Source organism: Eulemur rufifrons, chromosome 8, assembly GCF_041146395.1.
Source record: "Eulemur rufifrons isolate Redbay chromosome 8, OSU_ERuf_1, whole genome shotgun sequence".
NCBI classification, from domain to species: Eukaryota; Metazoa; Chordata; class Mammalia; order Primates; family Lemuridae; genus Eulemur; species Eulemur rufifrons.
Window position 1 is genome coordinate 119,080,317 of NC_090990.1, and position 72,089 is coordinate 119,152,405.

The following is a 72,089-nucleotide window of genomic DNA, read 5'->3' on the forward strand; positions in this document are numbered from 1 at the left end:
CACGTGATAAAAGGGCCCAACAAGCTCTTATGGGAACTAATCACTTTCCAACAGGATCCTTCTCCTAATACTATCCCATTAGGTTTAAACATATGGATTTGGGGGAAAGGACACAAACGTTCAGACCATAGCAGATAACAGCATATACGTACTAATATTATTGTAATCCCATTTTATAGGAAATAATTAGTTTAAAGAGGTCATTACCTTGCCCAAGACTGTACAGCTAGAAAGCTGAAGTGTAGCTTTGGCCCAGGTGGTTTTATTTCAGATTGCACATTTGTAACCAATATAATAAATGACACCTCCACTTTCATTGCACCCATCCGTATGCACTGTAAGAAAGAGATTCATAAGTGAAAGCCCCCTGAGTTTCTAACAAACATCCCAAGTTGACTCTTGGAATATGTGTCTCTAGCATACCTTCTGGGAGAAAATTCTTTGATTTCTAGATAACTAGAAATTAATATTGTGACATAAATAGCTCTATAGTGGGCATTTCTCTGTCAAGAAATTGATAATTTCCATAATTTTAAGGAACTTTTCTTACAAAGATGTTATTCTGCTTTTCTCTTTTCAAATCCATTGCCACCAATATTATTCTTTTTTTTTTTTTCTTGATTCAAAATTTAATTCCCTAAGTGAATTCTAAGTCATAGTTCTCATGGGTGTAAAATAATGAAGTTGACAATGACTATGGTAGTGCTGGAAAAGGCAATAAAAATCATTTATTGAACAATTAGAATTTTCCAGCCCTGAGGTAAAATCTTAGTGCATTTTTTTCTATTTTATCTTCATGACACAACTCTAATAGTTAAGTGATTTGCTCAAGACAGTATGACTAAGAAGTAATGGAGTTAGATTTGAACCTCAGTTTCTTTGATGCTAGGGCTGGTGCTACTAGATTGTGACATCTTTCCAACAGCTTCTACTGTAACCCCAGGCCACAAACAGTCTTTCTTGATTTGCTTAGTGAGTGCTGCTTCTCTCCACCTAGTCATCTTCCCATGAATTTTTAGAATTCTTGTAAAGTCGAAAGCCAAATGCCAGAATTCTGCGAAATGTATCTACGAATTGACTTTCTAGGTGTTCTGCACAACCCGCCCGCCAGGGAGCCGTCAGTCTCAACTAGTAGACATTTCTCAGCTTTAGTCAGTTCTGCCTAACGAGTAGATCTGGTGGTGGCATGGTGTCTGTTGTTCTCTTTGCCAGGAGTGCCATGTTTACGAAGCTGTGCTTCTCAACAGACAGACGTTGTCTTTCCTGCTTCCTGCTCTGTGGCTCTCTGGAACTCGCATTGTTCCTGCTATGACTAGGTCTAGCCACTTGAGAGATTCAAAATCTTTCCAACAGATTCACTTTTTAAGTTCGTTCGAGTTGCTTTCTGTGTCTTGTAATCAATGCTCTTAAGCTGATAGACTGTGCTTGTCCTCAACAGCAACTTTACTGTTACGAAAATGTGTGTCTCACTGTAAGGGCCTGATTTACAGTGTCATAAAGAGGATAAACACAATCTGTAACAGATATCTTGCAGGCTTCTGGCTAGGTGCCCAAGCTCAAAAAGCAGGCTTGATGAAACAGAAGAGAGGAAAGATAAAGGCTCTAGATTGCTTGCTGAATGCTTATTTATTTACCTATTGGGAAGAGTTCATGGTGAGAGTGATAAGATATAATTTTTACAGACATTAGAGCGATCTATGGGGATTACATACATCCTGCCCCACGGGGCTTAAGGATGCTTTATCACTTTGGCTAAATGAGAAATATTGGCAATTATTCTAGAGTAGACTGTTGCCGAGAATAGACACTCTAACAATTAGGCTATTAAATTCAATACATATGGGTTTGTTTTTCATTAGTCTTTATACATATCTACATTGCTAGATAGTATCAGAATTAATTGCTAATTTGTAATTATCTAAGACTATTTAAGAGAAAATCTGATCAAAGTGCATTTAAAAATAAACTCACCATTTCTGTCTCTCAAGTCTCCTAGATTGTTAGATCTTTGAAAACAAAGCAGTCATCTCATTCACCACTGCAATTCAGCTGTGATACTTAGTAGGCATCCAACAATATGCTACTGAATGGATTCTGGACAAGCTTGAATCATAGGGTCTTGTTTAATCTATCACTACAATATATTTTATTTGGCTCCTAAATATATCTCAAATCCATGCCCTGTTCCAGTCTTAACAAAATCACATTCATCTTAAATGAACTTCTACAGTACTTTAAAAATGTATCTACCTACAACCATGTTTGCTTTCTTGCAGCCTATTATAATTATTACAGCCATAATAATAATTTAAAAATATAAGTGTAATTATGATACCTACTTAATTAAAAGACTTCGATACTTTATCATTTTTCTAAAATAAAGAAGTTTGTTGCATGGCTAATAAAGCCATGCATCTGACTGACTGTCCTCTTGAAGCCTCACCTCATTCCACTTCTGACATTGCTCTACAAAGCAGTCCCACCTGCCTTATGAGGGATCTTGGTGTGCTCCTTTCTGCTCTGCCCCTTTACACATGCTGTTCTGCACCTTTCGTGCTCTTTAGAAATCAAACTCCTTTTCTTCTTCCAGATTTCAGTGCAAACATCATTTCCTCTTAATTATCTGTGTATGTATAAAATTATGACATCTGTTTAATGTTTTCGTCACAATACTTCTTACAACTGGGAAGGATATAATAATGTGTGTTATTATTTGTTGATTTGTTTTTTACTAGAATTTAGATGCACTAAGGTCAGTGATCATGTTCATTTTTGCTCATCATTGTATATCTAGATTCTGGTGTAGTACTTTGTATATAAAAATGACAGTTGACTGAAAAAAACATTGAATGAAAACCACCCACATGTTTCAACTGAATTAAGCATTCCAAATAGACATCTTGAAAGGTAAAGTTGCCTGCTTATATGAACAAAGAATGAAACAGCATCAGATTTCTGACTCCACTCTTCTCCAATGCCTGGCTCCAGGGTATACATTTTATAAACAATTTTTTTCTTTATTTAGGACAAATTATGTCTTAAAGTATTAATAGATGCACTGCTAATAACTCCTTAATGAGAACAAAAACTTACCTAGTCTTGCATCTTTTTCTCCCCATAAATACCAGAGGAGTAGTAATGAGTTTTAGGAATTATTCCAGACAGTACAAATTTAGTATCAATTAAATGAGCCTAGGTATGTGATTAGGGTCCAACATTTTATAGTACTCTTTTCAAGATTCTTTAAAATCGAATAAAAAGAGCAATGAATATTGGATTCAGTCATGAAAATAAGTCAAATTCAAATGGGCAATATTGCAATTGTATGGTGGATTATACAAAAACGTACGTGATAAAAATGAATTCCACTCAAACATGTTTGGGAGGAAAATTATATTTAACAAACATCTATATGTTAGGGAATAGAATGAAAAAGTAGCATAAATATTTAATGTATTGTCCTTGACAGTCTTTTCACTTTTGTCTGCAACATTTGTCTGTAGCTAAGTTTGGAAAGGGGAAGATGTTCTACAATATATCTGGTTCGTACTCTTCTAAAGATCAAAGTCAAGAAAGACAAAGCTAAGCAATCATTTCAGAATAAAGGAGCCTAAAGAGGCATAACAACTCAATGTGTGATTTTAGATTAGATCCTGGACCAAAGAAAAAACTGGAAACGATATTACTGAGCAGTTGATAAAATGTGGAAATGGAGTATGAATCAGAATACAGTATTAGATTAATGGTAAATTTCCTGATTTTAATCAACACAGTGGGTCAGGCAAGAAAATACCCTTTTTAAGTAGTAATATCCTTTTTAAGAAAATATCCTTTTTAAGAGTAAAGGATATGATATCTCCAAATTTTAATATCTATCTTTATCATAAAAAGATAAAGATAGAAGAGGGCAGAAGAGAAGATGGGAGGGGAAGAAGACAGAGGAGAAGAGAGAAGAAGGAGAAAGAAGGTGGCAAAACATAAACAGTTGGTGAATCTGGGTAAATGACATGATTGTATAATTCTTGCAAACTTGCTATAAATTTAAAATTATATATAATCAACAAGCTGCAAAACTGCACAGCAGAGATGCATGTGATAATGAAAGCTCTCAATAAGTAAGTTTTTCATGCACCTTGTATTTATTTTCTGTTCTTTTCATTAAAAAGAAATCTAAATCACTGAATTATACTTCTTATTCATCAAGTTTGTCCACTAATCCCAAAGCACTATTAAATATTAACCTACAAATTTAAGACCACAATTACTTCTGCTTCTGCTTTTTGTGTTTGAGCATTTAAGACATTGTTGTATTAATACACAATAACTATATTTAATTGCATAATATAAGATATTCCTATTAAAATAGGATTTCTAGATGATCAATAAGTAGCCAGTATTTTGTTATACTATACAAATATATAATTATTTAAAATTTATTTTTTAATTATAAATAAAATCATTTAATTTTGTTGTGAGTAGTTTCCAAAACATAAAAAAGAATATTAGGCAATTATTTTTTTTCCTAACTTCAAGACTTGATAGGCAATTTCCCATAGACTACTGATGTAATTCAATCAAACTTCATAGTCTATAATAGGTTTATTAACATATATAAGCACAAACAAAACATAAAAATTTTTGACCCTAATAAATAAACACAAAATGTTGATATTAAGTAAGTCATTACTTATTCTTAACTACTGGTCTCAAAGTAATAATTCTTATGATTTGGGGGAATATGTCTTCATGAAGAATTTATGAATGTATATGATACATTTTGTCTATGATTTGGCTATGTCTGTTCATTCCATTTTTTTCTGCTTTGCTCTTCATAATGTATTTGAGACTTGAGGTGGTTTTGAAATATATGTTCTGGAATATTTCAACCCTACCACTGGGGTCTACCTTCTTCTATTGCTCTTTGTGTCAAGCATAATGTTCTGCTGTTCCTCTGCCCCAAGGTTATTTCATCCAAAGTTATCTTTCAACTTTTCTTTCTTGGAGTAGCATGAATTTTAATGCTTGAAATATTTCTTAGGAAGACTGTAAATTACTGATACATCTCTCATATACTCATATATTGTGTATTTTAAATAAAATTTAATTATTCTTTTAACCTTGAACTTTAGTGCCTTCTCTTTCCAAGGCAGTTGACAGAATGAGTCATAGTAATATTATTTAGGACAAAACATTTTATAAAATGAGTGACAATTACTATCCTTATAAATATTATTTCGCAAGCTAGAAAATAGACTATATGAGGTACAACAAATATATCCAGGTAAAGTAAATATACATATCATATTTTAAATATGATTCAACTCATATTTTAAATAATAATTTTCTTATAATATTTTTTCTATAAATATTTGAGGCTAAACATATGTAAGTATAAATGATTTGACCATAAGTGAGCATAGTAGATACTAAAGTGTCAGTCTTATTACAAATACATGAAATAAATTAGTGCATATACATATTCATGCATTTTCATATATATGTATTCTGTAGATATATATCAAAACACAAATCAAGAGGCAATTGATTATATAATATTTTAGAGATGAACAAGAAATTTGTGACATATTTCTACTAACTAAAACTCTTATAAAACTAAGTTGAAATTGCAAAGGTAATTAGATTGAAATTATTATGCCTTTTGTAAAACACTCTCCTTAAACCAATTTTTAAGAGGAAGCTGTTTTTCTGAGCATTCCTTCCCTTAGAAATGGGACTTCTATTGAAATAGTGCTTAATGTAAAAAAATTTACTTTGGGTAGTTTGATTGGTCATTATTGGGTAGCTCTTACTCATTATTAGATGTCCACTAACACAATATTCTTTGACCACTTAGCCTGAAGAATTGTGGCCCACCTATGGGACAGATTTTTGTCAGAGCCTGTCAATCTCATGTGCAGTTGTAGGGATCTCACCAGTAATATGTTTGGTTTTCTGAGGTCAATCACTATCAACTAGACTAGAGAAATGACCCCGAGGTAGATTTAGGCATACTGCAATTCACTTCTGATTATAAATTAGGAAGCATAGAAGTCCACTTGTGTCCACACTCAAAGTTGATACATTAATCTAGAACACTAGACCATGATATGAATGCACATGAAGAGCAACATGAAAAATGTAACATGTAAAACTGATTCCTAAAAGATTTATCAGATAGATTCCTTTAGCAGAAATCTGAACCCCTAAGTAAGGTAAATTAGAGTGGACTCTAGCAGAAATTAGATTGGAGTCGTAAAAGTATATTATATATTGGTACAAATACAAGAAAATGTAGAGTTATACATAAGAGAGATAACCAATGAATTTTTTTCCTTTCAATTCACAGGCTACTTCTTTTTCTACTGTGTAATATAGGCCCTTATAAGTTTTTCTCTGCATGACTTTCAACATGTCAAACTTAGTGAAATACAAGAAAAGCAGATTTTGTTCTTTAAGAATCAGGTAGTTGATTAGTAAAAAAGTTAAAAGTTACAGGAAATAAAACAAGTAATATTATTTTTGAAGGCAATTTTTTTCCTACACATAAAAAACTAATTGCTACAGAACTTATTCTACTCAGAAAACAGGAAAAAATATATGGAGCCACTCGTTAGTCATTGCAAAATAAACATTTTAAGATTGAGAAATCTCAGAAAGTGAGTCCTAGAGAGAATCCTAGAATCCTCAGATTTCTTCCTGTAGAGAATTCCCAAACCATATTTGAAGAAGGAAAAACACAAAAGTGCCAAATGGTCTTTCTATGTTAAAGAGATTTCAGGGATACCAATGCAGAAATTTGGGGACAGTATAACAGAGAGAAAGAAATGCCACAGAGAAAGAGCTATAGAATTCTGCAAAGGAGTGCTTTGGAGTCTTTGTCTGAACACCAGTATGAGGACGAATAGCATAAAATTCCATAAGACCAGGCATAGAAGAGTTACTAGGGAAATAACTATTTTTATTGACCCGTTATAAACTGCAAATTTTTTGGAGTTCACACAGGACTGGGGATCATTTGAGTGCCCGTGAGCCAGAGTGAAGAGAGCTCATTGAATACACAGGGTATTAAGTTCTTTCTTCAAAGGCTTATGACTTTTTAGTTGTGCTAAATAAGCACTAGAGTCAAGGCTACTTTAAACCCACCCTAATAAAGCTTAAGACAGAAAATGATCAGTATTCTTCAAGTGATTGCTTGATGAATAAAGCTTAATACTTTATAAAGGAATAAAACAAAATCTAGCACTCAAAAATAGAAAATTCACAATGCCAAAGACCCAATAAAAAATACCAGTCATGAAAAGAGGTAAAAAAATGTGACCAATAATTAAGAGAAAGACAAATAGGTCAAAATAGACTCAGGAAAAAAAAAAAAAGATAATGAAATTAAAAGACAAGGGTATTAAAACAACAATTTATAAATATACTCAATATGCCCAGTATTCTAAAGAAAGTTGAATATAATGAGGAAATAAATGGAAGATATAAAAACATACCTAAGGGCATTACTAGAGATACAAATATTATCAGCAGTAAAATTTTTCTGCAAGCAAGCAACAGCAAAAGCAAATTGTATAGTATGGAAGAAAACATTAGTCAAACTAAAGACAAGGAAATAAAAACTGTGAAAATATAAAACAAAAAGAAAAAGAAAGTAAAAAAAAAAAAACTTCAGTGATTTCTATTCATTCTAACACATGTGTAATTGTAGTCTTAGGGGAAGGAGCAAAAATTTGAGAAAATAATAGGTGAAAATTTCCCAATTGTTATAAGGTCAAAAACCTATAAATACAATACTCTAAACAGGAAAAAGTTCAAATAAAGCCACAATAAGTCATGTAGTGGCCGGGCGCGGTGGCTCACGCCTGTAATCCTAGCACTCTGGGAGGCCGAGGCGGGTGGATCGCTCAAGGTCAAGAGTTCGAGACCAGCCTGAGCAAGAGCGAGACCCCATCTCTACTAAAAATAGAAAGAAATTATATGGATAACTAAAATATATATAGAAAAAATTAGCCGGGCATGGTGGCGCGTGCCTGTAGTCCCAGCTACTCGGGAGGCTGAGGCAGGAGGATCGCTCGAGCCCAGGAGTTTGAGGTTGCTGTGAGCTAGGCTGACGCCATGGCACTCACTCTAGCCCGGGCAACAAAGTGAGACTCTGTCTCAAAAAAAAAAAAAAAAAAAAAAAATAAGTCATGTAGTAAGTATGTTAAAGAAAGCAATAATAAAAGAAAAATATAGAATACAGATGGAGAAAAAGATATATTATCTGCAATGGAACAATGGTAAATATCTGCAGAATTCTTAATGTAAACCACTAATGCTAGAAGACAGAAATAGCATCCTTAAAACATTGGGGAGAAACCAACCTAAAATTCTATTTCACCAATTCTAAGTGAAAATATATTTCATTATGAAGAAAATGGCCTATTTTTCATACAAAAGCTGACAAAATCTGTTTCTTACAAATGTGCAATACAAAAAACTGGAGGAATGGCATTACCTTACTTCAAATTATATTACAGAGCTGTAGGAACCAAAGCAGCATGATATAGGCATAAAAACAGACATGTAGATCAATGGAAAAAAATAGAGAACTCAGAAATAAATCCACACATCTATAGTGAACTGATCTTTGACAAAGACACCAAGAACATACAGTGGAGAAAGGACAGTCTCTTCAATAAATGGTACTGGGAAAACTGGATATTCATATGTAGAAGAATGAAAGTAGACTCTTCTCTCTCACCATATACAAAAATCAAATCAAAATAGATTAAAGGCTAAAATCTAAGTCCTGAAATTATAAAATTATTAAAAGAAAACTTTGGGGAAACACTTTAGGACATTGGTATGGATGTAAACCTCTCGAGTAATAGTAATACACCCAAAGCATAGGAAACCAAAGCAAAATTGAACACATGGGATCACATTTGCTAAAAAGCCTCTGTACAGCAAGCAAAGGAAAAAATTAACAAAGGGAAGAGACAACCCACAGAATGGGAGAAAATATTTTCAAACTACCCATTTGACAAGGAATTAATAACCAAAATGTAAAGTGATGAAGGCTGTGTCCGAGCTCAGCTGCACCAACTTCACCACAACAAGACTGACCTGACTGCCACTATTTCTGAGTTCCCAGCCTGTCAACAGCACAGATCAATTTTTAGTCAAAACATGAATTTATTTTCTGGGAAGATCAGACATACATTTGATGGCAAGTTGATTACAAGGGACCCATTCCATCAAAAAGACATCCATGATTTGAGATTAAAATAGCCACACTTTATCTGAATATGGATTTGCTTTCCCTGCACCATCATCTATAGATACCAGCCGATGTCCTAAAACATATTCCATTTCATGAGAGACTCAAATCATGGAAAAGTAAATGCAACTTAGTGTTGACTTTCCCAGGATTCATTGGTTTGTCATGTACTTTATTTATCATAACTACGTAGCTAGCCTCTATGGTGGATTGGTGAGATGGCTTATTGAAGACTCATTTACATTACTAACTAGAAATTAATGTTCTGAGATTTGGAGTTGTTCTCACATTTCTTGAACCAGAGAACCAGAGTTATATAGGTGTTTCTTTTTTTCCATAGTTACAGTATACCTTAACAAACTCCTCCTTATTGCCATACCCAACAACCCATTTAAAGTTTTTTTTTTTTTTTTTTTTTCCGGTGGTCTTCCTGGGAGGGTTAGAAGATAAAGTTAAGAACTTCTCTGAGAAAGTAGATTAAATGATACATAAAGCAGAAAAAAAAGGAGCAAAAAATAAAACAATTAGAGGACCACTTCAGGAAGACTAACATTTGAATAGTGGAGAAAAATCAAAGCAAGGCAATAACCAAAGGAACATATTCTTCTTTCAAGATTTTTTTATAACTGAAGGATTAGAGTTTCCAATTTGAAAGGGCCTACTGAGTCATATCACAATTTATGAAAATAGATAAATAAATTTTCATAAAATTAAAAATTAAAATATGACTAGAGACAAAGATAAGTCGTTAATAAGTTCCAGAAAGTGGAAAAGATTAGTTTCTCATAAAAGATCGCTAAACAAAATGCCTTTGGAAATCTCAACAGTACCTTAAGGTATAAAATAATACAGATAATTTCTCTGTCTCTCTCTCTCTCTCTCTCTCACACACACACACACACACACACACACACATTTTGAATGTTCAGTTTGGTTCCATTATGAAATAGACTATTACCATAAAAATGAAAAGAGAGAAATCTCTCATATAATTAAGTCATATAGATGAACCAGAATAAGACAGAGAGATGGAGAGAGAGAGAGAAATTAGGTCTTAATAATATCATAACTATCTCAGTAACGTGCCTTGGTAATATCATTTGTACTTCTGAATCATTCAAAGTAAAATTCAAGACGTATTATTTTTTAAAATTTTAGTTATATGAGTCAATGAAACTGGTATTCTTTAAGCCATTTGGGTTTTCCTTAATTCAAAGCAAAATAGATCATTTTTAGGACAACTCAACCTGAGTTAATGTTATGATGCATCTCCTAAAATAATGAAATGTAAAATTAATTACTACAACATGAGGAATAATAATTCTACATCTGAGACACTACAGCCATGTTTAATCACAATATTGTAAGACGTAGGATGATGATGAGTTGTGTCTTTAGGATCTATCACATAAAATAATGGGTACAGTAAAAATAATGTAAATTTATGGCATATTTACTATATGTGAGACACCGAGATAAATATTTTTAATAAGCAACATCTTATTAAATTCTCAAACAAAACTATAAGATAGAAAATAAACATATTTTAATATTAATATAGAGAAATATTGAAAGAACTAGAAATCTATTTCTATAAAATGATTGCTATTATAAACTGTTAAAGTGTTTTGATGCATAAATGTATTTTGTATATCTGCAGAGTCCAGGTATAGGGCTAGACTGAAGTAGCAATTGGAAAGCAGACTTTAAGTCAATGTTATTAGGACAAATATAGCTGGTTAAAATTGAAATGACCTATTTTGTGAAGCAGTGAACTCGAAATGTAAGGTAGTATCTGAATTTCATTTTCAAAAATATTAAAGTATGTAAACCAGCAATTAATGCTACGTTGGGTGGGGCAATAGAATAAATAACCTTGAGGACAGCCTTCAAATGGACAAATTTATGTTAGTATTTCCTTTTAATGACTAGGCTATGGCACTTTTGATCCTATCAGTGGTTTCACTGGGAAGTTTAAGTTACCTAGAATGAGAAAGAATAGGTCCTTTGAAGCTCTATAAATCGACCAAGTACTGTAGAAGTTATTTTATTCATATTATCTTATTTAACAAGCATGATTGTTCTAAGATATTGGTATTATTTTTAGATGAAAAAAATTCAGATAACACTAGATAGGTAATTTGTCTAAGCCCACAAACTTAATGATTGGTAGAACTGGTATCTGAATCCAGGATTTCTCAAGTTATTATAGTTTTATTCATAGTGTTGGCCAAATAAGCTATGACTTAACACATTAATATAAGAAATGATTTATCATAACAATGATTTCACCTGAAGAAGATTAATGATATAATCCTACAGAGTCATTTATGACAACTATTGTATGGTTCCATACCTAAAGCAATAACAAGAATTTGATATTTGCTTTTAACAGAGTATACCATACTCATTGAGCACACGTGTGCACACGCACACACACTCCACACCTAATTTATTTTGTTTTGGGGAAACCTTAAGTGCATGTGTGTGCAAAAAATGGATGTGTATATATGTGTGTGTGTATATATGTATGTATATGTGTGCATATTTCAGATATTCTGCCTTAATTCTGGAAATTCATTGTTATTTTTTTACCTCTTATAAATATCTCATATCTTTTGGAAAGGTTACACTCAGATATTATGAGTGCTTTGTTTAATTAAAGGTAGTGAATTAACAGACCTGTCCATTCTTCATTGATCAAACCCTAGCTTAATAAAAGAAAAAAAAAATTGCTACTTCAAAAATGGAAGCTTAATTTTCTGGCTACTCTAGATATTTTCTAAGAGGGAAAAATGGCATGAATCATCGACCTAATTATAGTAATGTCAAGGCTTGGTTTAGCTTACAGCAACATCTATTTTCTGTGCTGGTTACATCTCTATAATAATTACAGAGATTTGGTGATGCTGCTTGTATAACCATTGACCATAAATTATAGTTAGACCAAACAGCTTTGGAAACTGATGGCAGAGCAGCTGACACTTTTAATTTACTGATCCTGTTGTCATTAGTGTAAAGTAGGTGGTGAGGTGAAAAGAGGGTCAGGACTAAATCTTTCAGATGTTGAAATTCTGCCCAAAACCACAGGGGACAATTACCCTTCATAAAAGATTACTCAGACAGTCTTTTAACAAGAGTGACATCTGCTGGCCCACACATGCAATTCAAACTATTCCATATTTATAATCTTTAGCAATAGCCCCTACCTTTGTTTCTGCAAGTGCCAAATCAGCAGAGCTTATAATTACAGAAGACAATATTGGATACCGTAGAGTCCTTATTCAGTTATTTTGAATTTCTGGGTTTAAACGAGATGACTGTCTCTAAATTTCTTTGCTTTTCATTGTGATATTTTATTTGCAATCCTTTGTCTTGTGTTTTTTCTTCTTAGAAATGCTAGTTTTTTTTAAGTTTGAATATAAGATTCTCATGTTCAATTTTTTAAGTTGAATGAAACCATTAAAATGCAAAAATATCACACGTTCATTTTTTTTGTTTGTCATGTCTTACATTTTCATTACCATACTTGAAGAACATTTGTGCATTGTTCCATTGTTCTCTTGCTAAGCTGCTCTCTCTTCTTGTATGAGTGTGTATGTGTGTGTGTGTGAGTGAAATGAGATTTCATCTCAGATTCAGTATGCAAATACAGTGCCATCTATTATGAATACGTGTATACCTTGTATTTTTATAAATTGGTTGCTTTTATTTCTGGTAATCATGACCAAAGGACATTTTTGGGGTTTTTTTTTTTTAAGAATGAATATTTGTGAGCATGCATTTTATACTTATAATGATTACTATGGAGTTATTTTTAATTAACACAAATATCTTTTAATTTCTAAGTATAAAATTCTTATATAAGGAGACTATACAAGCAAACACTCAAAAAAGTAAAACATTCATTATTTTAAACATAAGAAATGACCACTCTTTATATCTTGGGATATGTAACTCAAGAATTTATTCCTACATAAAATTATAGAAGTAAATGTGCATTATATTTTGAATACTTGTATGACAGTCATAAAATCATAGTTTTGTATAATTTCTTTTTAACCAAAATTAGTATATATCAGATTCATAAGCATTAATATTTTTTTTGTGTGATACATATCTTAAGATACTCTATAAAATAATGCATCTAGTGTTTAAGTAGAACAGATACAACGGCACACACACTAAGAGCATCCAGGTATTTATAATGATAATGCCCTTATCTCCCTTTTCTTAAAACCAAATATAGCATCTCAAAAAGTCTTACTTCTATATTTTGCATTTTTCATTTTCTATTTATATGCTACCTTGTTTCTATTGATCTAAACAATCATGCTGGAAACATAATTGAACAGAGGCATGAAAGATTTGTATTATATTCTTAGATCTATTATTAATTATCTGGGTCACTTAACTTATTTTAGTCTCCATTTTTTTATCCGTAAAACTTATGATGTTTACTGCAGAAGGTGGATGCAAAACTAAATTTTAATATACTATACGTAAAGTGTTCTGTAAACCATAAAGCACTTTAACAAGTTGGTAGTAATTATTCATTTATCTCATATAGACCTACTTGTCTCACTTATCCTTCAAAATAACATTGTGGGGAAAGTAAATCTGTTTTAAAAGTATAAAAAAATAAAAAAGGCTAATTGACATACTTAAATTAAAAATCCAAGTGATAGAACTGAAAGTCAAACTCAAGTAATTCTGTTGCTAAAGCCAGAAAGTCATGTGGAAAGATACTTTTTAAATATAAATTTATTCAGAAACTTGTAAATAATAATACAAATCAGATCAAACAACACTTTAAAAATTATTATAAATAAATCAGATGCTGTATTCTATACCAAAGTTACCAGACTATAAAGAAGCCACATTTTAAAATATGCTTTCAGACTTTCAGAGTGTCTAAACATTTCTGTTTTTTCTATTTAAAATAAAATTTTAAAAAAATCCTCAAAGAATTGCACAGCATTTAAATACAGGCTTACCTCAAAGATCTTGTGGGTTCAGTTTCAGACCAATGCAATAAATCAAGTATCACAATAAAGTGAGTCACATGAATTATTTTTGGTTTCCCAGTGCATGTAAAAGTTTTGTATACATTAGTAATTAAATAGACTATAGTCTATTGAGTGTGCAATAATGTTATGTCTAATAAAATAATGTGTGTGACTTAATTAAAAATACTTTATTGCTAAAAAATGCTAATGATTATCTGCACTTTCAGCAAGTTGTAATCTTTTTGCTGGTGGAGGGTCTTACCTTGATGTTGATGGCTGCTGACCTGATTAGGGTGGTGGTTGCTGAAGTTTGCGACAGCTACGGCAATTTCTTAAAATAAGACAACAATGAAGTTTGCCATGTCAATCGACTCTTCTTTTTGCACACACGAAAAATTTCTCTGTAGCATGCAGTGCTGTTTGATAGCATTTTACCCACAGTAGAATTTCTTTCAAAATTAGAGTTATCCTTTTAAATCCTGCCACTGGTTCATCAACTAAGGTTATGAAATATTCTACATTCTTTCTTGTCATTTCAACAATGTTCATGGAACCTTCATCAGGAGCTGATTCCTTCTCAAAAAAACTACTTTGTTCACTCATCCTTAAGAAGCAAGTCCTCAACCATTCAAATTTTATCATGAGATTGCAGCAATTCAGTCACATCTTCACACTCCAATTTTCTAGTTCTTTTTCTATTTCCAGCACATCTGCAGTAATTTCCTCCACGGAAGTCTTCAACCCTTCAAAGTCAACCACAAGGGCTGAAATCAACTTCTTCCAAACTCCTGTCAATGTTGATATTTTGACCACCTTTCATGAATCATACATGTTCTTAATGGCATTTAAAATGGTGAATCTTTTGCAGAGATTTTCAGTTTACTTTGTCCAGATGCATCGGAGGAATCACTATGATAGCTATAGCCTTATGAAACATATTTCTGAGATAACAATCCATCCTGCTGTGATGAAGCTTGCATTCCGGTGCAGTGCGATCTAACAGAACTTTCCAAGATGATGACAGTTGTACTGCACTGTCCAATGCAGTAGCCACTACCCAGGTGTGGCTACTGAACACCCTGAAATGTGGGTAGTGGCCTTTGTATTGGGCAGATAAGTTCTAGTGGGTGAGACAGACTGCTACACGAATATATTAGAGCATTTAGCAAACTGCTAAACAAATGCATTATAGAATTTTGGAAAATAAGTGGCACAAAAAATTAAACTGGATAATATGATAGCAACATGGGGAGGAAGGCAGTGTTAGTTCCAGTGGCCAATGAAGGACTTTATACAGACAACAACTGAAGTGAGACCAAATGACAGAAGCCAGTTGTGGGATGAAAAGGAGAGACAGAGCATTCCAGGCAGAGAGAGCATCTGGTGCAGGAATAAGCTTGTTTTGGAGAAACAGAAAGAAAGGTGATGTGGTGAGGAGAGTTAGGAGTCAGGGCCTCATAGGCCACAAGAGAGAATTAGAATAAAATTTGAACTATTGTGGGAAGCCATTTGAGGTTTTAGACAAAAATTGAGATAAAAAATCACTTACCATAAAATTACTCTTTCAAAGTATACAATGCAGTGGTTTTTGGTAGGTGATTGTGTAACCATCACCACTGTCAAATATCAGATTATTCTCATGACCCCAGTAAGAACCGCCATACCTGTTAGCAGTTATCCTCCATCACTCGTCTCCCACCAGCTATTGGCCACCACTGTGTTGGTTGTCTCTACAGATTTGCTTATTCTGGCCATTCCATATAAAAGGAATCATGCAATATGTGAGTGAGCTTTGTGACTGGCTTCTTTCACTTAGCATAAAGTTTTCAAGGATCATTTATACTGTAGTATTTATCAGTACTTCATTCTCTTTTATTGCCAAGTAATATTCCACTGTATGGCTATACCACAGTTTATTTATTTATAAGTTGATGAGATTTTGGTTTGTTTCCACTTCTCATCTGTTATGAATAATGCTGCTATGAACATCTGTGTACAGGGTTTCTTTTGTACATGTATTTTCAGTTCTTTCGGGTATATACCTAGGAGGGAAACCAAATAGTATACCATTGTGAAAATGTATAGAACACTGCACATTTTTTGGTTTATCATTAATCTTATCTTCATTTCCAACCTATAATGGAGAGTACTATTGATGACATAGAAATTAAGTTTGATAAAGAGCCCTTGACTCTTAAATAATTTTTTAATAATCATTCATTTTATCAAACTTCAGAGGTAGGAATATTGTATTTACTTTATGCCTTTTTTCTTTCAATAATGCTGAGTCCTAAAAACATGACTTAGAAAATAAAAATCATATATTAAATAAACAGGTGACATTTCAACAAATGATAATAATGAGACTTGAAAGTCAAAATGACTCCTTGATCTATGGGCTACAGAATGGATGTTTGGAAACAGGCATGAGAACAACATTGATCTCTATGTACATCTCCATCAGTGCTCTTGGGTGGCTACATGCATCATCAATGAGTAGTCATATTTTGAAAGGAATCTTTTTTTGGAGCATTAGGATCAAGAATGGGCTTAAAATATTCAGAGCATCATGCTGTAAACAGATCTGCTGTCACCTAGGCACAAGCAATTACAATAGTAACGCCAAAGATAACTGATCATAGATCACCATAACATCTATAATAATAATGAAAAAGTTTGTGATATTCTGAGAATTACCAAAATGTGACACAGAAAGATGAAGTGAGCATACACTGACAGAAAAGTGGCCCCAATGGACTTGCTTGCTGCAAGGTTGACACAAATCTTCACTTTGTGGAAAAAAAAAAATTCATTATCTACAAAGTGCAACAAAGTGAAGTTCAATAAAATAAGATATCCCTGCATATGCACAGATTAGCTTAAATTAAAAATGTCAAAATAAGACTTTATATCAAAGACAAATAACATAATAGAAACAAGTATTACATGATTCAGATTTTCTATACTAGCTGCAAATTTGTTTTCTCTCTGGGTAATTAATTAGAGAAATACCTGTAATAATTATGGGATTTAGTTGCTTATATTTTGAAAATAATCCAAATTAATCTAGAGTTTGTACATTGTGAAAAATGTTTATCATTTTTTCAGGTTATATTATCAGAGATGATTCAGAAAAACTATGCATTATTTATAGTATTGTATTGGGGGACAAAAAAGCACATACATGTGTTATGATGTGTGATAATCCTAAAATGTGGATCCTGTCCTTTCATTTTTGTGTAACCCTAGCTACAGGTGGTGTCTTCGAGGAAAGAAAGACAATGCCTTATGGAATATCTCTCGTAACTTGTTTTTGGGTACTTCTAAGAAGTAATTCCAGAAATGAATTTTTATTTTTTTTAATGATTTTTTCTATATATGCAACAGATAATTTGTTTTTCTGACAGTTTAATAGAACTGGTATAATAATTTATGTGCATTTCATAATATAAATTTTTAAACCTAATATCATAAATCAATGCTAACCTTTATGATACATATTAGGAAGATTCAAAACACATGAATTGGTAAATTGACTTTAAATTATTGAGGTGTTTTGCAAATGTTCAGAAAGCATGTTATATTATAATCATTCTGTTTTCTCACTGCTGTCACAGATTATTGGTTTGGACATTTTCAGTTTGTGCAAACTATTTTGAGTGAGCACATATAGCAAGCGGGCATGTAGCCTTCTTCAGATACTTTTTTCAATCTAATTTTTAGACCATTCTTTTTGGAGTTTTTGTACTACTTTCTATTAAAATATTTATTTATTTATTTTAAGAGACAGGGTCTCGTCCTGTTGCCCCGGCTAGAGTGCAGTGGTGAGAAAATAGCTTGCTGCAATTTTAAACTCCTGGGCTCAAGCAATTCTTCTGGTTCAGTCTCTTGAGTGTAGGAATTGCAGGAATATACCACCATGCTCAGCTAAATTTTTTAAGATTTTTGTGGAGACCAAGTCTTGCTATGTTACTCAGGCTGGTCTTGATATCCTGGCTTTAAGCAATCCTCCCACTTTGGCCTCCCAAAATGCTAGGATTACTGGTGTGAGCCACTGTGCTCAGCCTATCAAGATATTTTCTTATCCTCTGTTCCTGGATTTTTTTTATGACATCTGGTTAGTGACATATGTTTGCTCTGTTCAACATATAAGAAAATTCTACCTTAAACATACCTTCAGTTAGATAGAAGTGTTATATATGGACCCAGCAGCTTGGGTATTTCTTTGTATAATATTTTTCTTGAGATAAATTCATAACTATTTTCTATCATTAGAACTCAAACTCTGGTTCACACGTTCAATCTCCTAGAAACTTTGATGTCATACTTTTCTAATTAAATGCATTGATTATGTGGTCAATAATATATTTGTTTCTATGTGGAAAAGCAAAACATAAGAATAGTATATTCCACAATGGTCTTAGGCTTGATTGATTCACTAATATAAGCTAAAACTTCTGATTTCATTCTTAATTTTCATGGGACTCATTAAATATAGATTCATGAGCTCTATGCTCTTAAATAGGTGGCCATTTACAGAAGGATCAAGGTCAAAGAAGACATTTGAGATAGCCTTTCCTTTGACCAAAATCCTCAACTTCCTTGCTTGGTCTTAAAGTCAGGGAACATTTTATACATCCTTTTGAAATATTTCCATAAGAGGGTGCTTTTTCATTATATGTCACTGTGATAACCCATGATTCCCATCAACACACAGTTTAACCACCTGACTTTACATGAGCGTTTCGTGTTTTGATGTTCACATATTCACATCCAAGATGAGAAATCATTTAAAGTGGTTGGGTTCTTTTTAAGGCCATAAAATAGTCAGAGCTTAGTTAAAGCAAAAGAAAAAAAGTATCTCAGTGATTTTAGTAGAAAATGAATTCATTAAAAGAATATTGAGTCACCTAAAGGGTTATAGAAAAGGCGTAGCAACATGGAAAGATACCTGGATTCACTCTCAAAACTATTCCAGATGGTAATTTGCTGTGGTCTTTCCAAGTACTAACAACTGCTGTTGAACCACTTGACACTGTTAGTAGGGGAGCTTGAATGTTGCAACTAGTACACCTGCCATTATTGCCTCTAGACTCTTATTGCAACCATGACCATCCCCAGTGATATTATTTGCATCCCTGATTTCTTAATTCAGTACTCATGCATGGGTGAGCCTGATTACTGTTGCTGGATCCTAAGTCAAATGCTTTGCTTCAAGGAGAACTTAAGAAATGAGTATTCATTTTTTAAAAGCAATTTTAGTGCAAAACAACTCTGCTTCCCACCAATACTCAAAATGAGGAAAGTTCTCAATCAAGCAGTAGTTTTAGATACAGACAGCTAAATAGAATGACATGTATTTACTACAGGGTATGGAGCAAGATTGTAGACCATTCCAGATAAGAATACTCCAAATCATCCCTCGGATAAGAGCTGCCAAGGAGAACAGCCTCATTCAAGTAGGACTTTGATGTAAGTGGGGAATTAACTTTTATTTTGTTAGATCACTGTGATGTTGATCATTTTTACTGCAGCATTTATTACTGTAGCATAGGCATATACTCATTAATAAAGCATTTAATACATTATAACAAAACTATAAAATATGTGAGAATAGTTCATTGGTTATTAAATGGGCAACAAGAATACATATGTAACAGTCTGAATAGCCTGCATCCCATGTTACACAGTGGCAAAAATATTTGTTAAAAGTGTCGCCTGCCATATTTTGAATAGCAGATCACATGGCTCTTTAGCTGATAGGCTGAATACTGGGGTGAGAGAGTTCCTCAAAGCAGGTTTCATGAAACACTAGTCTTACAAAATATTTGAATGGGAAATTATAAATATTGTATTAATGAATTAATTATTTGTCAAGTTCTGTTTGCTACATGTCCCTCTTACAGATTCACAATATATACTTATTAATTAAAAGCTCTGAAAACTTCACTGTTACAAAATGAAAAACAAGTGCTTAACCAAGTATATGCCAACATTAAAAATATAATCTAAACTGATACTTCAACTAAATCATCCTCTGCAGTATATGCTTTAGAAAACCCTGTATTGATGAGAAATTTTTAAGGTATAAGGGAAAGAATTAATGCTCTTACCAATATCCTATTGCATCACTAAGATTTTTGGCCCTTGAAATCTTATGGCTCTATCCCATGGAAAACTTTAGGGAAAAAAAAAAAAAAAACAAACAAAAACAATGTTAAATGGAGAATGTGGTTGAATGGCATGAACTAAGTGATATAAAAACTCTACTTTCTCTCCCCTTTTAAAATGAGTATAATGTACTTTACTCTGACATTTTTGGTGAGTCTTTCTGAGGACTTCAAAGAAGAGTCCCATATACCCATTGGTGGAATAGCTGAATAACAGCTCAGAAGCAGCAAAGTTCTGAATTAAACACAGAAAAGAAATGGCATAAAATACATCAGGATATGAATCACCCTCATCTCTGTAAGGTGAAACTTTGGGTATTTTAATTTTCAACTTTATGCTTTTCCAAACTTTTCAATGATAAAACCGAATTTCTCTTAGAACTTGAAGTAAACAATATATTTTATGCAGAGAAAGAAAAGGTATTGAATGGAGGCATGCATATAGGCAGGGTTTGGAAAAAATTATATAGCTACTATCTGCAGAAAGAGAATAAAAAATTTTGTCATGTAACTCTGGTTTAAAATAAGTTTATTATTTTTATACTATATAAATACTCAAATGTGGTAGTCATTCTGTTAACCAATACCTCCTAAATTTAGAATCAAATTATACAGGATTATCTAGCTCGAGATTAAGAACATAGACATAAACCCAATAGTTACCATTTTATAAATTTACCTGCAATGTAGCTAAATTTTGCTTTACTGGTTGGTTTGATTAGAAGTGATTATCGTAAGAATCTTTGTTACCATTCTACCACCTGGTGACCACACAAAGTATTTTTGGTTCATGTGAAAAGTTTCTCAGTTAAAGACCTGAGCTCATGCATTAAAGCATCTAATGGAAATATAATTTTACTTTTCATCATGATTAGGAAAATATAATCACTAGAGCTGAGAGAAAGTTTTAGAAGAAGTCAAACTTGAAATTTCTAATGGAAATTAAATCACAGAATTAATTTAAAATAGCACTGAGCTCCTTTTTCCTGGGGGCAGGAAAAAGTAGGAATGCTGGCTTAAAAGCTATTTTCCATTTCCAATTTCAAAGTTTCAAGTTTTACCCCACAAAAAGTAACTTTTTGGTTAACTAGAAAGTCTTTATTCTACCTTTCTAAAATACTAAAATGTTATTCATGTAACCTCCTAAAATTTCCATGATACTTGCTACATTTTTACCCCAGTGATTTCTAATAGGAAATTTAAATACCTATTGAGGCAAGAAAAAGAAACATTTAGAGAATTGTGTATGGCAGTTGATTGATTCCTGTGGCCTAAGCTAAGAGTCCTAAATTAAGAGATACACATGTCTTCGGCCATTCCATCTGACCAATGAAAAAAAATCTATAGAAAAGAAAACATAATTCAACAAAATGGCCCTGGGTAGTTAAACCAGTAATTTGAAAGTACAATATTGGAACATGTAGTTGCTTTCTCTTAAGATTAAAGGAACTCAAGACTTGTAGAACTCATTTTTAAAATCTGAAGATTTTAAACTTTAAAAAAACAAGCTTACTTTTATTTAGCAGATTGAATCAACAGAATTTTGTGATCTTGTATGTATAAATATTATTAGAGACGGAGAAGGTAATTATGGAGATGAGGTGCAGTTTTAGGTGATCTGAAATCACTCATTCCTTCATTCAAAAATATTTATTGATTGCCTCTTTGTACCAGGCACTATTTAATGAATGAGAGATACAGCAGTGAATTAGATTAGCAAATTAAGAAAGAAACATCGGCCCCTGGTACATGCTACAGTGATAAGGGAAAGCCTTTTTGAGATAATAGCATTTGAGATGAGATCTGAGTGACACAGAAATGGGGGGGAGAACATGAGCAGTAGAAACAACAGCTACTTCAAAAGCCTTTGGTGGAACAGCTTTGGTTTTTCAAGAAATAGGAAAAAGACTGAGGAGGATAGCATGTGGTGGGCAAATAAGGAAAGCAATATGAGGCTAGGAAGTTAGGCCAAAATTAGACACCATTGGCTTTTACAATTTAGGCCAAGATGTATGATTTGACTCTAATGAAAGCCATTGCAGCAGTCCCCAACCTTTTTGGCATCAAGGACCAGTGTCATAGAAGAAGATTTTTCCACCGAGGTGAGGGTGGGGGTGGGGGTGGGGAGGTGGCTGGGGGCAGGGTAGGGGAGTGGGACGGGAGGAAAGCAGAGCTCAGGCAGTGATGGCAGCGATGGGGAGTGGCTGTAAATACAGATGAAGCCTCTTGCTGTGGGGCTGGACAATTTTTCCACAGATGGGGGGGTTCCAGGGGGTGGGGTGGAGATCAAGCAATGATGCACGGCCAGGGGGTGGGGGACCACAGCATTATAGGGAAGCAGAGGAGTGGTAAGATTTGACATGGGTCTTCAAAAGATTGCTGTGTAAGTATTTTGCATAAGAAAGAAACACTTCCGCTGCGGTTGTGCTCTGGAAAATGGCTTGTCAAGACACATGGATATAATCAGAAAACCGTTAAGGAAATTCTTTTTGTGGTCCTCAAGGGGCTTGCACTGTGTCATGCATTGTGCCAAGTACTTCAAAAGCCCGTATGGCATACTTGCAAGATAAGTCATATTGAAGAAGTCTATAGATGAGTCAGAGAAGCTATATAATCTGCACTAAGTCACAGAGATCATATTTGGGGGCACTATGGAATCCTTGGTGGATCTGCCTCCAAATTCCAGGTTTTTACCACCCTGCTGTATTGCCAAAGTGCAACTCCCTCAGATTAGTTGTGACTTATTCCCCAAACATTCATCAGCTATGTTTGGCTGGTGGAATACAAAGTGTGAAGAATTTTAGAGATGTATCTCTGCAATTTGTTGAATTGTATATAATATAATATGTAATCAAGAATGGGATTTTCTTTGCCTAGGCCAATGTCTGAAAGAGTCTTTCCTATGTTTTCTTCTAGAATTCTAATAGTTTCTGACCTAAGGTTTAAGTCTGTTATCCACCGTGATTTGATTTTTGTGAGAGGTGAAAGCTGTGTGTCCTGTTTTAGTCTTCTACATGTGGCTATCCAGTTTTCCCAGCACCATTTATTAAATAAGGAACCTTTTCCCCAGAGTATGTTTTTGTCTGCTTTGTCAAAGATTAGATGGCTATGTGAGGATGGTTTTATATTTGGATTTTCTGTTCTGTCCCACTGGTCTGTGTCCTTGCACTTGTGCCAATACCAGGCAGTTTTAAGAACCACAGCCTTGTAGGGAATGGACACAATTGAAGCTCAGACTTCGGGGGATGGGGAGGCACGGGCAATATATATAGCCTGAACTTTTGTACCCCCATAATGAGCAGAAAAACAAAACAAAACAAAATAAATAAATAAAAAAAAGAAAAAAAAGAAAAAAATCTTAGAATGTATATATAATGACTCTTTCTTTGTAAATTAACTATAGTACTATAATGATGCCTAATAAAATTTAAAAATAAAAAAAAATAGAATGGGATTTTCTTTTTGTTTACCCCGTTTGGTCTCTGTGATGATGAATTTTATGTCAATTTTACTGAGACATGAGATGCTCAGATATTTGGATCAAAAAATATTCTGAGTGTTTCTGTGATGGTAATTTTGGTAACATTTAATTTGGTAGACTGAGTAAAGTAGATTTCCCTCCCGAATGGGGGTGGGCCTCATCCAATCAGTTGAAGGCTTGAATAGAAAAAAAAGGTTGACCTTCCCTCTAGTAAGAGAGAATTCTTCCTGTCAGACAGTTTTCTGGGACATCAATTATCCCTGTATCTATAGATCAATGAAGCTTATTAGATGGGTGAAACACTGAAGAACAGAGTTTTACAAATACGCACAGGAAATTTCTCTAAAAAGTCTGATTAAGTTACCATATAGGATTGTTCCATAGTCCATGTAGACACACGGCACAACCCAGAGAAGATTTGACAAGACACACTTTTAGTCATTTGTGTACACAACGGTAGTGATGGTACATATTTTTGACTTTCTGAAAACAGGAAAATTCTTTGATTCTTCAGAACCATTTATGTTTCTATGTAAGAGGGAAAATATGTGTTCATCTGACACATTGTATATTTACCTGTAATACATAATAGACTAAAATAAAATCAATGGAACCAAAAATAGCTTTTTATGAAAGGTTGATAAAATTGACAACAGTCTACTTTTATCATCATTAAGAAGTAGGAACCCAAATTACCACTATTAAGAATGAAAATAGAGACATCATAATATTTACTAAAAATCTCAAAAGGATAAGACAATATTATAAAAAATTTATACCAATATATTCTAAAACTTAGAAGAATGGACAAATTTTATAAAATGTGTAAGTTACTGAATTGAAATGAGAGGAAATAGAAAATCTAAATAGGTTTACAAAATTTAATAAATCTAATAATATCTAATAATATTTCATTATTAGATATTTTCTAATATATCTAATATTAGATATTAGATATATTATCTATATATAGATAATATATCTAATATCTAATATATCTAATATCTATTTCTAATATCTAATAATAATTCATTATTAGATATTTTCCTATAAGAAAAACTCTAGACTGGAAAATTCTATCAAATATTTTCAAAAGAAATAATACCAATGTCATACAAATTCTTTTGGAAAAGAAGAGGATACACTTCCTAATTAATTTTATAAGGTTAGGATTATCCACATAACAAAACTAAACAAAGCTGGTACAAGAAAAGGAAGCTGCATGCTTATATATTTCATAACTTTAGATGCCAAAATTTTCAGTCAAATCTTAACCAATTGAATCCAACAATATATAAAAACATATCACTACAATGGAAATAGGCTTATTTGTATAATTAGTCTAACATTCAAAAACTATAATTCACCTTATTAACAACCTAAAAAACAAATTATGTGCTCATCTCAATAGATGCAGGAATAAAGCATTTTTTAAGCAAAATTCAACATCCATGCATGAGGAAAACTCTAGGGAAAGTAATGAAGAGATTTCCTCCACCATCTAAAGGTATCTCTGAACAACTTACAGTTAATATAATTTAATGGTGAGATACTGAAAGATTTACGCACCCCCCAATCCTAAACAAGACAAGTATATCTACTGTTATCACTTCCATTCAGTATTCTCAAATATTCTAGACAGTGCACTAAGGCAAGTAAGAGAAATGAAAGGTTGGTGCTGAATTAGAATTATTTTTTCCTTTTTGTAGATAAAATGCTCATGTAAATAAAATATGTTAAATATTTCATGAAAAACTGAAATTAATAAATTAATTTAGCAAGTTTATAAAATATAAGGTCAAGATAAAATAATCAGTAGTATTTCTAGGCGCTAGCAATAAACCATTATAAAATATAACTATAATAAGCATTAATATTTATAACAGAAAAATATAAATAAAAATAAATTTTAAATTTAACAAAACATTTTGAGATGTATACTAGATATCACAAAATATTTCTGAAAGATATATTAAAAGTCCAAAAAATAGATATGTTCATGAATTGGAAGTGTCTTGGAAGTGTCAATGTTGTTAAGATGACAAATTTTCAAAGGTGATCTGTAGATCAATGAAATAGCAATGCAAATCTCAGCTCATATTTTGTAAAAATTCTTATACTGATTCTAAATGGCGTATTATAATGCAAAGGGCCTAGAATAGTTGTAACAATTTTTAAAAGGAAAAAGAAAGCTATATGCTGCCACCATTTGATTTCAAGTTTAGAATTCAAGATAATGTATATTAGAATTAGAATTATCACATAAATCAGTGGAACAGAATAGAGTGTCTACAAATGTATCCACACATATAGATTCAAATAATTTTTAACAAGCATGCCATCGTAATTCAGTATAGGAAGAATAGACTTTACAAACATTTTTGCTGAAATAATTATATATATATATTTCAAAAATGAGTTTAAAGCTTTCCTCAAACCATAGAGAAAGCTAAATAAAAATGGATAACAAATAAATATTGAAACAAAATTACAAAATTTCTAGAGGTAAACATAAAATAAAATATTAATGATCTTGGGGTGGGCAATATTTCATAAGACATAGAAAGCAGTAATCAAAATATATCAAGTTCATAAAGAGTATTTCATTAAAATTAAAATTCAGTGTTGTTAAAAATGAGAAGTCAAGCAATAGATTGATTAAGCACATCATACAAATATAGATATATAGATATATCATATATCTATATGCATATATGCATATATCTACATACACATATATGTATATAGATATATATGTGTCATTTATATATATAGACATAAAGCTTTCATATCAGTACTAATAATACAGAAAATCCAATAGAAATGGGCAAACTATTTGAACATGAAAATCATTTAAAAATGTATAATTGCCCAATAAATATACAAATAAATGTTCAATATGTTTAATCATCAGGGAAATTCAAACTAGAATTACAAGGAGACACCAGTTTTTACACTATACAATGACTAAAAGTAAAATGCCTCATAATACCAAGTGTTAATGAAGATGTGCAGCAAAAGAGCCTGTCACATTTTACTAGTGAGACCGTAAAACTTTGTAACCAGTTTGAAAAACATTTGACAGTCTCTTCCTAAGTAAGCATGTACTTACCATATGGCCAAGAATTAAAAATTCTTAAATAATGATTCAAGAATAATGCAAATATATATCCATTACAATACTTGTCAATAATGAGGAAAACCTATGTTTTTCAACCTGTGACTGAAGAAAAATTTGTGGAATATCGAGAAAATAGAATAATTTTCAGCAAAGTAAATGAAAACTTACTGATATACACAACATGAATGCATTACAAAAACATTAAGACAATAGACACATTAAGAGATAGACACAAAAAATAGTTCATTCTCTATGATTTTGTTTATATGAAATATTAGAAAAGTGAAATCTAATCTGTTGATAGAAATCAGAAAACGAGTTGCCTAGACGAGGGGAGTTGGGAAGATTTTCTGCAAAATAATATGAAGAAACTTTTGAAGATGGATACTTTAGATGATGTTTATAGGATTTTTATATATTTGTCAAAATTCAATGAAACTTATACTTTTAGTAGGTGCATTTTGTTTAATGAAATTTTTACTCAACACAGTTACTTTTTAAAAACTTGACCACAGGCATCACTTGCTATATAGGATGAAAATATTTTCCAAGCTTATTATCATTCTTTGACCAAAATTTGCTTTTCTCTGTACCATTTTGCTTTTGTTTATTCAAAAACAAGTCTGTATAAGTCTATCTCTATTACAGAAAAGGAAAAAAAAGAAACAATTGCAAAATGTTCCAGAATTATGAATAAATTGGCTGATCTTTGTATATAAGAGATAGCCTAAGTATGGTTATAACCTTGAAAAGAGTATAATTTTAGACATTTGAATATATCTGTTGAATATATAATGAGACACAGAGCCATGAAAGCCTATCATTTTTTCCTTTTTTACCACATCCAACTCAGGGATGTAAATGATCACACATAGTTTTTGTGGCTTCCTCTGTAGATATAATTCCTATCTCTTCCACGTTTCAACTATTTTATAATTTCATGACTTTTTCATAGCTGTAAATTTATATATTCCTTAGTGTAGACTCATTGCTTCATGAAAAGTAATTCAATAATTATATTTTATTTCTCTGATTGTTATTTAAGTTCTTTACTAAAATGAGTTCCAACAGAAAGAAAGCACAGGTATACATTTCTAGATTGTTCTGTATAAAGCACCTGAGAAATATTTGAAGTTGCACGATTATATCAATATCTTTGTATGCAAGCCGAGAAAAACCTTAGGTACAAAATAGATTATAATGCCAATCATTTACCTGAGTCTGGAACAGTTATGGCCATTATGTTCACTGAACTGTATCCAGTTGGCAGAAGTTAATCTAGAGGGAGAAAGTCTAAATATCAACAAAATGTGTTTCTGGTTAGATAATAAAACCTTGGTGAGCTGATCACTTGGCAGTCTTCCAATTCTGAGTCTGTCTCACACCTGCTTCATCTATTTATTTTATGGGTTCTCTGGTTCACACACTCCCATATTTAGAAAAACCCACATTCCATTAATCTAATTGCCAATGCTGATTTCTTGATTTGGTTTAAGAAATTCCAGTGACTAAAGTCAAAGTTTTTCATATAAAGTAAGATCTTTTGCCAGGACACAGAGGGCAATTAAGAATGTGGCAATATTTTAAACAAAAATGTCTTCTCTAAAGAAGTTTATAGGCATTTATTGTGCTATAGTCTAAACCTGGTTTAATGGGTCTCAATGTTAAAACTCAGCAGGTTTTAGATATCAAAGGAAACTAGAACATATAGGGCATCGATTTGACCTTTTGTTGCAATTGACCTGTGTTTTAAAGGTTGTAAAATAATACTGTAAAATCAAGGAAGTAGGCTATGAACATTTTCTTATCTCAAATAATTTATTTATAATTAATATTAGTAAAACACAAATAAAAATTGCCTGACAAATTGTATATAAAACTACAAACCTCAAAATGACATACTTCATCATTAAATGTCATAATTTTATGGGTTTATGCAAGTTGCATCTATGTTATGTTATAACCCCAATAATTCATAACGCCTTGTTTTATCTTTTTACATAAATTGAATGGCTGTTCATTAGTTCTATAGTGCACTGAAAGCAAAAAAAAAAAAAAAAGTGGAATATGGAGACAATATTCAATGTGCTCCTGAAAATAGACCTGGTCTTTGTCTTAGGGCTAATATGAATAATTCTCTTAGACTAGCAATACAATTAAGGTGAAATCATTAAAAAAATAATTCTAGGAAGGAAATAGAAAAATAAAATTAGAAACATGATTCAACAATTGCTTATTTCTTTCACTGTGGCCCTACTCCCAATTCTAGAATATTGATTTGTCAACTTTAAAATAGCATCTACAGTGTGCTATACTCTAGTGTTGAAGTCTAGAGATAAAAATGTGAGTGGGACATGACTTTTCAAAGTGTGACTTTAAGATGTTTCAGATGCAGTTCAGGAGGGATGCAAATGGACAATTTCAGTATGACATGATAAGTAGAATATTAATAGATTCCAGTGGGGCGTTACAGTAGCACCTGGGAGGTGAGTATTTTGCAGAGGGTAATTCAGTGCTACAAAATGAAATGTTCTCCAAGGGAAATTTTAAAGAATGGGAGGAAAAGATATACTATTCAGATGATAAAAACAGCATGAGCAAATGTATAAATGTTTGAAATGGCAATGAAAAGTATGAGTAACTATTAACAGAGCAGTACTGCTAGGTTTTTATCTTCAGAGTATACAGTGTCCTTTATGTGTGATTGACACAATGGCAAGTGGAGAGGACCTATGCCTATGTCACAACTCAAGTTTAAAAGATTTAAGGGAATTAACCAACATTGTTCACTGAATAAATTGGAGGTCCAGGATGCAAAACCATTCTTTATTAGCAAATATACTAAGCTACAACTTCTACGATTATAGCTCACCAAATTTAACACTGATTTGTTTACACAAATTTTAAAACTACCATATACATCCATCAAAGTCTTAAGTATATATTGGAATTTTGTTTTGTTGAAATCACACATACACTGCACACATTTACCTCATTAAGGAGGCTATGCTGTACGTTTGCACTTCACTAGAGTTCTTTGCAAAATAGTATCAAGGAGTAGTTCTGTCAATATTAATAATCACATGTCACATCCATTCTTGGAGTAAGCCCTTACCTAAGTTGAGAGATTTGTCTTCATTTTGTCTTTGATTGTGTAATTTCATTCCACTCTCCTATCACAGAAGAAATTTCTTCTCCTCCACTATCAAACAATACTGTTTGGAACAATTTAGAAGCCAAGGCAATTTTTATGCTAAAAATGAAACAGATTCACTGTTTTCTACTGCATTTCTAATTAATTGTTTGGTTAATTATTTATCTATTTTGGAAGCTTTAGCATTTCTGACCCAACAATTGGCTTTGAACCAGATGACTGCATTTACGTTTAGACAATGGGAGAGAAATTGGGAATTACCTTTTTGTGTGATACTCTTTGAACTGCAACTGACTGACCACTGAAAGGTAAGGGAAGTAGTTGTCAAGAAGATTTAAAGTCGCTGTCAAGTTTACACAGCTGGCTGTAGGAGGAACGTGATTTTGTTGAAATTAAGTACCAACAACTGCTGGACCATGGAGATGCACATTGGTTATTATTATTGTTTGACATCCGCATCTTCTTTGAGATGTTTACATTGTTTCCCTTGTCAGAAACAAAGTGCTCTATGGTACGATCTTCATCAATTTTCTTTAAAATTTAGGGTATGTGTTTGTGTCCATGAATCTAACATTCCAGACTATAAAAGTAAAAATGAGCTTTCTTTTTTAACTATCTAGCTTATTGAAAATCACAGAGGGAGGCTGCTGAATAATAAAACACTTGTGCTTTGTTGCACTGTGAAATAATCTGACCTAAAATGACAAGATAAATTAAAAATACATATATATAGGCATATCCCTTCCACATACTGAAGAGGTATTAATAAATGACCTTCATATGTTGAATATTTTGTTTTTTCTTTGGTATTAGAATTATATATATGAAAGTTTCTAAGAGGCTTTCAAATTATAAAGAATAGAAAAAATAGAAGCTTAAAATTTCTATAAATCAATAAATGTTTACTCAACCTTTAAAATATATCAACAAATTCTAGATTTGGAGGTGAAAAAAGACAAATATTTTATACCATCTAACTTAAAGTTTATGGCCTAGCAGTTGTAAGAAGATCATTTTTCTCTTCTTGATAGCGGTTGCCATGTTTACTTTTATATATGAAACAAAATTTTCAATTTCTGAAGTAAGTACATCATGAACTAATTGCTAAGATAATCAAAGAGTCAGATTTTCATTATGATGTTTTATATTACAAATATACTCCATAATTTACAAAATCAAATACACCCATGTTTGATCCCTATAAATTTTCCAGAATTTTTTCAATCTTCCAAAAATATTTATAGGAAACCATAGATCTATTTCTAAATTGTAACTGGCTTTAACATCAATTTTTTAATCTTGTCCTCCTTGGTATCACTCAGTACATCTCCCTAGTCTAACTGGATCACTCAGTACATCTCCCTAGTCTAACTGGATCATAACTACCTTTATATCTCCAGTATATAAATTATAAGATTGTGTGTGTGTGTCTTTTTACATGTATGTATGGCTTGTCTTTTCCCAAATGTCAGCTTCAGTAAGTATAGGACATTTGATTTGTATGAATATATCTGAAACCTGAACAATGTTAACATCTCCATTTTTACTGCCCTTATACCAGTCACAATATCTCATGCCTGAAGTATTGTAAAAAGCTTCATAAAAACGACATTGCTATATAAGAAATGTGAACACAGTGATTTTGCACAAGTATCTAGGACTGTACCTAGCATACAGAAGGTACTCAACTAATTGACAGTATGAAATTATAAGAAAATATTACTCTGTAGCTCTACTTATGCAACATCTTTCAGAGCAGCAGAATATGAAAAAGAATTGAAAAAGAATTCAAACTCCCCTTGGATCATTTAAGAAAATAGTAAGAGAGCATTGATAAAACTGGAGTAGTCTAATTATGTCAACCAACCACGCTCCATCTCTGTTTGGATAAGTACAGTAGTCTTGAAGGTGTGAGAATTCAAAGACAGAAACAAGGTAAATGATAAAGATTTGCTCATCGACTATGTATAAAGTGCTTAGGTGGTACTAATAAGTAACTTTATATACAAGGTGCATATATACCCTATAAAAAAGTGTCATTGCCAGCAGTTAATGAGTACGGAAATTACTCAATATCTCTTGTAAAACCAACTTTTATATAGCTGCTGCAGACTTTTAAAGGTTAAGGTTTTAGTATGTGAAATTTGGAGCTTCAAGTGTGGAAAAACATAGCAGAGGCTCAACTCCAGCTGTTTAAAAGACTTCACTAAAAACATAATTACCTGGATTTCCTTATGAACAGCATATGTCCCCTTGAGCGCTACCCATCTGGCCTTAATGTCCTGTCAGTCCTGCAAATGGATCAGAATACAACCTGTGTGTTTTTATAGCAACGTAAGAGAGATTAGTGGCCTTATGTGTAGTTGGGAAATAGTCAAAGTATTGTGAGCAAAGCAGACTGTGTGACATTATCTCTGAAAAGTTGCCTCTATAGATGCATATAGCTAAGAGTGAAAGCAGCACACTCAGATAAAAACTATTTTCCTTTATTTTATATGTTAAAAGGCAAATGCAAGTTATCAAATTGAGACAAGTGATCAATAATATGGTTTGATATTATATAGCCCAATACTGCTTGGCTTTCTCTATGCTGGCTACATTTTTAGAATTAATTCATATCTGCCAGAATAGCTATAATAAAAAAGAAATACAATAACAAGTGTTGGTGAGAATAAGAAAACTTTGGAACAATTGTATATCATTGGTGAGAGTATAAGATGGTGGAGACATTTTGGAAAACAGTTTGGCAGTTGTTTAACATGCTAAAGTCTTATCACGGGACTTAGCAATTTCATTTCTAGATATATGCCTAAGTGGAAAAAGGTATATATCTCACAAAGACTGTGAGGTGACTCTTCATAACATGGTTATCCATAATAGCCAAAAGTGTAAACCGCTCAGATATCCATCAACTGATGACTCAATAAAGAATCATATGATCTGTCCATCTCATTGATTAATATTTGAAAATAAAATAGGGGAAATTACCAGTACATACCAGAATGGATAAACTTTAATAGCATTATGCTAAGTGAAAGAAGCCAGTTGCAAAAGGTCACATATTGCCATATGTATGAAGCATTGAGAAAAGATAAGTCTGTATTACAGAAAGTGGACCGGTGGTGGCCTGGGCTGAGGTGGGAATAGGGAGTGAGTGCCAATAGGTAGCACTTTTTTGAGTGGGGACTGGAAATATTTTAAATTTAGATTATAGTGATAGCAGTACAAGTCTGTGATTCTCCTAAGTAAAAACCATTGAATTGTATAATTAAAATGGGTCAATTTTACGGTATGCAACTTATACCCCAATGAAGCCTTAAAAATACATACAGTGACTATCTCCCCCTGGATTTCCTACTTGTAACTAATTAATTATTTTGGTAGGGTCAGAGTATATTCACTTTGTTAACAGCTCATTTTCTTCTATGAGAATCTTAGTGTGTCTGTGAGTGCACTCTTGTGTATTAGGTTATGGCTAACATGTACTTTCATACACATATCCCTGTTTTATGATATTCCAGAGAACATTCATAGAGGTTAAATACATAGAGTTTCTGAAATTTTAATAGATCACCTGATATATTAATAAAAGTTTACCTCATATTTTCCTGGATAGAGCTTGAGCCCATTATCCGAAGTGAGTTATCACAAGATCGGAAGAATAGGCTCCACATGTACTCACCATCAAATTGGCACTGACTGTTCAATACTATGGTGCTCACACGGTAGTAATATTCTCCAGGGATTAGGGGGTTGGGGGAGTAAACTCACAACTAATGGATGCGGTAAGCATTGTAGAGGGGAAGAGCAAGCCTCTAATCCTCACTTGGGTGAGGCAGAGACATAAAATGTAGCCAAAATGTTTGTACCCTCATAATATCCTGAAATAAAAAAAAAAGTTTACAGGAAACAATAATGAAATAAGAAATATTGTCTATTAGTATGGATGGAAAGACAAAATTACTATATTAAGGGGAGTGGAGCAAGATGGCAATCTAGAAACCTCCAGCAATCATCCCTCCACACAAACATCTAATTCAACAACTATCTACATAAGCAAGCAACATCAGAAGAAACAAATATCAGGCGAGTGATCATACTACCTGATTTTAGCATTATACCAAGGAAGAGGCACTGAAGATGGCAGAAAAGACAGTCTTGCATTGCCTACACCACCCTCCCCATTCCATTGCAGTGTCATGCCAGCACACTGAGCAAAGAGTATCTGTGTGCCAGGGAGAGTGAAGTGATTGTGGGACTTGGGGATGCTCTGACACAGGGGAACACAGCACAGTGCCAAATTATGCCAGTGTCCACAGAGGAAGCATTCTGACCAGTCCGGCCAGAAGGAAATGCTCCCTGAAGCCAAGTTCCTGCTACCCCCAACACCGGTCAAAGAGCATCCTGGGGCTTGAACTAATTTCCTAAGATAGGCCACAAGGGCTGCAGTCCTTGAGCAATTCTTGTGACTGCATTGGCTTTAACCCAGTGGACTTGGGGTGCACATGACCCAGTGAGACACCAGCAAGCTGGAGCTAAGCCAGTGCCACTCTCCCAACTCCAAGTAGAACAGCTCAGGGAGTCTCTTTCCACTTGAGGAAAGGAAAGGTAAGAGCTCAGTGAGCTTTGTTTTGCAACCTGGGTACCAGATCAGCCACAGTAAAATAATGTATCAAGCTGACTCCAGAAGCTACTGATTCCAGTCTTTATTTCCTGGATGGCTTTTGTGGACTCCCCTGGACCAGAAGGAAACATGCTGCCTTGAAGGAAAGGATCCAGTCCTGGCAGGATTCACTACCTGCTAACTAAAAAGCCTGCGAACTTTGAATAAAGATCAGAAGCAACCAGACAACAGTCTCCACTGGTTTGGGGCAAGACTGGGCTGGCTTCGGGTGTGAATTGATGCTGGTGGCCATGAGGGAGTGCCCACATCACTCCTCCTCCAACTCCAGCAGCCCAGCACAGAGAAGGAGGGAAGAGTGAGAGACTTTGCCTGGTAACACAGGAATTCTCTTGTGTCTGACTCAAGCTCACCAAAGAGGTACCACCAGGAGTCCACAAAAGTGACAGCATTACTGGGTGGCTTGGGGCACTCCCAGTGCTAATATGGCTGCAGCGACCAAATACTTAGACCATAATACTCAATTCCTTTTGAATATCTTGAAAGCCTTCTCAAGAAGGATTGGTTCGAATAAGTCCAGCCTCTGAAAATTAAAATAAATACCTAACTCTTCAATGCCTAGACATTGGTGAACACTAAAAAGCATCAGGAACACACAGGAAGACATGATCTCACCAAATGAACTAAATGAGGTACCAGTAACCAATCCCGGAGTAATGAAGATAGGTGACTTTTCAGGAAAAGAATTCAAAGTAGCTGTCCTGAAGAAGTTCAATGAACTTCAAGACAACACAGAAAAGGAATTCAGAAGCATATCAGAGAAATTTAACAAAGAGATTGAAATCATAATAAAATAAGCAAAAATTCTAGAGCTTGAGAATTCAATTGACAAACTGAGAAATGCATCAGAATCTCTCAACAGCAGAATTAATGAAGCAGAAGAAAGAATTAGTGAGCTTGAAGGCACGCTATTTGAAAATACAGTCAGAAGATAAAAAAGAATAAGTAAGAATAAAGCATGCCAGCACAATCTAGAAAATAGCCTCAAAAGAGCAAACCGAAGAGTTATCAGCTTTAAAAAGGAGGGAGAGACAAAGAGAGAGACAGACAGACTGGGGTACACAGTTTACTCAAAGAAATAGTAACAGAGAACGTTCCAAACCTAGAGAAACATATCAATATGCAGGTCCAAGAAAGCCATAGATCATCAATCATATTTAACCTAAAAAAGGCTACCTCAAGCCATTTATTAATAGTAACCAAGCTCACAATGATTGTGAATAAGCTGCAATATGTCTGGCGAGAGAAGACTTCTCCCTGGAAACCTTACAGGCTAAGAGACTGGAATGACATATTCAAAGTGCTGAAAGAAAAATACCTTAACCATAGGTTATTATATCCTACAAATATATCCTTCAAACATGACAGAGAAATAAACACTTCCCCAGACAAACAAAAGCTGAGGGATTTCATCACCAGACACATTCTACAAGAAGTTCTTTAGTCTAAAAGAAAAGGACATTGATGAAAAATAAGAAATATCCGGAAGGTATACAACTCACTGATAACTAAGTACACAAATACAGAATACTCTGTTTCTGGAATTGCAGTATATAAACCACTTAAATCTTGAGTAGGATGATTAAAAGATAAAACTATCAATGACTTTTTGAGAGATAAATAGTATAAAATGATGTGGCTGGACACACCAAAACATTAAAAGTAGGGGGGGGGATGGAGTTAAAGGGTAGAATTTCTGTTAGATTTCTGTTTGTTTATTTGTTTGTTTTTTTGTAAGTAGAGTTGTCATATGTTTAAAATAATTGATTACAAAATGATTTTTGTAAGCCTCATGGTAACCTCAGATAAAAAATCCTATAGATTCATGCCTGTAATCCTAGCACTCTGGGAGGCCTAGCTGGAAGAATCACTTGAGCTCAGGAGTTTGAGACCAGCCTAAGCGAAGTGAGACCCCCATCTCTACAAAAAATAGAAAAATTAGGTGAGCATAGTGGTGCGCACCTATAGTCCCAGCTACTTGGGTAGCTGAGGCAGGAGGATTGCTTAGGCCCATGAGTTTGAAGTTGCAGTGAACTATGATGATGCCACTGCATTCTAGCTGGAGTGACAGAGTGAGACTCTGTCTCAAAAACAAAACAAACAAACAAACAAAAAAAAAACACTACAGCAGTTACATAAATAATAAAAAGCAGGAAATTAAAACACACTACAGAGAAGATGACTTTTAACAAATGAAGATGGGAAGGAAGGAAGAAAGAAAGATAGGACCACAAAACAACCAGAAATCAAATAACAACATGAGAGTAAGTGCTAATCTATCAATAATAACATTGAATGTGAATGGATTAAGTTGTCCAATCAAAAGACAGAGTGGCTGAACAGATTTTAAAAAAAGCCAACTATATATTGTCTGCAAGAAATATATTCCACCCATAAAGACACACATAGACTAAAAATAAAGAAAAAGAAAAGCAGAGTTCATGAAAAAGGAAACCAAAAAAGAGCAGGAATGTCTATATTTACATCTTATAAAACAGATTTCAAGAAAAAAACTGTAAAAAGAGGCAAAAAATGTCAATAAATAATGATAAATGGGTCATTCAGCAAGAGGATAAAATAATTCTAAAAATATATGCACCCAACACCAGAACACCCAGATATATAAAACAAACATTATCGGCGCTAAAGAGAGAAGTAGACCCCAACACAATAATCATCAGAGACCTCAACACTCCACTTTCAGTATTGGACAAATCATACAGACAGAAAATCAACAATGAAGCATGAGAGTTAATCTGCACTATAGACCAAATAGATATAATATTTACAGAATGTTTCATCCAACAGCTACAGAATTCACATTCTTCTCCTCAGCTCATGGATAATTTTCAAGGATAGAGCATATATTGGGTCACAAAACATCTCTCAAAAAATTCAAAAAACTGAAATCATATCAAATATTTCCTCTGACCACAATGCAATAAAACTAGAAATCAGTAACAAGAGGAACATTGGAAAATATACACACACAGGGAAATTAAACATGACCACTGAATCAATGAAGAGATTAAAAATGAAATTGAAAGATTTCTCAAAACAAATGAAAATGAAAACACAACATATAAAAACCTATGGGATAAGTAAAAGTAGTAATAAGAGAAAAGTTTATAGCAATACGTGCCTACATCAAACAACTAAAAAAGCTTCAAATAAACAACCTAACAATGCACCTCAAATAATCAGAAAAACAAGAGCAAACCAAACCCAAAATTAGTAGAAGAAAAAAAAAATAATAGAGATCAGAGCAGAAATAAATAAAATTAAAAAGCAAAAAATACAAAAGATCAACAAAAAAGGTGATTCTTTGAAAAAATATACAAAATTGACACACTTTTAGTCAGACCAAGAAAAAAGAGAGAAGACCCATAGATGGGACATACTTCAAAATGATAAAAGTCATATATGACAAACCCACAGCCAACATCATATTGAATGGGGAAAAATTGAAAGCCTTCCCACTTAGAACTGGGGCCAGACAAGGCTGCTCATATCACCACTTCTACTCAACATAGTATTGGAAGTTCTAGCTAAAGCAATCAGACAAGAGAAGGAAATGAAAGGCATCCAGATTGGGGCAGAAGAGGTCAAACTATCACTCTTTGCTGACGATATGATCTTATATATAGAAAACCCCAAGATTCTGTGAAGAGACTAGTGGAATTGATAAATAAAGTCAGCAAAGTCTCAGGTTACAAAATCATCGTACACAAATTTGTAGCATTCATATACATCCACAACTGTCAAACTGAGAACCAAATCAAAGACTCAATACCTTTTGCGATTGCAGCAAAGAAAATAAAATATCTAGGAATGTATTTAAGGAGGTGAAAGAACTCTACAGGGAGAACTGTTAATTTTTATCAATGCTTTTTAACAATAGACTGTATTCGAGCTTGACTTTGAAATGAAGGTATATTTTATAATCTGCAAATACCATGACACTGCCTATTAAATTTTGATTTATATTTTCATAATTATATTACTTCTTGCTAGAGATTTTCTCCATTTTTAAATCCAGCTTCTCTATCTATTTCTCTATCCCTCTCTCTTCTGATTCCTTTGAGAAATCACTCAAACATTTAGACAATTGCTTCCACTTGGCTCCTGGACCCCCAATACAGAAGTAGGATGTTTAAAAGATATTTTGGAATTACTGTGATATGATGATATTGGACATTCCAATCACAGAACATGCAGAACGCTTTGTTTAGTGTCAAATTGTATTTCCTCAAATTGTTCTGCATGATATTTTATTTTCCTAAAAAAAAAAATCCTATAAATTCAGTAGCTAGGTTTTTTCAAGTTCCTTTCTTCAATGAGATTATTGAAAAGATTCATAGCTTCTGCTGTCTGTTGTAATCTTCCCTTGTCTTAAATGGAAGAATCACAATTCCCAGCACTGTCTCATGCAGGACTTGAACTCTTAAAAAATCTATGATTTTGGTTTTCATTGTTTCTATAGTTGTGTTTCACATAACTAGGTTTTTTGTTATAAGTAAAGCTGCCTTTTTCTGCATTTTTTTCAATTATTAATCTGTGTTTTAGTAAGTGGATATAGCAAAAAGTGAACTGACACAACTCTCTTGATTAAGGTTCATAGTTCATCACACATTTTGTTTCTGAAGGGCACACTCAGATGTGTAGATGTGTGTCAAGTCTAAAAAGCAGAAGGCAAATCTTTATAGCAGACAAGTGTGATGAAGACTTGGAATGACACTAAATTCATATCTGCTTACATGTAACATCTTTTCATTAGTAATTTTTCTAGTTTTACTCCTATGATATTTGATTCAGTTTTAGAGTTTAGAATATAAGATATACAAGTTGCAATTAATAGAATTTTGAAGAAATTTTTTGCTAAAGTGATTGCTCACCTGTGGAGCAGTATACTTAATTTTCAATACCCCACTCACCCTGCTAGAATGTTTTCTTTGAAAATAGGTAATGACCCATGTAAAGATTCATAACACATCTAAAACTCACTCTGGACATTTTTATTGCTACCCTCAGACTGCACAGTCTCCAGTACCTCCTTACTGGCTCTTACACTGCAAAAGCCTCTATTACCCTTACGCAGTGAAAATATTATAGTTACTTCACAGCCTGGGATTTTACATCACATTTTAAGCACATTAAAGTGACAGATACAAATGAATTCAAAGGACCATAAATATGTATTTACTGGATAAGTTAGTCTTAGAGAAACCAAAAAGTTTGTACTTGCATTTCCTATCTCAAAGAAACTCATTTTACAAAAGTAAATGTATTTTTATGTACTGCTTTCCCCATTGATTATTATTTCCTATTAGGTAACTCAATGGAACTCTTCCCATTTATAAGGGTTATGTGACCATTAATGTGGAACATTTGACATGTGCTGAACATGTTAATGAAAATTATCACTGAAACGGCATTTTCTCCAAGCTGTAAAATACACGAGAGAAAACCTGATTAGTCACTGTGACAGAATGAACACTTGAGAATTACTTTTCTTTGCATATCATTTTAAAAATCAATTAGACGATGCATAGAGATCAATATTATTTAGTGTAGGAAAACAAAAGAGAGTACAGCTCTTCCAGCTACTAACTCCTAATTTTTTTCTCTTTGGGCTGGCAATCAGAAGACACTTAGAAAAACATGTAATAAAGGTCACCTTCAGCTGCAAGAATTGCTCTTTTGCTTCTTTTCAGAAGCATGATGCTATCAAATCCAATACACAGTGAAAAGGTACATCATTGGACTACTGTGATAGTTTATAAATAAAATTTGAAAATTGCTCTTTGACAATAAAGAAAAAAAATATTTTATTGTGTCCTTCATTTTTCTCTTGCCTACAATTTATTGAGTATTTTTCTAGTTTTTTGGTTGCTTATAAAATGTCAAACCTGGCATTTGGTATTATTTTTAGGACCTATGAATGCCACATGGTAAGACATTGAATCTGTATTTAAAAGCTCCTTATACAAATTAATTCAATAATTTTGTATGTTTTTGAGGCTTATGTTTTTGAGAACATTTTTCAACTTTATTATGAGGCATAGTTTTATGAAACATTATACGGGAAGTAAATTTATTCCTTTCCAGTAAGAAGTGGCATTATAAGAAATTATACAGAAAGGATCTCCTTGGTGTTTTGAGCAAAGCTTAGTATTTAAATTTTAAATCATTCTTTGACAATTGGCTTTGGAGTTGATTTTAGAGTGATATGTTCTTTCGATCAAAGGTACTATAAATTATTTTTAAAAACTAAGCCCAGAAAACAATCAAAGAAACAAAAACACCTTTTCCTTCAATAGTATTATACTAAAAAGCTGCCAAGGTCGGTTATACTTTTTTGACATTATCTCACTTGTCTATAGTCCTATCTGTTTGTTTTCTAAGGAATGTTTTTTTTTTGTTGTTGTTGTTTTTCAAAGATCTCAACCCAATGTAACTCTCTAGGAAACTTCCCTATCCTTATGGACCATGTGGTCTTATCTTATTACACAGTCTTACAACACTATGTACACTACCTTTATAATACTTATCATAGGTTGTATTTCAATTTATTTTTGTGATTATTAGATTGATGTCTGATTCTTCACTAAGATGAAAATATCGTGAAAGAAGGACTGAGTCTAGCTGTGTTTACCATAATCTTTTCTATTACCAACCACACTGTCAATCAGGTAACAAATACCTATTGATTGGATGCATTAATAAACAAAATATCAAACTCTTACATCTAATGTGAAAAGTCTCCCTGTTCAGAAATCAGACTCACCTTCCCACATAAATATTAACATCACGTGCTTCAGTGGACTATTCCATAAAATATATTTCACAGGCTATCATAATATTCAACACTAATTTTTATTGGTTCTTTCACTGGTTGCTTAGCAACACTTTAATTTATATCTAACCATTAGTATTTATAAATATATCTCATCCCATGTATTTATTCTCAAATATCCTCTTTGTACTGTTTCTAGACTATTCAATCATTTAATAATTATTTATTGCACATCTGTTATCTACCAAATATTGAGATATTTATTGGCAAAATGAAGTCATAAAGAAAAGATAACTATTTTTCCCAAAGTTAGCAGAGAAAGATGTCAGTGATTATATTAATAATATGATAAATGCTATTGTAATGCTTGTCAAAGGGCATTATAAAGTAGAGCAATAATATTTATATGAGAATGAAATTCAGAGAAACCTTCTAACATGATAATATATTAATTATGACTGTAGTGAAGGATCTGAATGGTCAAGAGTTGGACGAAGAAATAATAGAACCAGGAATGGGCAGCATTGTGAAAGACCCATTGAGAAGGCCATTAGGCAACAGATAATTTTTCTCCTCACAAAGAAAATAACAGACTTTCAAAGTCATCTCTACCTTCCTTACTTTCACTCCTTGGAACTTAAACTGTTGTCAGGTCTTACACTTCCTTAGTAGATTACATATATTCCCCTTCTCTTTATTACCTCAATTGATTGGTTTACGTCTCTTTTACTCCAAAAACTAATAACCACTTACCTATTATCTCTGTCTTGAATCTTGAGCACCCAACCATCCTACAATTTCCATATTGCCTCCTCAGAATTATGTTCTCAATCATCCTCCTTCCATATCGTATTTTGAAGCACTTTGCTTGTTTACCAGACAGAAAGACAATAGTCCTGTCCACTAAGAAAGGGTAGCATGATTGTATTCCACTTAAGATTGTTGAAAATGGTAGATGGAAATGTTGATGTGGTTTGTTTCTGTTGCATAGGAGAATATGGAGTTGAGAGAGTTTGACGAGAAACGTGAATGTTTGAAGAAGTTATTAGTGAAATAGAAGTAGGAAGATATGGAACTACTATTGGTTAACAATGAAGGCATAAACATGATTTGACATTAGGAATTTACAGTGGCCAGATTCACGTTATGTTTGTTTCTCTAGTAATTTTTGGCAATTGCCATTAAGAATAAAAAAAAAAAAAAAAAAACCCACACACAAGGAGAAAAAAAAATAATGGCCATATTAATCCAAGTTTGGAGTCAAAGGAGCAAGATAATTAAGCCAATGGTTATGAAACAAAGAGATGTTCTCAAGAAATGATACCAGGAGGCTTTTGCTGGTGTGTAAACAATGGCATGTCCACACTTAATATCTGATCATCCACAAAGACATATGGGTTTTATTTTATTTATCCATACTTCCTATCTATTTTCACTGAAATCTCTTGCTCAAATCATGTTTTTTTTTTTCTTTCCAGTAACATGCAGTGACTTTCTAACTTACTTCCTATTTGCATTCAATCATTCAAACTTTAACTCAACCATTATCGATGGATTCCTATTGTATATCAGGCACTATGCTAGCCCTAACATAAAGAAGTGGCTAAAACCTCTCTCCTACCATTTATAGTTTAGTATGGGGAATAGATTACATGTATAAATGGCAAATCACAATACAGGGAGAACAACAAAGGAGGGATACATGTTGATATTAAAATTTGTAATGGAGCATTTGACATAGCAAGGGAGGTCAGCAAGGCCTTTTCTGAGAAAGTAAAAGTTTAGCTGAGACCTGATTAATAAATAGAGTCAACTAGGTGAAGAGAGGATGGGAAATCTTCCTTGACAAATGGAATATCATGGGTATAAATACCCTGTTGTAGAACGATGTATGGTACTGAGGAAATTAGAAAGCCACAGAAACTACAGCATGGAGAATAAAGAAGAATACCTTAAGAGGAAGCTGAAGAGGTAGATGGGGCTGAAAAGTTACATAAGGGTTTTGTAGAACAACTTAAAGAGCAAAAGGAAGCCATGAATGCTTTTCAAATAGGTGTTTACTATAAGCATGTGGTTGTTTACTATAAGTATGTGTTTACTATAAGTATGTGGTGTTTACTACAAGTATGTAGGGGAATGTGAATGTGTGAGACATGATTAGTTTTAGATTACAAATAACTTATTACAGTTGCAGGATAGAAATTGATTGGACAGGGGAAGAGTGGATGCAGATGTATCCATTAGAAGACTAATGCATAAAAATAGACATATTCAATTAACCTATGCCCAATTGGCTTATGTTCAAATGATTTATAATAAGTTGGATTAGCTTGGTAGGGTATGTAAAGAAGATTTCAAAGATTCTGAATTTATTTAAATGTTAAAATCAGCAAAACATTTATGTGGGGGTGTAAGTGTAGGGAATGCATCAAGAATTCAATTTCAGGTTGCACCTCTGTCTTCAGTCTTTCTCACTGCTACCACTGTTAAATTCTAAATTACTACTAAGATTTAGAAGCTTCTGTACAAGAAAAAAATCATTGAAAAGATATTTCTGAAGTATTTATAGCTAAAACACCTAAAACATTAGAACCCTTTTTAGTGTTTTCTATCACTTCCTAACGTGTCCTCTTCTGTAATTACATTTGGCTAGTTGGCTTTTCTCCTAGGCATTATGTATTTCTTCATCCCTTGTGTCTTAGCTTATGCCGTCCCTTATCACCTTCACCCTTCCTCCTCACTTATGTCTATCAAGACCCTAATGCCTGGCTCACACATCAACTTTAATCATAACTCACTTACAGAAAATATATTGTTATCACCGCACTTCCATTCTTATGAACCCATGGCATTTTATAGCATCAGAAAAGCAGGGGGTTTTGTGTGTAGTATAGCTCAGTGTGTAACTCTCTGAGTCTTTCAATTCTATCATAAATCATGACATCTAAAAGCACTAGGACAATTTTGTTTCATCAATAAATAAAATCAGTGGGCTCTTCGTATGTGTCTTTTATGTATGCAGCTTTCTGTTATTCATTTAAATATGCCATTAGTAATGTAATTTATGTTATATAATTCCCACTTTAAAAATAAGGATATTGAGGTTTGGAGAGGTATGATTTATTGCCCAAGTTGGAATTGGTATACAGCAAAACTGAGGTTTAATTTTTTTTCTGGGTTTCAAAACCTGAGCTATTTCAACTACAATAATTTAAGAAAAAAATATTAATATTTAAATCAGTGTTTATTTAGATAGAACAAATTAACTTCATTGAGCAAGTTATTATTGGTCACTATTTTAGTCACTGTACATAATGGATTTGTGACAAGCTATAATAGGAAGCAGTTAAAATATGATAAATCATTCTGGAGAAATCAGAATTTTAAAAAGGTGTATAGATTTGTGTTTAATCAAAATTTAATTTAAAATTATTTTTAAAAATGAAAACAAAAAATTTACATGTTTTTTTTTTTTTTTAAAATACTTATTCTTGCCCTGTCTCCAAGATTCAGTAGGAGGCTGGTAGGGCCCCACAATCTAAATATATTTTTAACATAAATTTCAGCTACTTGTGATATAAGTGGTTCACATACAATATTTTGAAAACCATTGTTCTAGAATCAGAGATTATGAAGGAAGAGCTTGCTTTACTAAAGCAAATATGTCTGCAAATATTCAATTAAGCAATAGTTGCATTGTTCTGTTACTGGAAATATGACTGTCACTAGCAGTTCAAAATGTCTGCACAGTTAAGGCCAGACTTCACATAATAAATACTAAAGAAAAAAAAATAGCAGGTATACATTGAAAGAGTGTGCCATACTTATTCTACCAAACTCTGACTAGAATTTGACAGACATACTTCTCTCTCTAGGATTTGAAAGGAGCACAGGTATTTATCTCCAAAACTTCAGTAACGGAACCTTTGTGAGCTGCCTTGGGAGGCATGGCCGTGTGAGATACTTGCCTCCCTCGGTGCTCAATAAGTAAAAATTCTGTTTCTGGAAATTTCTCTGAGTCTATTACTGGTATAAAATAGAGTTTTTAAACTATTTCAGAGTATCTCCAATGTATAAACACAACTATTAAAACAAAGGAATTATTTGTATAAACAGTGCCTGCCATAATAATGGAGAGTGCTTACAATTATACGTACAAAAATATACCATATATGATTATAGCTATCAGCTTATTAATATGCTATGAATAGATAAAAGTAAATGTGGATTTTTTATATTTTTGCACAGTATGATTTGGAATTAATTATCTATAAATGGTCTTTTGATTTTTGTTCTCTCCCAACCATTCATGTATAAGCTCTTTCATCAATTATTATAAAAAGTAAAATAAGAACATTACATTTGGTGTATATTCTTTTTTTTCTTTTCACAGTCATAATATTGTTTTATATTCTATTATATTATCTCTACTTATCATTTATAAACTAATGTGTGTTGGATATTTAAGTCAGATCCCAAATGTTATATTCATATTATAATCTATGAGATATGACCTAAATTTCAGATTAGAGCTGCTGTATAAATGTACTGTTTTCATCTAATACTAAACATAACTTTTGTTATCAAACTAGTAATGAACTTTAAAAACATAAATCTATCATTTTATCCATTATTGGTAACACACAAGTCTGTACTGCAAAATACATGCTAAGTTTATTTCTTCAGTGCATGAATGACTCAGTATAGGTATAAAAATACTGTATTTTTTTTTTTTTTTTTTTGAGACAGAGTCTCACTTTGTTGCCCAGGCTAGAGTGAGTGCCGTGGTGTCAGCCTAGCTCACAGCAACCTCAAACTCCTGGGCTCAAGCGATCCTCCTGCCTCAGCTTCTCGAGTAGCTGGGACTACAGGCATGCACCACTATGCCCGGCTAATTTTTTTTCTATATATATATTTTTAGTTGTCCATATAATTTCTTTCTATTTTTAGTAGAGATGGGGTCTCGAACTCCTGACCTTGAGAGATCCACCCGCCTCGGCCTCCCAGAGTGCTAGGATTACAGGCGTGAGCCACCGCGCCCGGCCAAAATACTGTATTTTTTTAATTTTTAATTTTTTTTTAATTTCAGCACATGATGGTGGTACAAATATTTAAGTTACGTATATTGCCTTTGTCCCAGCCAAGTCAGAGCTTCAAGCATGTCCCTCCCCCAGACGGTGCACACTGCACTCATTAGGTATACATATACCCATCTCCTCCTCTCCCCTCCCATCTGCCCAACACCCAATGAATATTTTTACTATATGTGCACCAGGGAAATGCAGATCAAAACCACAATGAGATATCACTTATCTCCAGTGAGAATGGCCTTTGTCAAAAAGTTCCAAAACGATAAATGCTGGCGTAGATGTGGAGAGATAGGAACACTCATACAGTGCTGGTGGGACTGCAAACTAGTACAACCTTTGTGGAAAGCAATATGGAGAGACCTCAAAGAGATACAGGTAGAACTACTATTTGATCCAGCAATCCCATTACTGGACACCACCCAAAAGAACAAAAGACATTCTACAAAAATACTTTCATATTTACTGTTTGATACATGTACTTAAAATAAAATTTTGCTTAAAAATCAATGTGTTTTAAAGGTAGTTTAATGTTTAAAATATTTTTTTGTGTAGGATCCTTATGACAAGTTTTAGTAATGGAGACTATTCAGTTAAAACTATATCCCAGTAGATGAAATATTTGATAACTGTTAAGAGGAGATGATATCCATTAATGATGTGGGGTTTAGGGTTCAGTTGTTTTTATTGTAGTTTTTAATGTCTTTGATTGTCTTTTAATTTTTTTTTTATTTCGGAGTATTATGGGGGTATAAACGTTTTGATTACATGAATTGCTTTTGTGCAGTTTGAGTCAAAGTTATGTGTGTTCATCACACAATAGTGCGTATTGTACCTGTTAGGTGTGAATTTATCCATCCCACCCCCCTTCTACCTGCATGATTTCTGTTGAATTTTACTACCATATGTGCACATGAGTGTTGATCTATTAGTTCCAATTTAGTACTGAGTATATGTGGTGTTTGTTCTTCCATTCTTGTGATACTTCACTTAAAAGGATGGTTTCTAGTTCCATCAAAGTTCTTACAAAAGGTATTAGTTCACCAGTATTTTTCACACCTGAGTAGAACTTCCTGGTATCATATATCACATTTTATTAGTCCACTCATGTATTAGTGGGCACTTGGTTTGTTTCCACATCTTTGCTATTGTGAATTTTACTGCTACAAACATTCAAATGCAAGTGTCTTTTTTATAAAATTTATTTTTTTTTCCTTTGGGTAAATACACAGTATTGGTATTGCTGGATCAAATGGTAGGTCTACTTTTAGTTCTTTGAGATATCTCCACACTACTTTCCATAGAGGTTGTACTAGTTTGCAGTCTCACCAACAGTGTGTAATTGTTCCTTTTTTTCTCCTCATCCACACCAGCATCTGTTGTTTGGGGACTTTTTGATAAAAGCCATTCTCCCTGGAGTTAGATGTTATCACTTTGTGGTTTTGACTTGCATTTCCCTGATAATTAGAGACATGTAAGTGTATTTTAATGTCTTTGTCTTATGTTTATCTGTATAAAGGCTTTAATAATAGACTCATTCTTGGTGAAGCAATTAATAAGTTAGCAATTAATTAGGAGGAACAGCCAATAGTTACCTGATTAACAGAAGCTAGCATTGGGGAGCAAATAACCTAAGATGGAATACAAATAGAAAGGGAAGAAGAGAGAAGGGAAAAGAAAAACCAAAAAGAAGAAAAAATGGTACGAATTAATTAATATCTGAGTTTTCAAGAGAAAACCAAATAACAGAGAAAAGAAAAAAAAAAAAGAGTGACAAAAAGGGAGACTGTTTGATGAGAAATATTGACAGAATTAAGAACCTATAAATCTGACCAAAACAGCCTTAATATTCCTCTCAGCCTGACTACGCTTTAGGCAGGTAGCTCCCTGACTATAGACTCCTGAGTTCTCTCTTCTTAGAGCCTATAAATTTGAAACTGTAGATTTTGGTCTGTCCTTTGAGAGGTAAATCTCTCCCCAGCCTCTTTCCAGTTTTATGTTTTTCTCAAGGAACTGGGAGAGCCAGGCCTTTCAAATGCAATCATCATGACAAATACTGCCCCTATCTCATAGTCTTTATAGAAGGGTAGGAACCAAAGTTCCATAAGCACCAATTCACAAACACGGATGGCTTAATCACATTGAGCTCTCTCTCTCCTAATGTCCCCAGCATTTTTTCACTAGCTCCTACCTTTCCTTTCAAGGGGATTGAGTTCAGTCTCTCTTTCCTATTGCAATACTTTAGGTCCCTATTGTAATAGTTTTAATAGTAAGGCCTTTCTTGTGTGTTTAACTTGTCTAATGCACATTTTCTTTGACAAATCTTACCAGTACTTTACATTGTAGATACTTCATTTTTAAAAAATAAAGTACAGGGAGAGTTTCTTCCTTTTCTTTCTTTTTTTATTTTATTTTATGCGTTTTTTTTTTTTTCTGTTTCTCCTGTAGATCTTTCCCCCTTTCCTCCCTTCTTTTTGTATTTACATTTAGCATGCATGTTTTTAAAAACTCACTGTCTGGTAAAAAAGATAATTGACTCAGGTATGCTAAGCAACCCTGCTGGAAATAAAAACTGGGCCTTCACAATTATCCTTTTGAGATTTTAAGTTCTATCATAGCTGACAAAAGCTTTTCCTAGCAAACATTCTATCCTAAGTTAACGTGGAATTAACAGAAATATTGAATAAAGTCTCAATTTTACTCTCTATCTTTAAAGTCATTACAGGAGTGAGAGGAAAAATGTGTATATATAAAAAATATCTAAATAATACTTTCTTTTTCTACTATTCAGTACTGTACTTTGAAGTGACTTTTAAAGGAATTTACTCCTTATTAATTCTATAGTCACAATAACCTCACTGTGCTTAATTGTAGTTTCTTTAGATTATTTTGAAACAAACTATTCTTTCTAACTCTCTGTTTATAGTTTTCTCTTTCTAATCTATTTCTTTCAACTCTGATTTTCTACATTTTTCAGTGTTTTCCTGGCATCGATGTTTTCTTTAGAACAAGCCTTATAATCCCTAGGAAATTGGTGCTCCCTGAAGTTTGATTTTCGTTCTGATTGGCTGTACCAAGATTCAAACTGTGATCTTTGTTGAACAGTGAGCCTACACAGTACTCCTTGGTGAGTTTAGCTCAGAAGCTATTTGTTAGCTTAGTTAAAATGCAGTAATAGATTTTCTGTGTAAAATTTCTATTAAATACATGTGTTTCCTTGAAAAATAAATATGAAAAGTAAAACTAATATGCATTAATATATTCTAAGTAATTATGACAGGCAGTTGCTTACTTCCTTTTAGAACCACTGTGTGGTTAATATAAGTATGCTACAGTTTTTTGAGGTTTTCAAATAAAAATATATGTTAGAAAACACTAAAATAGGTCAAAGTCATATCTTTTAGTCATAAAGAAAATAAATAAATAAAAGCTCCTCAAATCTAGCTTAATTTTCAGTCCCTTCAAAAACAGATCAGATCATTAAAAATCAACACATTCTTATTACGTTCAACTTATTTTTAAATTATATTTTTTGGTCAAAAGGAAAAAACTTCAAACAAATGAAATTTAACAGAGTTTAGTTGCACAAAGAATGACTGGCCAATCAGGAAGCCCCTAGAAGCAGAATAGATTCAGGGCAACTTTGGGGCTGCCACGTGGTTGAAGATTTATGGACAGAAAAGGTGAAGTGATACACGGAAAACAAAAGCGAGGTGCAGAGACAGCTAATTGGCCACAGTGCTGCTGTGATTAGTGGAGGCTCAGTTACTTGTTACAAAAGCAATTTCTGACATTAAATTTTCAGTTTGTTTACATACTTATTTAGGTTGGAGTTCATTACATAGGACTCATGTGGAAGCTTCTAATGCCCAAATGCAGTCTGATTTAACACTCCTCTTACCAACTTTCACTGACTTCTCAATCAACCACATATTCAATCTATTCCATTCAATCTACCCTTTATACAATTTTGAACTTTGTTCTAATGATGTTTGTTTTCATTTTTGAACATGTATTCAGCTCACTTTTTCCTCTTTCTTTAATTATGTTCCATTATATACTATAAAATGCCTTAGCGTAACATAGACAAATACTGTTGACCATTCTACGCAGTTTACTTTAATTGATCTATTTATTTTGGGCATTAATTTCATTGTTAATAGCTTTATATTTTATTACATTTTTAAAATTTTCCCCTGAATTTTATGTTTTTATGCCTTAACACAAAGTCAAACGGGTCACAGAAAATTTAAATACTAATTTAAATATGATTATTGTTAATTTTATGGAATTATATTGGCTTCATGATCAAAATATTATTATTTATGAATTTGTACACTTTGTGAGCAATGGCTGAAAGAAAAATAATTGTCACTCATAAATTTGAAATATAAAAGCTAAAGTGTCCGTGAAAATAATAGAGAAAACTTTAGACACTCTGGAAACTTTATCAAGATATTCATACAAAATAACAAAAAGTTAATATTATAATTATAATAATTATTAACATACTGATCAATCACAATAAAAGGCTCACTGTGTGCCAAGAACTTTTTTTAAGTGCTTGACATATTTCAACTCATTTAATCTTTAAACAATAAATAACACTATAGATTACTCTTCGCACTATAATAATATGAACACTGAGGTATTGCTATGGTTTGAATGTTTGTGCCCACTAAAACTCATGTTGAAACTTAATCTCCAATGTGCCAGTACTGAGACGTGGGACCTCTAAGAGGTGATTGGGTCATGAGGACTCTGCCTTCATAAATGGATTAATCCACTTAATGAATAATGAATTAGTGCATTATTTTGGCAGTAGGGCAAGACGCTTCATCAGAAGAGGAAGAGAAACCTGAGCTAGGGTGCTCAGCCCCACCTCGTCATGCAGTACCTTGTCCCACTTCAGGATTTTACAGAAAGTCCCAGTCAGCAAGACGACTCTCGCCAGATGTGGTCACTAGACCTGGGACCTCTCAGCTTTCATAACTGTAAGAAATAAATTTCTTTTCTTTATAAATTGCCCATTTTAGGTATTCTGTTATAAGCAACAGAAAATTGACTAAGATAGGTACTGTGGAATAACTTTATATTTATATAGTAATAACATGAAAAACAACTCTATTACAAAAAAATTTCGGCCCTTAAGTATAAATGTGTGTGTGTATACAATATAATTAGTCAATTATGATTAAGTTGAATGCTTCTATTAATATTTTTCATTTTTATAATATTGAAATAAAAGTTCCAAATAAAGTCATAGACTGGTCAGGAGTTGTGTCTTAAAAAGCAAGGCAGCATAGTAATACATCAGGATTTATTCTCCAATAAGAACACTGTTCAAGTACAAGCATATCTTATTTTATTGTGATTGGCTTTACGGTACTTTGCAGATACTGTGTTTTAGAAATTGAAAGTTCATGACAACCCTGGATTGAACAAATCTACTGGCACCTTGTTTCCAATAGCCTGTGCCACTTCAAGTCTCTATGTCACATTTTGGTAATTTTCAAAATGTTTCAAACTTTTTCATTAATATCATTTCTGTTATGGTACTCTATGATCAGTGATCTTTGATGTTCCTATTGTTTGAGGTGCCACAAACAATGCCCATATAAAACTTGAACTTAATTGACTAACAAACGTGTGTTCTGATTGCTCCACCAACTGATGGGAGATGACTCCCCCAACTCTTTCCCTGTCCTCAGGCCTCCTTATCTTCTGAGACATAACAATGTAGAAATTAAGCCAATTAATAACTCTACAATAGCCTCTCAGTGTTCAAGTGAAAGGCAAAGTCAAATGTCACTCACTTTAAATCAAAAGCTAGAAATGATTAAGCTTAGTGAGAAAGGCATGGCAAAGGCCAAGATAGAGCCAAAGCTAAGCCTCTTGTGTCAAACAGATAAGTTGCAAATGCAAAGGAAAAGTTCATGAAAGAAATTAAAAGTGATACTCCAGTGAGTACATGAATGATTAGAAAGTGGAACTGCATTATTGCTGGTATGGAGAAAGCTTTAGCGGTCTGGATAGAAGATCAAACCAGCAAAAACTTTCCGTTAAGCCAAACTGTAATTAAAGCAAATCCTAGACCAGGAGCAGCAGCTCACACCTATAATCCTAGCACTCTGGGAGGCTGAGGCAGGAGGACCGCTTGTGGTCAGGAGTTCGAGACCAGACTGAGCAAGAGTGAGACTTCATCCTTCATCTCTGCTAAAAACAGAAAAAAATTATCTGGACAACTAAAAATAGAAAAAAAAAAAATTAGCCAGGAGTGGTGGTGCCTGCCTGTAGTCCCAGCTATTTGGAAGGCTGAGGCAGAAGGATTGCTTGAGCCCAGGAGTTTGAGGTTGCTGTGAACTAGGCTGTTGCCACAGCACTCTAGCCTGGACAACAGAGTGAGACACTGTCAAAAAAAAAAAAAAAAAAAAAAAGGCAAGGCCTAAACTCTCTTCAATTCTATTAGGGCTGAGACAGGTAAGAAAGCTGCAGACATTTGAAGCTAGCAGAGGTTGGTTCATGAGGTTTAAGGAAAAAAGCTATTTCCATAACATAAAATTGCAAGGTGAAGGATTAAGTGTTGATGTAGGAGCTCCAGCAAGTTGTCCAGGAGATCTAGCTAAGATAATTGATGAAAGTGGCCACACTAAACAACAGATTTTCAATTTAGATGAAATAACCTCCTATTGGAAGGGTATGCCATCTAAGACTTTCAAGCTATAAAGGAGAATGCCTGACTTCAAACTTTAAAGGGACAGTCTGACTCTCTTTTTCGGGACTAATACAACTGTTGTCTTTAAGTTGAAGCCAATGCTCAATTATCATTCCTAAAATTAAAATTTTAAGGCCCTTAAGAATTCTGCTAACTCTACTCTGTCTCTGCTCTATAAATAGAACAACAACAAAGCCTGGTTGACATCACATCTGCTTGCAGTATTGTTTCCTGAATATTTTAAGCCCACTGTTGGATCTACTCAGAAAAAAAAGAATGGTTTCAAAATATAACTACTCATTTACAATGTAGCTAATCATTCAGAGCTCTGATGAAAATATACAAGATTAATGTTGTTTTTTTGCCTGCTAACATGATATTCATTCTGTGGCCCATGGATCAAGGAGTAATTTCAACTTTCAAGTCTTAATATTTAAAAAATGCATTTCATAATTCTAGAGGTTCCATAGACAGTGATTCTTCTGAAGGACCTGGGCAAAAATATATTTAAAACCTTCTGGAAATCATTCACCATTCTAGATGGCATGAAGAACATTTGTGATACATGGGAAGAAGTCAGAATATCAACATCAACAGTAGGTTACAAAAAGAGGATTTCAACCCTCGTGGATGATTTTGAGGGGCTCCAGAATTTAGTGGAGGGAGTAACTGCAGAGGGAGGGAAATAGAAAGAGAGCTAGAATTAGAAATGGTGCCTAAAGATGTGACTAAACTGCTGCAATTTCAGGATGAAACACATGCATTCGGACTTCTGATAGATCAGCAAAGAAGCAGTTTCTTGAGATGGAATCTATTCCCAGTGAAAATACTGTAAGCATTGTTGAAACGACAACAAAGGATTTAGAATATTCCATAAACTTAGCTGATAGCAGCAGAGGATTGAGAGGATTGACTCCAATTTTGAAAGAAGTTCTACTGTGAGTAAAGCAGTATCAAATAGCATTGCGTGCTACAGTAGGAAATCTGTCACGAACAGAAAAATCAATTGATTTAGCAAACTTCGCTTTTGTCTTATTTTAAGAACTTTCCACAGCCACACCATCCTTCAGCAACCACTGCCCTGATCAGTCAGCAGCCATCAACATCAAGGCAAAGCCCTCTACCAGTAAAAAGATTACAATTTTCTGAGGGCTCAGATGATTATTAGCATTTTATAACAATAAAATATTTTTCTAAGTTAAGGTATGGACAGTGATTTTTAGACATAATACTGTTGCATAGTAAATAGACTATAGTGTCGTATAGAAATAACTTTTATATGCAATGGGAAACCAGAAATTCATATGATTTACTTATTGCAATATTCACTTTGTTGTGATGGTCTGGAACCAAATATGCAACATCTGCTAAGTATTTCTATATACAACCATTGCTTACTAATTCATTTAAGGGATTATGCAAGTCATTAAAGTCTTGTGTAGTATTAATTTTTCCTGCTAAATAAAGGTCTTAGATCCCTATGAGTGTTCTGAGTTTTACGTAATTTTGTGAGAAATTTACATCATAGAGAAGATTTTTTATCAAAGATACCTTTCTCCCTCCCTCCTTTTCTGGAACGTTAAAAGCTTTCTCATAATCAGATATTTTTGATTCCTTCATTTTATTCCATGTCCTGAAATATTCTTACCACCGTGATATTTTCTCCTGTTATTATTTTGAGTGGCATGTCATATAATTGAATTGTGAGAGCTGATGTTATAGAAACCACTTATTTTTTTTTTACCACAATAAATGTAAAATGTGTGGTGAACATGGTGCTTAGGTATGAGACATGTAACACCTAGCTTGAGGTGTGCATATGTGTGTGTGTGTGTGTGTGTGTATATATATATATATATATATAAGGTATTTGGATAGATTTTATAATAGTCACATTCATTTTAAAAATTTCCAGTCAATTCTTTTTCTTTATTTTCATTTTTATTTTTATTTTTTTATTTCAGCATATCACGGGGGTACAAATGTTTAGGTTACATATATTGCCTTTGCCCCACCTGAGTCAGAGCTTTAAGTATGTTCATACCCCAGATGGTGCGCACCTCACCTATTAGGTGTGAATATATCCATTCCCTCCTCCCACCTCCTATCTGCCTGATACCACCGGATGAATGCTACTGTTATGTGTTCATTTAAGTGTTGATCAATTAATATCAATTTGATGGTGAGTATATGCGGTGCTTGCTTTTCCATTCTTGTAATAATTCACTTAGTAGAATGGGCTCCAGCTCTATCCAGGATAATACAAGAGGTGCTAGATCACCATTGTTTTTTGTGGCTGAGTAGAACTGCATGGTATGCATATACCACATTTTATTAATCCACTCATGTATTGATGGGCACTTAGGTTGTTTCCACATCTTTGCAATTGTGAATTGTGCTACTATAAACATTCTAGTGCAGACATCTTTTTTTATAGAATGTCTTTTTTTTTTTTTTTCCTTTGGGTAGATGCCCAGTAATGGGATTGCTCGATCAAATAGTAGTTCTACTTGTAGATCTTTGAGGTATCTCCATATTACTTTCCACAGAAGTTGCACTTGTTTGCAGTCCCACTAGTAGTGTATAAGTGTTCCTATCTCTCTGCATCCATGCCAACATTTATTGTTTTGGGACTTTTTGATAAAGGCCATTCTCACTGGAGATAAGTGCTATTTCACTGTGGTTTTGATTGGCATTTCCTTGATTAGTGATGTTGAGCATTTTTTCATATGTTTGTGGTCCATTAGTCTATTTTCTTTTGAAAAGTTACTGTTCATGTCCTTTGCCCACAATTTTACAGGGTTGTTTGTTTTTTTCTTGCTGATTTTCCTGAGTTCTATATAGATTCTAGTTATCAGCCCTTTATGGGATATGTAGCATGTGATTATTAGGAGGCATTAATTCAAGCTATACTACAAGGTTATAGTAACTAAAACAGCATGGTACTGGCACAGGAACAGAGACATAGACCAATGGAACATAAGTGAGAACTCAGATATAAAACCATCCTCATATAGCCATCTAATCTTTGACAAAGCAGACAAAAACATACACTGGGGAAAAGAATCTTTATTCAATAAATGGTGATGAGAAAATTGAATAGCCACATGCAGAAGACTGAAATAGGATCTGCACCTTTCACCTCTCACAAAAATCAACTAACAGTGGATAACAGACTTAAACATAAGGCATGAAACTATAAGAATTCTAGAAGACAATGTTAGAAAAAATCTTATTGACATTGGCCTAGGCAATGAATTTATGAAGAACCCCAAAGGCAATCACAGCAACAAAAAATATATAAATAAATGTGACCTGATCAAATTAAAAACCTCTGCACAGCAAAAGAAACTATCACGAGAGCAAACAGAGAACCTACAGAATGGGAGGTGTGCATATATGCCTATACAAAGAAATTTATGATATTGTTTATTTAAAGGAATGGTCAAAATAAAGTATAGAAACAAATTTTGATTTCAGGAACTTCTGTTTGTTTGATTTTGTTTTTGGTTTGGAGACAGCGTCTCACTTTGTAGCCCAGGCTAGACTGCAGTGGTTGGATCATAGCTCTCTGCAATCTTGAATTCCTGGGCTCAAGAGATCCTTCCACCTAAGCCTCCCAATGTCCTGAGATTACAAGAGTGTGCCACGACATCTAGCAAGGAATACTTTGAAATAGGGCTCAAAGGTTGGAACTAATCTCTCTTCTCCAATATGACACCTATGTCTATATGTGTGTAGTAAGGAATTTAACCTTGTCCAAAAAGAGGTCTGGCCTTTACCCTTGGGTTCTGGGAGGTAATCTCTAATCTCTTGAAATGTCATGGTTGTTGGAGTGTTTTTGTTTGCCTGAGGGCTTGGATCACCTGGATATTCTAACAATGTGATTTCGGTTAGGGCTGGCCATACACGATAGTTTAACAGTATCATTTAAGATTTATGATGGAGGCTTTGGGTCACATGGTATCAGCTTGACCTTTAAAGGGAATGCAGACTGAGATCAGTCACTTAGGAAATCTACCACGTCCATTAGATGGAGCTCCAACAAAGACTCCAAACACCAAGTTTCAGTTAAGCTGCATTCTTTGACAATACTCCATGCAAGTGCACATTATCACACATCAATCCCAGGAGCATAATATTGTCCATTATTACACAGAGGAAAAAAAAATCAAAACAAAACAATAGAAGATTCACATTTGAAAATTTCTCAGACTTCCCTATGTGCCCCTTCCCTTGACTGACTTTAACTCTTACCTTTTAGGAGTAATAAATCTTAACCATGAGTATAACAGCTTTCAGTGAGTCTTATGAATCCTAGTGAATTATCAAAGTTAAGGGTAGGCTGGGGTATGTCCAAGTTTGTAATTGGTGTCAGAAGTGAAAGCAATCTTTGAACTATTCCTCATCTTTGCAATATGCCAGTTGTATTTTTTTAAACACCTGGCAGTAAACATAACCATCAAGAACATTCAAGTTTTCTACTATGTGGTATAAATGGGTAAGATATTCAACAAACCTATTTTTCTCCCTGGCTCTCTGTTAAATATTTCCCAGCCTGCATGGAAAATGGAGACTAATAATGTGGTTGGTTCTTACCACTGGACTATGAGCAGAAGTTCGACATAATATCAAGGCTTAGATAGTTAAAAATGGAAGTGCCCTCTTCAAAGTCCTTCTCATTTTATACCCAGCTATCAGCTGGATGCAACCAGGGCAGCCTTAAAAATACATATGGAAGATCCAGTATGTTACAAGTGGCAGTATGAAAATTGCATGCTCTCTGGGCCACAACTATCTAATAGGCAATGATTGTGATGTGAGTGAAAAATATGTTTTTATTTTGTTAAATAAATATTGTGAGTCTGTTTGCTACCAAACATAATGTAACTTAACCTGACTAATTGATCAACATCCATTCTTAATCAACATAGAGAGGATGACCGAACTCTCTGCTTCTTATTTAAAAGTTAAGGGAAGGATATACTCAGTGGCTTAGCTTGCATAAGGGAATGCCTCTCTCACTTTCCACCCTCTGGAAAATAGTGCCAAATCGAGTTGTACTAACATAGAGGACCACACAGTAACTGTACAGATGAGAGAAGAGGAATGCTTTAAAAACTGGCTGCTGGACATTTAATCCTCTTTGTGTCCATTATAGTAAAGTTTGGGACTTCAAACTTGTTTCTAAGATTTGCTGCTACTAAAATTTGTCTGGGGTGAATGTTCCTTTTATTAGTATACAAAATATGCTAGATATAAATTCAGGCTTATAGGCTTAAATTTATTGTAATGGTGAATATTACATATGTGTGTGTATGTATGTCTGTATGTGTGTGTATAAACATCAAACTTTGGTTACCTATGTGTTAATTGTTCCCTATTTTATCTGCATTGATTGCTTTCAATTGCTTATATGTAGGAGAAGTTAAATGAAATCAAAAGCAAAAAAGCCATAATTGATCCAATCAGTCTGCTCAGTCTATGAGGCACTTTAGATCTAAGTAGGATTTTCAAATTTAATTAAATCCAGCAGTTTTGTATACTTTAAGTGTTGTATTTACACAATGTCCTATTTATGCTCTTAATTTTCCTCCCCTCAATATTGAACTTATTTGCTATTTTTAGTTTGTTTAGCTACAACATTTAATCCTGGATAGAAGTCAGACATTGCAGCATTTGTTCCTGAGGTACAAAGCTTTATTAAATAAAATTACTTATATAACAAACTGAAAATTCTATAAAATGTTCAGAAATATATTTCACATGTTCTGGAGAAGTCTACATATGACTGCCTCGAGTATGTTGATAGATTTCAACAATATATAGAACTGATATAAATAATTACAAAGGCTTTTAAACTGAAAACTGGATTTCTTATAAAAATCTAATTCTGTGTTGATTGCTCTCACAAGTGCTGTCTCATTAAATTTTCCCAATTCTGTAAAGTAGGTATTATTAGCTTGACTTTACCAATGAGGAAACTGAAGCTCAAAGAGATTATATAACTTGGCTATATTTATACATTTAGTGAAAATGTCATTTGAATTTAAAATGAGCATTTTATATATTGTTATTTTTAAGTGAATTTAGATGAACCTACAGGTATTAGGTTCATGAGAAATTATTAAAATGAGTTATATGTCATTATATGTATAGACATTGTTTTCTTCAAAAAACCTTAATTTCACTGTTTCTTAGGTGGGGAGATTATTGAATTACTGAGATAAGTGGACATAAATTTGTCAGGGGGTAGTTTTTCTCTTTTAATAAAAAAATTTCTATTTTAATGTGTTAGAATAAAAATGTTTTGTTACTTTGATTTTTAATAATTCCTGAATAATATTGAAACACTTTCTTCAACTCTTTATACTGTGATAACATATATTTAGTAAATGCATTATAAAATGACTTTTTTATTTTGGTGAATTTAGTAAAGGGAAAAAAACTTTGGAAAAAAAATTACTGAAATCCTCAGTGAGTAACTACTGTTTAAAGATTTTATTTATCTTTGTGTTTGAATTCTCTGTGAAAAATAAGAATAGCCACCATGTCCTGATGGATTGTTTTCATAATTTACTCATTCATCCACTGTCTTTTCTCAGGCTTCCATAACATAATGTCACAGATTGTGTGGCTTAAACAATAGATATTTATTTTCTCATAGTTCTGGAGGCTAGAAGTCCCAGGTCAAGGTGCAGGAAAATTAAATTTCTGGCAAAGGCTCTCTTCCTATCTTGTAGACGCTGCCTTTTCACTGTATCCTATGCCCTTTCCTCTGTGCCCTTGAGAAGAGAGAGAGAGCTCTGCTGTCTCTTCCTCTTCTTATAAGCACACATGTCCTACGGGATCAGGGCCCCACTGTGAAGACCTTATTTAACTTTAATTTTTTAAATGATCCATTTGCAAATATAGTCACATTTTGGGGTTAGGGCTTCCACATATGGATTGTGGGGGAAAACAATTCAGTCCATAACATCCATTTAATATTTATGAACACCTAATATATGCTAAGCTATGTGTTAGATGTTAGAAATGTAGATGTAAAAATTCTGCTTTCATGAAGTTTATACCATTCTAAAGAAGACAGATTAACAAATGATAACTAAAACATGGGAATATAGAGAATTCTGACTGAATTGAAGGTCAAGGAATATTTCTACGAGGATAAGATCTGGAAAACATGAGCCCAGAAAATTGTAAATCTTCAAACCTTTGACGAAGAAGACACAGCATAAGTGCGGTAAAGTGATGCTATTTGAGGCTGGAAAGGTAGGCAAAAGCCAGATGGTGCATAGGCTCTGGTAAAGAATACTTAAGGGACTTTCCCTGGTTTTTACTTTCATTCAAAATACCAACATGTTCCAGGCTGTAAGAAATAGTTAATTCCCAAGGCATAACATCTTCCTCTTCCAGATAACAAAATAGTTAACATCAAAACTAAAAAATATAACACCAAAAAAAAAAATACATTCTTTTTTTTTTTTTTTTAGGGAAAAAAAACATGCTTCCCTAAAAAAAAAAAAAAAAAAAAAAGAATGTATATTTTGTCCTAAAGCCACTGAGGAGTCTTTAGAGGGTGTACAAAGTAAAGGTGTATAATCTAGTTCACATTTTAAACAGATTTTTCTGGCTAGAATGTGAGAATGAATTGAAAAGTGCTAAGAGAGGAATCTGAGAAACCAGTTAGGCATATATATAAGTACTAAAGGTAGAGGAAAAGTGTGGCATGGATAGTTCAGTGAGCTAATTTAAGTACCTTTAGAAGCAAAATCAATTAGGACATATTGAATACGGGGATTGAGAAAGATGGATGTGGCAATGTTGACACTCAGATTTCTAGCATGATCTACAGGGTGGATGGAGGTGTCCTTTGCCAATACTGAACACACTGGCAGGAAAACAGTTTGGAGGAAAAGAAAAGAACTCACTCTGTACATGTAAAGTTTAAGACGCCTCTGAAACGTATCAGTAAATATGCTATGTAAGCAATTAAATATACTCGTAAGACTCAGAAGAATTGTGGGCTAGACATCTAGATTTGAAAATCATGTTAAGGATGCATTTAAATCCAAGCAAGTTCTATAAGAATACTTAATGGGAGAGAGCAAACTAACAAGAATAGGAGGCCTAGAACTCAACCTTCAATAGCTCCAACATTTAGAAAACAGGAGGAAGAGGAGTAGCTACAATAAGAAACAAAAGGAGGAGTAAGAAAGATAGGAGAAAAAACATCATAATGTGTTGTCATGGAAGCCAAAAAAGGGGAATTTTAAATTTTATTGTTTTCCTCTGAGTCCAGTCAAATATATTATTATCTTGATTTATCAATAGGTAGCAATACAAAACTATGGATACTATATAATTTGTCTCATTTATTCTCTTGATAGCCCTCGTAAGCAAAAGTAAGTAATATTACTTACTTGTCTCAGAGAGTAAATGGCAGATCTAAAATTCAAAATTCACTCTGCATTGTCTTCTTCTAAAGCCCTTACTCCTGACCGATAATATACCCTGGTAAAATGATGACAGTATAAATCATATTATATCCAAATATCTGCTACATTTTAAGGATTGCAGGATTGGAAAAAAAAAAAAAACTGTAGCAAATAATTTTTAAAAAACTGAAAACAAGCTACAAAGAAAAATAATATATTGTCCTATTCATTGTCTATGTCAACATTTTAGTTGTGTCTTCTTGCAGGTTGCATTTGGGAATAGCTTTGCCATCTCATGCACGTCTCCTTTGATTTTAGAATTTTGGCGGTTCTAACATACATGAAATAATAAAAAAATCTTCTCTAAAAATGTCATTTTGAATGTAAAGTGAAATTTCTATTGCTAAATTATCACATTAATGTCATTAAGGTGTTCTAACAATTAGGTCTATAGATGTTTCTATTAAGAATGGGAAAATGTTATTTCTCAATTATTTTCAATTTCCCACCAATGTTCTGAATCAAGCTGCTTTATTTGTGTTTATAATAAAAGGAATGAACTTTTTTTCCTCAAAACTGTTGTGAGTTTTCTTCAAAGGTCCTATCTTATTTTAAATTAGATTTGTGGGAATGTCAGAACTTTTCAAGGACATTTTGTAGTTAGCATATTTTTTATAACTTAAATAAAAATTATATCTCTGCAATATACCAACTGCCTTTAAAAATTTTTCATTTGATGATACAACCATAAAATAGTGCAAGTTGTACATTTTATTATTACTAGACATACAGATTTTAGGAAACTGAAGTTCATTTGCTGTATTTTTAGGGAATAATTATTTCAGCATACTAATACCAAAATGTTACAAAGACAGCGTTAAGTTTAAATCTTGTCTCTCATAGTATAGCTTCTTTTCTTCATCTGGAAAATGGGGATAAGTCCAATATCATATGGCTATTCTGAGGCTTGAAAGATATCAACTGCCCTCTCCCCTCCATTAAACACACACAGCACAGAGCATGCCAAAGAAATAATAAAGAGGCAGGCAATTACAATTAAGCAAATAGGTAAATGAGATACTTGCAAATTTTCCATTTATGGGTCTAAAATATAAATTAATTGAGTATGATTGGGCAGCAAGGAAATTATTTTAATTGATGGAAGAAGAAGGGCTCTCACTAGAGGTGACATTTTTGCTGAGGAGAGTGTAGAGAGGGGAATGTAGAGAGTTATTGAGTAGTGAGAAAAAGAAGAATATGATTACAAAGGTCTTGGTGAGTGGGAGGGCCAACAAACTCAGAATGTGTAATAGTGTTTCAAGTACTTTTATACTTTAGAAGTCGTGTTCATATGCTAAAGTATTAATATATCTAATCCACAAAACTATAAGCTTTGTCCAAATAAATTCTGCCCCGTGGATGTAGGTTATGTAAAGTAAGTGGATAGTTGGGTTTAACCGCTGTTGTTTCTTCCTTAAGGGAACATAAAGCAGAAAGGCAAAAGTAAAGGCCATTTAAAAGTGTTTGCAAAGGAATTATTACAACTGATGAATGAAGGACATGATAGACTTGAGGGATCATGAAGAGCAGACGTGAAAGGATAAACAGTTTTTGTGATGTCAAAGAGTTATTTTGCAAAGCATGTTTGAGTAAGTGAAACATATTCTGAGAATAAAAATGTGTCTAATAATACAGTGACCATCTACTTCAAGTTCTGTTTTGGTGAACTGAACTATAAAATTTGTATATACAAAAAAAAACAAAAGGAATAAATAGCTTTCCAATATTACATCTTACAGTGTTAGGAAGGAAGACACACACACGCTCACATATGTGCATGTGTGCGCGCACACACAAACACCCACACATACACATATACACATACAGTCTCAAATTGGTAACCAATTGCCAAATAGCATTTGGCAAATTAAAAGGCTACAAGATCACTCTGGGATTGAAAGGCAGGGAAGTGAGGATGTTTGGAAAAGGGAAAAGATGTGTTGATTGACTCGTGTATTAGTCAGCGTTCTCCAGAGAAACAGAACCAGTAAGATAGACAATAAGTAGACAGACAGATAGATAGATAGATAATGAGGAGATTTAGAATGGGGATTAGCTCATTCAACTATGGAGGCTGAGAAATCCTAAAATATGTTCATGAGCATGCTGGAGAACCAGGAAAGCTGGTTGTGTAATTCAGTTTGAGTCTGAAATTCCAAGAATCAAAAGCTCAGATGCCTGAGAGCAGGAGAAAATTGATATCCCAGCCCAAGAAGAGAAAATGACTTTGCCTTTCTTTTACCTTTTTGTTTGACCAAGGCCCTCAGTGACTGGATGATGGCTGCCCAGATTGGTGAGGGTGATCTCAGACTACTGATTCAAATGCTAACATCCTGTGGAAACACCTTCACAGACACACACAGAAATAATATTTTGCCAGTTATCTGGACATCTCTTACCCCACTCAAGCTGACACATAGATTAGACATCATACCTACATGTAATTTTGCATGCCTCAGAGGTAGGTTTACTACTGAATTCAACCACTTCCTTATCCAGCAGTCTGCTTCTCCTCTAGAGAATGCACAAAATATTTCTGCTTCTGTTCATCTGGAACCTCTGAGAGTCTTAGAAAGGCAAGAGATAAAAATAATACAGGAAAAAATTTTGAAAATGTATATGATAAAAGCTGGGAAATAACTGATAATGTTTAAAAGGGGGAAAGAAAAACTGACAGAAAAAAAGTGAGGAAAAGGAAAAGAAAATAATATGGTAAAGACATGATTAGGAGTGAGACATTTGTAAACTGTAAGAGAAGAAGAGTGAAAAAAAGCTACTGTACATTAGATAAACATAAGTGAAAGTAAGAAAGTCTGCTGCTGCAAAAGTGAAAGATTTAGTTAAGTGAGCATTTTTCTTTCTGCCTAAAAGGTTATTTTTATGGTTTAGAAAATAGATCAGTATGAGTAATAAGGTTAAGTGTCTTAGAAACAAGGGCATTCTTCTGTGATATTACATGGATTGGAATTTTTTTTATGCAAGAGATATTAAACACACATAATCCATGCATATAAAAATATTTTTACTCTTATTTTAAATTGCTGATACAAGCTCAGCTGCTATGACCTCATCTAATCTAGTAGTACTTACAACATCAGAAAAAATCTTATGTTTGTAGTTATTTTAAAGTCCACTCTGACCTTAGCTGCTTAGATTTTATTTTAGTGTAAAGAGAACTTGTCAATTGGGGAATGGCTAGATTTGTCTCATGTTAAAAATCAGCGTCACCTCAAAATGACATTTCTTCTTTCCTTTGACCTATTCTCCTTTTCTCTCTCAAAACCACAAAAAAAAAAAAAAAAAAAAAAAAACACTGAAATTGTCCTCCTTTGTGTTTTCCCACTTGCTGTCTTGGTACTTTTCAAAACAGTGACCTTGGAATTCTAAAATGTCTAAAATAATTTGGAGAAACTTTCCATCTTCTGTTGCTCTATACGTTTTTCAGACCAACATGTTGCAGATGGAATCTTGAGCTAATTGAAAACCTCTGAAGGTTCCATATTCTCTGCAATGAACTAAAGTAAATGGCCCATTATAATGATTAAACCGAATATAGTTTGGTACCCGAAATTGTCAAGTGTACCTTACTGATTCTCTAAAACTAAGTATACACAAGCCAAGTATCGTATGTGTTGAAGTTGATTTTAATGACAATTGTAATCCCTCCCTCGTTACATATTTCATCTGTGGAGAAGGTGAATTAGTAATCCTCTTATGTAATTTGAAGTGTAAGACAAAAATCTCTTCCCCTAAAATATCACTGGAAGTTTGTCAAAGGAATTCATTTTCAATTTATACGTACATCAATTATTCATTCCTTTGTTGTTTTATTCAGCAACTACTACTTGAGTTTCTACTATAAAACCTAGCATCCCTTAGGTCCTGGAAATGTGGTACTGTGAAGGAATACTGCAGAGCTCACCTTACACATGCAAGTCGATTCGAACAGGAGACTATGATTACTTAGTGCTGGTAAGAAAATTTCCACAAGTTACTTCTTTGTGACAATAAAGAAAATGAGGGTAATGACGATGGGAACCAGCACAGATCAGGTGGGCTGTGATGAGATAGCAAGCACTTGTAAGATTTTTCTTGGTCTGCAAGTTTTTCTCAAAACTGCATCCGTATGACTTCATTACTCTTTGAAATATCTATCTACCTGCATCTATCAATCTATCTCTCCTAAAATAATTGTTGTACCTCTCCAGGGTGACAGCAAGGTGTAGAAGAGAAATGTCACTGGGAGCAAAGGCAAGAAAATCAGCTTCACTAGCTCAGCGATGAGGACCGCTGTGGCAAAACCACATAACAAAATGGAAATGATTCAAATTTGAGAACAGAGAAAATGCGATGGTATTGAATGGCCTCTACTTCACCTTTTGAATGATTTTTCCTTGTCACAATCACATATGAATGTGTAAACTATATGAAGGACAGTTAAATTAGAAAAATAATGCAATTTAAAATACTTGATGCTCCTGAACTTATAATGGGGTTCTGTCTCTATAAACACATCTTAAGTCAAAAATATAATTAAGTTAAAAAGCATTTAATTCTGGCAACAGAGCAGATAATCTCCAACTTACCATGGCTCAACTTAAATGATATTTTGACTTTTGGGTGCTCTAGTGGTGCAATCGGTTAGCACACAGTACTTATACAATATTTTGACTTTAGAAAGTGCAGAAGCCATACACATTTAGTAGAAACATAATTCCATGGTAAGTTGTAAGGAGCTCCTTGACTTATGATGGGGTTATGTTTTGATAAATGCATTATAAAAGTGAAAAATTGTAAGTTGAACAATTGTAAGTCTGAGCTGTCTGTATTTAAATGGATGTACTGATGCATACTTCAAGATTTCTAAAAATGGTAATCATTTGCCATTGAAATTAACTAAATTATAATGTCTTAAATCATAAATTCCATGTTCCAATATTAAATGATGTTAAGTATTAAACTTTCAATACCCATAGCTAGTCAATTAAATCTTTATAGTCTCAATGAATTGTTTTTTCTAATTGACTGAATATTTAAATAATTGCATTGTCTTTGTAAGCACTATGAATGAGTGCCTAACTGATTTTATAGTGCTTATTCAAAATAGAAATGATTTGGAGTATGCTACATCTCTATCTAAAATTTAAAGACAAGCAAAAAAAAATCTCTAATATTTTTCTTTTGTCTGCTATATATCAATGTTTGTATGTATCATGTGAGGGCTGACATTACAATGTAAGCAGAAATAGATCACATCATGACTTCCCCAAGGATGCTTTCATGTAATTAATTTAGCTAAAGTAGAAGACAGAGCCATGCACAAGTATGTGTTAAGGGATTTTTCATAATATGTTTAGTATTCACTACTTCCTGAAATAATATAAAAGTCAAGCATGGCTATTACATTTTCAGTGAAAAATGAATTCTGTTTCAACAGGATGCTAATGCTGATGAGACTACAGATCTTTTCCAGAAAACTTGCAGAATGGAATTGGACTGGTATACTTAATTTATGCCTTTTTACAGAGTTTGTTTTTTTTTTTATTTTTCGTTTGGAAAATAGCAGCATTGTATTGGAAAAAAACTCTACATCAGCAACTTTGGTTCAGATATTTGATATTTGCAGCTACTTGATCTATAAAGGTTTTTTTTAAAGAAAATATTTGTGCTTTTATTTTTTTTTAAAATTGGGCATAGAATGAATTGTTTTGCCCATTTTCCTTACTTGAAAACGTTTCCTTTTTAAAACACTACATTTTGAACTGAAATTTGACACACATTTTATTCAATATTTCAGACTAAAGAAAACCTGGTATTCATTTAATTTTTTTCTTTTATATTGATCCATATGCTAAGAATTTTTAACATATATGAATGAAATAATTTTAATTTTGAATTACATTTTATACATTATAAGCAAAAGATTGTGATCTGTAATAAAAGAAAAGAGTAAGTTACTTCCCCAGTAAAGCACATAATAGAATATGAATCCTTATCTGTCTGACTCCAAAGCCAAAGATCTTTCAGACTTCCTCTTCCATCTCTGATGTGGTAGATAAAATCAGACTGATGCACCCTATGAAGAATTTTTTAAATAAAAAAAAAAATAAGGAATGAAAGGAGAAAACAAAAAGTAGCCTAAATGGCACTGGAGAAATGATGAGAAAGACAGGTCCTGATGTGAAAAATCGTAGAGAAGAAAGGGAATTCACTCAGGGAAGTCAACCACAATTTGCGGTTACTTTTTTCTTCAGGACATTTTCAGATTCTTTACCCATGGCAAGAAATTGATTATTCATGCAAGATACATGATGAGCTACAACTGCAGTGAAAAAGGAGAAACAATGAACTTAGTCTCATATTCTGCTGTTTTTCCTTTAAAATGTGTTCTAATTTCTAAAGTAGGGGATAGAAGACAAACAGCAGAAAATCTCAGAAATGCAGAAATGTTGAGACATTCTTGAATTGCTGGTGAGACAAGTATGGGAATTGTGTTGTAAGTCATAAACTAATATGAGTTTTGATTCATCCAACAAACATGTTTTAAGCACTGTGAAATGCACTGAATATGAAATTTCTCAGCTGGGAAAGGAGAGTCTGTTGAGTACTAGATAATTTGGGGGGTTTCTGGTAAATGAGTAGGGATATGGACTGCTTTCAAATGTCTTCTCCTAGATATCAAGTCTCACATATTTGTCCATATGCAATTAGACATTCTCTCTTAAGTAATCCTAAAGTATTTTTTTCATGCTTCCATTATATCACCTGTATTAATACATTTTAATTGTGTTTTATATGCCTGACTCCCCCTCCCACCAACTTCTAATCTGTGTCTCGGTAAACATCTCATTTTATTTATTTTATTTCATTGATACAAAACAATATGCTTATTAAGTTAATGAAGAAGATATGTCCAAATCCTAGAGTAGGCAAAAGACTTCACAAATTTTTGGAATCTAGGCTCATTCTCATATTATGTTCAGGTAGAAGATAATAAAAAAGGTGGAGGACCTTCCAAGGGAAAAAAAAAAAAATATCAAGAGCAAAAGTTGAATAGGTGTGAAGTATGGTTGTATTACAGTAAACCTTACAAAGAATTTACACACAGCGTGAACAAAGTTCGAGTTTCCAATAAGAGTGTAATACAGTATATTTGTGAGGGAAAAGTAGCTGGGAGATTTTCTAAGTTACCTGACTACCAGGCCAAGAAGTTTTGACATTTTCCTGATGACTTTTTTAGGAATTTCTATTGTCATTAAAGATTTTGAGGAAAGCATAAATGGGACATATTAACTATTTTTTTATTTTTATTTTTTTTAAGATTTTTATGTATTTTTATGTTATCATATTATGGGGGTACAAATGTTTAGGTTACCTATATTGCCCTTGCCCCACCCGAGTCAGAGCTTCAAGTGTGTCTGTCCTCCTGATGAAACTTTTAATAAACTGATCTACCTATGCTATAAATTGGTCTTGCCCGTTATCCTGGTGGTCAGAGAATCTAAATTTTTTGGTCTAAGATGTACTCCACTAGTAAATAATGGACTCCACACTAAGCTTAAGCAAACTGTTCTTTTAACTATGTTTTTGTGTTGATAATTCTATGACTGATATATATTTTATATTTATATATATAAAAAACTTAAAAAAGAATTGTCTGTTCAATAATATATGGCTTTTCCAGGCAGATTCAGAAATTTTTTTTATGCCACAAAATTCTGCAACCCAGACAATAGTTTCACTATTATCTTATAACTAGCATTAATATGGATGTATTCATTGTTATATTTTTAATATTTTGGTCTAAATATATGTATTAGCTGGATGAGTTGTGCAATGTTAGTGAGGATCTTTCAGTTATAAAAAACTCATTACTGACATTTCAAAAAATTAGGGCAATCAAACATGTCTTGTCTCTTTAATTTAAAAAATACATTGTTCACTATTAAGTTTCTCTTTTTAACAGAATACTTAACATTAAGAAGAATTTTAAAATATTTGAAAATAACTATGGGGTGTTTCTAATTATTGCCTTTGAAAAATTTATACCTATATTTAGGCAGTTAGTATAAATACACACACACATACACACACACACACACACACACACACACTCCTACTTTTAAAAATTAAAGTGTTTTTTTTTTTTTAACCATCTAACAACCCACATAAATTCTGAACTGTTTTTATGGTGCTTTTTCATTATTTTTTGTTGCTTGCTAATTACTTTTCTTGCCCAATTTCATTTGCAGTTTGAATAAATAAACTGTTATTTTCTGCCTGTGGGTTACTAGAAGAATAGTCAATATGCAGCTGTAATAAAATCATAAATTTCTTTGAACAGGCAATTTTCAACTTATACTTCCACAGAGGGTTTTTAAATCTCTACTGTTAGAGAAACAACTTTATGAAACCTGCAAAGTTTTATACTAATTTATAAAGCTTGGATTCATGAAGATGAAATCAAATGATTGGTTAGTATATTTTGACATTGCAAAGAATAATTTCAGTGACAATAAAAGTGGACCCTGTGTTCAAATTTATTTGATATATACTTCTCAAATTCAGTGAATGAGAATGTGTCACCCAACTCAAAAGTTTGATAAACGTGGCTAATTTTGATAACTGATGCTGAGTCCAGCATCATTTTTGGTTTGGTTTTGCATTTTCATTTCAATTTAAAAGTAAACCAGCAAAGCTTATTCTTTAGAGTGAACAATTTCGGCCTTTGGGTTTTCTTTAATAAAATGCTGAGTAAACTTTAAAACTCATGTCTATATTTCTAATTGAATTTGTCTAGTGCTGAGATAAAATAATAAATACATAAAATTTTATTTAAAATATACGTAATGTTAATTTAATATTAAAATTTAGAGTCCCTTTGGGACAATGCATTCTTATTTGCACTTGTAACCTTTTAGTGATATTTCCCTTTTAAGTTTTCAACTTCACAAAGGGTAAATCACAAGGATACTTTTGCATAAATAAATGTGGAGTATTCATTAACATAGTAAAATATATTTATAATTAATTTGTTTGAAAAACATAAAAGGCATGAAGACTCTCAAATGAAATTTGATTTTTGAACTATAGGCAAATATATTCTAATTATGTTCGTACTTATTTCTAATATGTTTTAGAAATAACCACTTTCTTGAAATACAAAGGCAAATTCCAGATAACCAGCTTCTCTGAAATCTTTTGCTTACTCTGTGAATCTCTTCGGAGAGAAAAATGACACACACTACCTCTTAAAATAACTGTGATCTCCCCTCTTTAGTAAATTTTCTATTAAGTGCAACACCGAGGTGATAATGTCCTAGAAATTCTCCTTTTTCAACAGTTTGGAAATATTTCATCAGCCTCTGCTAGACTCCCCACTGGTTCTGTTTTTTAATAACATTAAAGTGCACCTAAGTTCAGCAGTGTCCATTTACATGGGAGGAAAGAAGAAGGAGGGCTTCCAGAGCCTATTAGTACTGGAAGATGTTTATGGAAAAGGGTCACACTCCTGGGGTCATCGTTCTAAAAACTTTTGGATAATTAGATTAAAATTTGCATAAATATCAGAAATTTAGGATGCTCATCTGAAATAAGTCATTTAAGGTCATTTGCACAATTTTACTGAGGTGAGCACCAAGGGCCTCTAGGAATGAGGTAGACATAAACATTAAAAGACAAAGAAAAAAGGGTATGATTGTATGTAAGTATATTCTGAGAGATAAATATGTCTACAACAGGAAAATAAAACACCACATATAAAATTTAACTCTGGAGTGATTCTGTATGAGTTAGTAAAGATTATGAACTATAGGATTATTTGTAAATGTTTCATAAATTTCAAATAAGTGAAATAACCAACAGACATCTTGTATATCCAGATATAATAGAATCTAAACAACTGCTTAACAATTTCCAATGTTCACTCGTATTTAGAAATATTATTTGAATATAAGCAATTAACTTTTAACAATATTGCTTGTCCAAATAAGTTAAAAATAAAACAAAAAAATTGAAAAAGTTTTTACTAAGAAATGAATTAAAAATTTAAAAAAAAAAAACGCTTTTAGGGTACTCTTATTCCAAAGAAATAAAAAATAATTTCTAGAAACCTA